Source organism: Chaetodon trifascialis, chromosome 18 (assembly GCF_039877785.1).
Source record: "Chaetodon trifascialis isolate fChaTrf1 chromosome 18, fChaTrf1.hap1, whole genome shotgun sequence".
NCBI classification, from domain to species: Eukaryota; Metazoa; Chordata; class Actinopteri; order Chaetodontiformes; family Chaetodontidae; genus Chaetodon; species Chaetodon trifascialis.
Genome location: NC_092073.1, coordinates 1,530,744 through 1,602,832, shown reverse-complemented (window position 1 = coordinate 1,602,832; position 72,089 = coordinate 1,530,744). Strand labels below are relative to the sequence as shown.

The following is a 72,089-nucleotide window of genomic DNA, read 5'->3' as shown; positions in this document are numbered from 1 at the left end:
GGGATCTAAAATACAGGTTGATGATTTTGATGATGAAATTATTGAAATTAGTTGGTGAAGGTCGACAGGAGTAAAACAGTCTAAAACCGCGACAGGCTGAGTAACAGTTTCTACGGTTTCTGTGTTTGAAGACAAAACAGTACCTGTTGACGGCAGGAGCCGATGAATTCTGTCTCTAATAGTTAGAATTTTATCATTAAAGAAGCTCATGAAGTCATTACTCTTCAGAGCTAAAGGAATACATGGTTCAACAGAATTATGGCTCTCTGTCAGCCTGGCTACAGCGCTGAAGAGAAACCTGGGATTATTCTGATTTTCCTCTATTAGTGCAGAGTAATAGGCTGCCCTGGCACTGCGGAGGGCTTTCCTGTATAATTTAAGACTGCCTTGCCAGGCGAACCGAAATTCTTCCAAATTGGTAGAACACCATTTCCTTTCTATTTTCCATGAAGTTTGCTTTAATTTGCGGGTTTGAGGAGTATACCATGGAGCTAACCTCCTCTGTTTAATTATCTTCTTTTTTAGGGGAGCAACAGAGTCAAGTGTCATACGCAATGAGCCTGTAGCACTATCAACCAGGTAGTCAATCTGAAGGCGAGAACTCAGCTATAAACCCGGAGTAGGGACCAGGAGAGCGGTATACTATAACAAATAAAACTGGCTGCACTGTTTTCCATTTTTCATGAGAAAGAGTGAGAACAAGGCTTTCAAATGAGTTATAGTCAAGTTTAGGTTTAGGGTTGATTAATAGGCTTGAGTCAAAAATGGCTGCAACTCCACCTCCTCTGCCGCTGCCTCAAGGAATGCGAATATTAATATAGCTTGGAGGAATAGCTTCATTTAGGCTCACATACTCTTCAGGACACAGCCAGGTTTCAGTCAGACAAAATAAATCAATATTATGGTCTGATATTAACTCATTTACTAAAACAGCTTTAGAGGACAGAGATCTAAAGGCTTTCTGATTATGATTCTGATGTTAAGGAGTCCACATTTAATTCTCCTATCTTGCTGTACTATTGCAGTGGTTGTTTTAATTTTAATTAGATTTTTATGTTTAACTCCTCTACTTTTGGTTTACTTAGTTTATGTGGTCGGGGGGCAGACACAGTCTCTATGGAGTGTTGGATGGGTAACTGCTCTAATGGAGGCGCAGAGAAGTGTGTAGGACTGCAGCTCTGCCTCCTGGTCTCAACTCTGAGTTGTCAGGGGTTAGGCTCATAAATAAAATCGGTCAGATTTCTTGAGATGAGAGCTGCTCCTTCCAAAGGGGGATGGATGCCGTCTCTCCTAATCAGACCAGGTCTTCTCCAGAAAGTCTGCCAATTATCAATGAAGCCCACACCGTTTGTTGGACACCACCTCGACAGCCAGCGATTGAATGATGACATGCGGCTAAACATGTCATCACTTGTTCTTGTGTGTGGTAGGACAAGTCACATACTGCTCATATGTCCTCAAAGTTACAATGATTAAAATCTCCAAGGACAAACTTGGGTGCCTCAGGGCAGATGGAGTCCATTTTATGCGTGACATCACCGATCAGCTGTGCCGCAGCAGAAGCGTCTGCTCACGGGTGAATGTACATTAGTGTGTAAAAGAGTTGTTGGAATTCGCAAGGCAAATAAAAGGGGCGTAGAGAGATAGACAGTAATTCCACATCCGTTGTACATATCTTCTCTCTGATCACTACAATGTTACAGTACCTCTGATTCACGTAGAAGCAAACTCCTCCACCTCGACTTTTGCCGGTGATCTCCGGAGACCGGTCCATACGAATTGGGCTTCCAAACCCAATTAAGATCAGGTCAGAGTCTTGATCTGTATCACCAAGCCATGTTTCGGTGAAGGCAAGAAGGCAGGTATCTTTTACTTCCCGTTTAAACTTGGCGTATGTTTCCAGTTCATCTATTTTGTTACGAATAGATTGAACATTTGACAGCAGGACAGAAGGAAGCGGTGGTAGTTTGCAACGATTGTCAAGCCGGAGAGTCTTTAATCTCCGTTGTAAACCACCTCTTCTTCCATGTTTCCAATGGTTTGGCTTCTTAGCCGGCCTGTGGAGCTCCAACGGTACACTCGCAGGAATCTCGCCGGCATTGGAAAACTGCAAGGACAGGAGAGGTTCTCAGCTGAGAGTAACTCTCCCAGACAGGTCAAGTCCTTCCACAACATGACAGACAAGATCCAGCGAGAGTGTTGCCAAGCAGAAAAGTACAAAAAGCTTCATGTTTATCCCCTTAATTCACAACTCTGAAGCACTGACAGATCTCCCACACTTCACAAATTAAAAACAATAATGACAACACGGCAGGCACACTTAAAAACAGTTAAAAACAAACAAATAAACACGAGCGTCCGGGAAACTGCGAGGTCGCACGCTGAGGAGCGCCCTCTCTGTGTGGAGGAGCCTCAACACCTGATCCAATGATGTTAGGACACGTCCAGGGCAGTGTGTCAGCCAAATCTGTGCCAGGATGCTCCACAGCTGAAAGGTCTCATATTATGAAAAACTCACTCACTGGGATTTGGGGTGTTATTTTGGGTCTCTGTTGCTGCCCCACGCATACAAAGTGTGAAATAAGATGGCCCATGCTTTTTTGAGTGAGATACGGATTTCTGAAAGCACCCTGCCTGCAGTTTCCAGATGAGCCGATCAAATTTGGCTCATACTCTTATGTAAGAAGCAGGCACATTTGCATATTCCCACCCACCACCCACCAGCCACCCCCCCCCCCCCCCATCTCCCCTCTCATCAAGGCATAAGTATGGTGTCTCTCCACCCACCAGATACAGTGCTACCTTCTCAGGATTCCGCCATTTCATTATCTAAAGCACTGTGTTAGAAGTGATGATGTCAAGGCGCGACATAAGGGGCTCTATTTTCGACTCCGCCACCGGCGCGGCGCAAAGCCAGGTCTGCTGCGCCGATGGGGCGTGGCGGCGCAGACTTTGGTATTTTCGTGAGCTGTGCCGCCGGCACATCTCCACCTCCTTCTCATTTCAGTCCCACCCAGCGGCGCAATTTGGAAAGAGGGAGGGGAGAAGGCGTGGAGTGGGTTTGGCACAGCTGAGTCAAATCTTCACCAATAACAGCAGCTCCTCACCTCACCTTTAAGAACGCCGCTGGCGAGGCACATGGCAAGTTTCCAGGAGACTGACGTCACTCATGTCTCCTGACATCCGTTTGTATTACTTTGCACACCCGTTTGTATATACTGTTTATTTTTTCTCAGTATATATATATATTGTTTTATATGATGTTCTATATTTTGTGGTATATTCTGTATATATATATATATATATATATATATATATATATATATATATATATATATATATATATATATATATATATATATATATATATATATATATATATATATATAGGCTGCACGGTGGCGCAGCAGGTAGTGGGCGTGCCTCACAGCAAGAAGGTTGCCGGTTCGATCCCCGGGTCGGACGGGGCCTTTCTATGTGAAGTTTGCATGTTCTTCCCGTGCATGTGTGGGTTCTCTCCGGGTACTCCGGCTTCCTCCCACAGACCAAAAACATGCCCGTTAGGTTAATTGATGACTCTAAATTGTCCGTAGGTGTGAGTGTGAGTGTGAATGTTTGTTTGTCCTTACATGTGGCCCTGCAATCGGCTGGCGACCGGTTCAGGGTGTACCCCGCCTCTCGCCCATTGTGGCTGGGATAGGCTCCAGCCCCCCGTAACCCCGAAAGGGATAAGCGGTATAGATAATGGATGGATATATATATATATATATATTTTATATTTGCTTTTTATATATGTAGTTCTCTCTATTTTCTTTCTTTTCTAATTTTATTCTAATTCTATTCTTGTAAGGAGCACTGCAACAAAAACAATTTCCCCTTGGGGATAAATATCTGATTTCTGATTCTGATTCTGATTCTCCATTTTTGTAGATAACGTTAAGCATTACAATGATAAAGTTTGTATTTGGAATAAAATGACATGGGTAATAGCGGACAACGATCATCACTTACGTTTTCTCATGTGTCTGTCTCTCTCTGTCTCTCAAGTGCTCTGAGATAGATGCAGTATATATGCTCTGCAAGATGCCACGGCTGTTTCTGGTTGGCACAGCGACATTAACCGATTAGTTCGCATCCCTGTTTCACCTGTGTACATTTGGTCAGGGTGAGTGACCATTACGCATGCCGAACGCGCTTGCGATGTCGTCAGATGAGATGCTGATCAAAATATATAAATATAGGTCTGACTATATGTGCTGACTCAGATAGCTGCATTGAATCGTCGCTGTTGCTAATTATTGGTAGCAGTGTACGTTCGATGACTGACCGAGCACTGCTGAAAACACAGTTGAAACCACACTGCCGTCTTGTTGACGGTGTGATAATGGCGTCATCACGTATTCAGTAGATAGCCATTATCACCTAGCAGCCACCCATCCAGAGGGGTGTCCCTCTGAAAGACTGTAGGGATGCTAGAATTCGCTGGATGAACAAGTCATGTGCCGACCCGGGGAAAGCATACACGTTTGTCACCAGGCAATTTGAGTCACAGATCATCAGACATCCCTGTTTCACCTGTGTACATTCACTCAGGTTGAGTGACCGTTACGCGTGCCGAACGCGCTTTCGATGTGGTCAGATGAGATACGGATCAAAATATACAAATTTAGGTCTGACTGTATGTGCTGACTCAGATAGTTGCATTGAATCGCGGCTGTTGCTAATAATTGATCGCAGTGAAATGCCAGACACTTTGGAAACCTGACTGTGAGGTATTGGTGACATGAGCACACAACTCCGCCAGTTTACGAAAATCCACTTGCGCCGCCGGCGCACAGAGTTGACCAGGTCTGAGGTGGCGAGCTTTCAGCGCACTTTTATGCCACCGCCGCAGACCGAAATGGTCAAAAATTCCAATTGTCGTCGGCTCATTATGCCGACACCTACCCCCTACTGCGCCGCAACGCCCATCCTGGCGCACCTCTGTACGCCTCGGTCTACCAAAATACCAAATGCGCCGTTCAAAAATACCACTGCGCCGGCGGCGCAGCTCTTGCTGCGTTGGCAACGGAGTCGAAAATAGAGCCCACAGTGTTTTGTTGTTGCCTGTAAAGGCGAGCACAAATCACTCCATTGGCTCCCAACCACAGAGGGCAGAAGAGTGGTGTGGATTGAATTCATTTTTGAAGACAAAGTCCCCGCTACAGTTGGCAAAAACCTGTTGATGTGTGCTAACCACTTTGAGGCTGACTGTCTTGCCAACCTCGGTCAGTACGAGGCAGGATTAGTTGGGAGACTTTCCCTAAAGGAGGGGTCACGTTCAGCTTTGCGTGGAATACCTGCAGACAAAGGACATGTAAGTATACAATTCAGTTCAATTCAATTCAATTTTATTTGTATAGCGCCAAATCACAACAAAAGTTGTCTCAGGACACTTTCCATATAGAGCTGGTACAGACCAAGCACTTTTATCTACAGAGACCCAACAATTCCCTCATGAGCAAGCACTTGGCGACAGTGGCGAGGAAAAACTTCCTTTAACAGGCAGAAAGCTCAGGCAGAACCAGGCTCTGGGTGGGCGGCCATCTGCCTCGACCGGTTGGGTTAGAGAGGGAGAGCAACAGAGAGAGAGTGAGACAGACAGACAGAAATGCAGTCAGACAGAGATAGAGAGAGAGAGAGAGAGAGAGAGAGACAGACAGACAGACAGACAGACAGACAGACAGAGACATGCAGTCACAGCAAAAGTGACAGTGGATGTAATAACAGAAGTAGTAGTAGAACCATCCATCCATCCATCCATTATCTATACCGCTTATCCTTTTCGGGGTTGCGGGGGGCTGGAGCCTATCCCAGCTACAATGGGCGAGAGGCGGGGTACACCCTGAACCGGTCGCCAGCCGATTGCAGGGCCACATGCAAGGACAAACAACCATTCACACTCACACTCACACCTACGGACAATTTAGAGTCATCAGCTAACCTATTGAGCATGTTTTTGGTCTGTGGGAGGAAGTCGGAGTACCTGGAGAGAACCCACACATGCACGGGAAGAACATGCAAACTTCACACAGAAAGGCCCCGCCTGACCCGGGGATCGAACCGGCAACCTTCTGCACCACCGTGCAGCCCGTAGTAGAACCAACAATATACAAATAATTAGCTGTGTGGTTTTTTTTTTCAATTCAATTCAATTCAATTCAATTCAATTCAATTCAATATTCCTTTATTCGTCTCTCGAGGGGAAATTCCGAATTTCACAGCAGCATCAATAACAGAATAGAATATTAAAAGACAAAGTGCATGCAGTTAACACAAAGTATATACAAAAGGGTGTACCGAGAATAGTAATTATAGACCTTTATGCCCTAAAATATTGCGCAGTTTACAGAGAAATATTGCACAGATTACAAGCTTTTATGTACTGAAATGTTGCACAGATTATTGCCCAGGTTATTGCACAGATTGTTTCCCAAAAAACTGTTCAGTTCAGTTATTGCACAGAATGTTATGCAGATTATTGTACCGCCTACTTGGAGCAGTTTCTATTGTAAAGTCTGATGGCTGCAGGAAGGAAAGACCTGCGATACCTCTCCTTCACACACTTTGGATGTAGCATCCTGTCACTGATTGAGCTCCTCATTGCAGTGAGTGTGTGTTGGAGGGGGTGGGAGTCATTGTTTGTCATGGAGGACAGCTTGGCTGTCATCCTCCTTTCCCCCACCTCCTCCACCTGTTCCAGAGGGCATCCCAGGACAGAGCTGGCCTTCCTAAAGAGTTTGTCCAGCCTCTTCCTGTCAGCTGCTGTAATGCTGCTCCCCCAGCAGACTACACCATAGAACAAGGCAGAGGCCACAACAGAGTCATAGAAGGTCTTCAGGAGTGCCCCCCGCACCCCAAAAGACCTCAGCCTCCTGAGCAGGTAGAGTCTGCTCTGTCCTTTTTTATAAAGTGCAGTGGTGTTGTGAGTCCAGTCCATTTTGTTGTTCAGATGAACACCCAGGTGCTTATAAGATGTGACCATATCAATGTCCCTTCCCTGGATGTTCACTGGTGATGGGGGAGAGTGCGGGCGCCGACAGAAGTCCACAACCAGCTCCTTGGTTTTTATCTGCGTTGATCAACAGGTGGTTATGCTGACACCAGTCCACAAAATCCTGAATAAGTCCTCTGTATGACCTATCGTCCCCATCTGTGATGAGGCCGACAATGGCAGAGTCATCAGAGAACTTCTGCAGGTGGCAGGTGGGTGACAGGTGGTAAAAGTCTGCTGTATAAAGGGTGAAGAGGAACGGTGCCAGCATTGTTCCTTGGGGGGCCCCCACACTGCAGAGGACAGTCCCGACACACAGTCCCGTGTCTTCATATACTGTGGGCGGTTGGAGAGGTAATCCACTATCCAGCATGTGAGGTGTTGGTCTACTCCTGAAAGCTCCAGCTTGTTTCTCAGGATGGCTGGCCTGATGGTGTTGAAAGCACTGCTGAGGTCCAGGAAAAGGACCCGAACAGAGCTCCCTGGCAGCTCCAGGTGGGACAGGGCTCGATGGAGGAGGAAGATGAGGGCATCGTCCACTCCAATGCCAGGCTGGTACGCGAACTGCAGCGGGTCCATGGACGAGCTCACCAGGGGGCGCAGGTGGGCAAGGACCAGCCACTCCAAGGCCTTCATGAGGTGCGATGTTAGTGGCACCGGCCTGTAGCAGCTAGGGTCCTTAGGATGTGGGGTCTTTGGCACAGGTACCACGCAGGACGTCTTCCAGAGTCGCGGCACCCTTCCCAGCCTCAGACTCAGGTTGAACAAATGTCCAATGATTCCGCTCAGCTGATCAGAGCAGGATCTGAAGAGTCTGGGACTGAGGCCGTCTGGTCCTGCAGCCTTCCTGGTCTTTAACCTCCTCAGCTGATTTCTCACCTGGAGAGGTGTGAGAGACAAGTTGGAGCAGGGGGCCTGAGTGTCTTGTGAAGTGGCTGGGGGGCTGGGAGGAACAATGGGGGGTGGCATTGGTGGCGGTGAGCTGAATACTGTGGGGGGGGGGGGTCAGAGGGGTACTTGGGCAGAGTGCTGGCAGATCAAAGGAGGACTGCTGCAGGGCTGGTACAGCTGGGGGAGGGGCAGATGCATCCTCAAACCTGCAGAAGTAGCTGTTCAGCTCATCTGCCCACTTTGAATCCCCGGCTGCCTGGGAGTTTGGCTTCTGGTGGCCTGAAATGGTTTTCAGGCCTCTCCAGACTCCCCTGGTGTTGTTCTCTTGCAGCTGTTCCTCCATTCTCCTCCTGTATCTGTCCTTCCCCTCCTTGATTTTCCTTCTGAGCTCCCTCCCTGAACAGTTTTCAGCTCCTGTTTGCTTCCTGACTTGAAGGCCCTCTTCTTCTCCTTTAAAAGAGCCTTAATGTCAGGATTAATCCAGGGTTTGTTGTTGGAGTGACACCGTACAGTCCTGGTGGGTACAGTGTTCTCCACACAAAAGTTTATGTAGTCCGTGATGCTGTCTGTCAAGCTGTCGATGTCCTCCTCATGAGAGTCACTGAATATATCCCAAACGGTTGTCTCGAAGCAGTCCTTCAGAGCCTCTTCAGCCTCCTCAGACCACCTCTTCATTGTGTGGGACACAGCTGGTTGCCTGTTGACAAGGGGCTTGTAGACAGGCAGGAGATGAACCAGGTTGTGATCAGCTCTTCCCAGAGGAGGGAGGGGTGATGATTCGCAGGCCCGCCGATAGGGGGGGACAAATGGGTCTGCTGTCCCGGCCCAGGGAGAGGGGGGCCCACAACTGGGCCCTCATTAAATTGTGGAATTAAAAAAATGTCAGAATAGTCCTATTTGTGGAAAACTATTATTTCAATCACATTACAGTTTTTTATTTGTATTCTCCTAGTTGTCCTTGAGAAATAGTGATCATGAACCCTCCCACCCCAAACACAAAAATGGTTTGGCCTAGATCAAACTTTGATGTTGTTATTAATCTGAAGTTGAGAAGGCGCGTGGGTCTACGATCAAAATGTCTGGTAAGCACAAGTCCGGTGCCCAGAAAAGGAAAGAAAAGAGAAAAAGAGAAGAGGACAACAAAGGGTTGAGAAATGTTCTAAACAAATATTTTAAAAAATGTCCCGACAGTGAAGCTGGGAGAGTGAAATAGAGCAAGGTAAGTAGTGCAGCCAACCTTGTAACGCAGCCTAACTGACTAGCTCTAATGTTAACGGCCATTAGCCTAGCTTGTACAAAGCCTGACAAAACACGTTATCTTTGACAGAAACAGAGAGGAGGGAGAGCGAGCAGCAGTCAGGAGTCAGGCTACGGGTGGCGGAGAAGAGAGAGGGGGGTTGTGTCACGGTGGAGCCGAGGGGCAGAATGAGGCTGCCGGTGACGGAGAAGAGAGAGAGGGGGTGTGTCAGTGTCACGGTGGAGCGGAGGAGCAGAGTCAGGCTGCAGGTGACAGAGAAGACAGAGAGAGAGAGAGTGGGAGCTGTCCACTGAGCAGGGATCAGAAAGTGATTATTTCTGATTATTAGGAGAGGAGAGGAGAGGAGAGGAGAGGAGAGGAGAGGAGAGGAGAGGAGAGGAAGAGCAGATGAGAAGAGAAGAGAGGAGAGGAGAGGAAGAGCAGATGAGAAGAGAAGAGAGGAAGACAGCAGAGGTGAGGAGATGAAGACAGGAGAGGAAGAGCAGATGAGAAGAGAGGAAGATAAGAGAGAGAGGTGAGAAGGAGCAGAGGTGAGGAGAGGAAGACAGGAGAAGAGAGGAACTAATGTCAGTTATGAGATGTTCATTTGGTTTTGAAGTTACAGAACTGACAATTCTAGCATTAAGTTGAACTGATAAAGTTTTTATTTAAAGTTTGATATACATGCATATTTACTGTATTATTAGTTGACAAAGAGAAAATTCTTCAAACTAAAATGCCTAATTTATTCTTCCCTGGTCTATTTTTCCTGCATGTATAAGAATTAGAAAATGTGTATGCATAGCTCTTAATAATATTAGCAGGTCCTTTGTGACAAGTATATAAATGTCATATTTAACAAAAATCTCAGCTGCCATGGAGAGCTAAGATCTTCCCCTCGTATAAAATACCTTATTTATTGCATTATCACAATATATCAAACATAACTGGTGATTTTTAGTGACAAAAAAACCCGGCGGTGGTGGAGGGGAGGGCCCATCTAACATTATCTTGTCCCGGGCCCAGACAAGACTGTCAGCTGGCCTGATGATTCGTATGCCTCCTTGGTGTTGGAATAGAATAAGTCCAGTGTTTTATTGTCTCTGGTGGCACATGTGACATACTGGATGAATTTGGGCAGAGTGGAGGACAGAGAGGCATGATTAAAATCCCCAGAGATCAGTAAGAGGGCCTGTGGTTTCTGAGTCTGCAGCCTGCTGATCACGGTGTTGATGATGTCACAGGCTGCGTCGGCGTTAGCAGAGGGGGGAATATACACAGCCACCACTATGGCGTGCGAGAACTCCCGTGGCAGATAATATGGCCTCAGACTAACAGCCAACAGTTCAATGTCCAGGCAGCAGTGCTGCTCCTTGATAGTGATGTGCCTGGAGTTACACCATCTGTCGTTCACAAACACTGCCAGCCCTCCTCCTTTCCTCTTACCGCTCTTCTCTGTCCGGTCTGCTCGAACGAGTGAAAATCCATCCAGCGCCACAGTCGCATCCGTGTGCTGCATTCCCAGCCAAGTCTCCGTGAAAAGTAGCAAACTGCACCGCCGGTAGTCCTGCTCATGTCGTGTCAGCGCTGCCAGCTCATCCATCTTGTTGGGGAGAGATCTTACGTTCCCCATGATGACGGACGGGAGAGTCAGTCTGTAAGCTCTCCTCCTGTCGCAACGTTTAATCCCTGCGTGGCAGATTAGCACGAACTCTTGCATGTTGTAGCGTGTGTTTTGCCATTGAGAATGATGTAAGGCTAAATGCTAGCTTCGAGACTACGACTACAGCTATCAAAGGTTAGCTAGCTGCTACTGTAACATTTGGTACATCACACCACAAGTTACAGTAGAACCCAAACATTTTATGTTATACGTTTCTGATCTTGCAAATGATTTAATGCATATTCGAGGGAGATGTTAGTATTAACAAATGTTCAGCTGTGTTAATTTTGCAGTTTTACACAAACTAATTAAGTAGTGTTTTGTCATATAGCACAAGCTAATGCTAGCCGCTAGCTTCTAGCTAGTAATTAGCATGATCTCCACATGCAAATCCAGCAACCCAGTCGGTCAAGCGATACATACACAGACGCTCTGCCGGGTCTAAGATTTGGGAATTTGGGAAATAATGCATTTGGAAATTTTTTCTAAACTGGAATATGTCAGCATAAATGAGTGTATGGTTGAGACTGCGACATCATAGCACAATTTATACTCCAAGCCTACCATTCTGTGCAATGAGTTTCTTCTGTTGGAGTTTATATATGAGTGATCCTTTTTTACGCTGTATGTACCGGTTGGCATAGCCAGACTGTGACAGCCAGCCTGCCCATGCCATCGTAACCACCCCCTGGTGCGCTGTGTGGCACCGATTTGCCGTGGCTGTGATTGTGCCGCTTTATAAAAAATCTCCACCTCAGTTGTTAGTTTGTTGCTGGATAGCGTGAAGCACAAAGTTTCGGAGCTCCTGTGCAGTAATTTGAGAGAAAGTGAGCCGTTAATCTTCACTTCTTGTACCGCTACCTTCTGGACCTCAAACAGCATCCATCCATTCATCTCCGCCACTCCTGCCACATCTTCATATCTCCGTCCCTTTTGCCATAACCTCTCAGCAACCCTGCCCCTCCAGAGCGGTTTGGAAGTCCTCAAAGACTGACTGTGACAAATACCACTCAAGTACCGAGTCGTTTTTTTTTTATTACTCGGACTGAGGCTCTTTTTGTTCCTTATGAAGGAAAAATGACGCTTCTTAGCGTGACCATTTACCATCTGAACTGCGGGAATCTCACGCTGCCCCCTGTACAGGGGGTGCCCGTATTGAAGAGAAATAAATAGGAGGACATTTTTTTGACTAGCCATTCAGCCGCCATGTCTGCTACTTTAGAGTCTAAGCTCTTCCCGTTGCCACAGTAACACAGCAGCAGCAGCAGCAGCAGCTAATTTGCATTTAAAGCTACAGACACCAGAAACAGCACATTCTGAATGGGACTGAAACAGAGGGAAATAGCGGAGGTGAGAATCTTTTCCTAAAAGCTACAGCAAACAGCTTCAAAAATATGTTTTATGGAGCTCATAGACCTATGTGACTTATTGAAAAAGTTTCATAATATGGGACCTTGAAGTAATCCCATGTCTATTCATTTTCAGTGACAGGTAAAGAAGCTGCTTGTTGATCCAACGTTTCAATCTTCTTTTCAAGCAGTGCAATTCTCTCTGTCAGTCCAGTCAGCCCCTCATAGTCTGTGCAGCTCATAGATTTTGCCATATTCTCTCTGTCCTGATCCCAGGTTTCCAGTCACAGAGACAGCAAAAAAGGCTTGTGCTGTTTGGAGGTCAAAAAAAAAAAGTGCTAAAAAAAAAAAAATGGTGGCAGCATTCTGTTTCTTTCATTAATTTCATGTATCCAGGATCCATTTTTTAAAATGTTTGGCAGAGAAAAAAAAGATATCAGCAAAATAATGAAAGCAAAGCAAAGCAGGGAGCAAGCAGGAGAAGCGTCTGCTCTGTAGGAGAGCTGGAAATTGATGATTTAATTCTAGTGTCTTGTTATTCTGCACAAGTACACATTGCAAAATTTACAGCTGGTATATGGCTGTATAATAAAAAATATTCAAGTTTCAACAACAGTGTCTTCGGATTAGATCGGTTGTGGCAGTGCTGATGGTGTTTATATTTTATGGATTTAGAAATGTCAGATCTGACATAACATCAGTGGATGAGGCTCTAATTTTGCTGGTCTTCTCTCTTCTCCTCTGTCTTCTCCAGATCGTTTTAGACAGCTTGAGGTTCTCCAGCAGGTAACTACAGCATTCTCCTCTTTGGTGGGGTCTTCCTCCTCGCCACTCAGAGCAACCCAGGGGAAAGACCTGCTTTCCGAGGGCCAGGAGAGAAGGAGGCATGTGGGCAAGTTGTTCAGAGAGGCATCAAAGAAGTTACTCACCCAAATCCACAACAGTAAAATCAAGGGCCGAACCACACCTGCTGCAACCTCTCCTCACTGTGCTGCACTCCAACCTCCGGCCAGCCTTGGAGACAAGAAAATACTCTTAAAAAGAGTCAGACCTGGACTTCAGGAGACTGACAGCAGTTTGACAGCACAGGAAGGAACACTCAGACCCTGGCCCCTGGGGGAAGGTCACCCGCTGCCAGCTAACACTTTTATACAGAGGAAGAAGAGCCCAGGGCAGGTCTTCGAATCGTTTGAAATAAAAGAGGTAAATCAAACTACAACTGCGACTGTTTATCAAAAGCAGCACACGCTGCATTATGGCAGGGTTGGTTGTCTGTCGGACATGAGACCCACACATGTGGTGATCACTCTTGTAGTAATAAAAGCATTAGTAATAATATTTGAGTGATACCATAGATTAGCTTTTGAATATCAAACACTCACATTAAAATACATAAAATGAACATAAAAACAGGGATAGAAATGAATAAATAATTTAAAATAAAATAAGATGGAAAATAAAACCCCCTGAATAAAAACAACAAAGTTAAATAAAGTGAAAAAGAGAGTGTACATATTTATCCAAGATCATTAATGTATAATACATAATTTCATGAGATTATATGACATATTTTTTATAATTTATGTGTGCATGCTTCCAGTGTTCGACACAGTCAAAAACAGTTGTCTTCTCTCACCTGTGATTATTGGCCTGAGCTCAAATATCATATGAAGAACCTTGGCTTTTACCATACATCCAGCTGCTGCATGGGGGAGTCTATTACTGCACAAAACAAAAATTAAATATAAGGCCCTTACACTATACACAATACAATGTGTAAACTCAAGTAAAATATAACATTTTGCAAGATGTGGCATGGAAAACAAGGAATGCACTACACCAGACTAATGTCTTAGCTTTAAAATATATTATTTGTTATATTCCATCCATCCATTGTCTTCCGCTTATCCGGGGCCAGGTTGCGGGGGGAGCAGTTTGAGCAGGGACGCCCAGACTTCCCTCTCCCCGGACACTTCCTCCAGCTCTTCCGGGGGGATCCCGAGGCATTCCCAGGCCAGCCGAGTGACATAGTCACCCCAGCGTGTCCTGGGTCTTCCCTGGGGCCTCCTCCCGGTGGGACATGCCTGGAACACCTCCCTAGGGAGGCGTCCAGGGGGCATCCGATAGAGATGCCCAAGCCACATCAGCTGACTCCTCTTGATGCGGAGGAGCAGCGACTCTACTCTGAGCTCCTCCCGGGTGACAGAGCTCCTCACCCTATCTCTAAGGGAGCGCCCCGCCACCCTGCGGAGGAAACTCATTTCAGCCGCTTGTATCCGGGACCTCGTTCTTTTGGTCATGACCCAAAGTTCATGACCATAGGTGAGGGTAGGAACGTAGATTGACCGGTAAATCGAGAGCTTCGCCTTTCGGCTCAGCTCCTTCTTCACCACGACAGACCGATACAGCGACCGCATTACTGCAGCCACTGCACCGATCTATTTGTTATATTGTCATACAGAAATAGAGTTTTCTTGCTATGAATTCAATCCAAATTTGATCAAAAGCTATCAACAATGATGACAGCACTGTTTTTTATGTCTACTGTTTAGGATTTATTCCCAAATGTGAGAACTGTAATTTGACATGAAACAGACAAATAAACAATAAACAAATACACAAATTTCACATAAATGTCCCTTTTACTTCAAATATGAAATATCCTTTTAACCTTGCATATGAGATCATTTCAACCTTAGTATAAAAATAAAATGTTTGTTGTCTTTGAGTTATTTATACAGTACCTTATGAATAATTTATGTTTGTCTTTGTCCAATACTAACTTTCAACTCATTTTTAACACAACATGAATTTAAGCCTTACTTATTCACGTCATGAACTTGCATATTAATTCCATTATAATAGAAACGTTTTAACTTAAACCTTAGATGAATTGATAGCTACAGACAAATTAGCAACATTAGCAGCGGTTCACTTCATGAAATAAATAATCAAAACCGGAAACAACACAAACGTCATTGGCTGCATTACAACATATGGAGGGTAAGGCTTCTTCTGGGGGACTTTTAGACACTTGACAATAATTTTTAACATTTCTAGACACTTGACAAATGATCCCCTTTTCTGTCTATTTTCACACAATGTCCTTTCATTAATACAGTCCCCCCACAACACTTGCAGAGTTCCGGCTCTATGTCAGGTTAAAAACAAGACAACAAACCCCTCACAAATTCTACCTGGACAGCCATACTATAATATTATCATTTGTGCTGGAGCACAAATGATAATAATTTGGGAGACTGTTCTTGCTCACGGTCTGACTCTGGTTGCAGTGCTACGCTTTCCCCAACAGCCATCTTTCTCCCAGGGTTCATGCTCTCTCCAGCAGCCATCTTTCTCCTAGAGTTCATGCCTTCTCCAGCAGCCATCTTTCTATCTGGGTTCACACTCCACAGTTGCCAAAGTAGTGCAAAGCTGTTTTGCATTGGCACATCCTGCATCATCTGAAAAGGGCTGCCAGGCCCTAGTCATTTCCTGTTTTATTTTGTCAGGTATTTTCAGTTCTTGTTTTGTGTCTTCTTGTCAGGTGTCTTTACTCCCCATGTGTATGTGATTGTTGATTGTCTTCTCCTGTGTCTTATTGTGTCCACCCCTCGTGTGTGTATATATACCTGTGTCTTTGTCAGATCGCCTGTGTTCATTGTGAGTAGCTGTTTCCTCATGTTTTGACTTCCTCGTGTTTCGACCTGTTTTGCTCTTTGTCTGCCTTTTGCCCAGCGTCTCTGTACCTTTCTGGTTTTTGGACTCTTGCTTGTGTTTTTGACTGCCGATCTGCCAAGTGATTTTTGTACTGTTGCCTGTCCTGACTGCCTCCCGTGTACCGATCTTGGACTGTTAATAAACCACCTCTTTTCACTTGTGAGTCTGGTCTGCTCTGTGGGTCCCCCCATTGTCTGAACCTGACAAGGGCTGTTTTGACAGCGACAGCATGGGGATGTGGTATTTTGACCAGAATATCAAAGACATTTCATCCCAAGACCACTGGGGACCTTTTTAACTTGTGTACAAGGGGTATAATATGTCACCTTTAATGTTGTCTCATTTCAAATCTCATTACAGATCCACAGTTTTGGTGAAAGTTGTGTCACAGGGAGCTACACAAGAGGAGCAGTACACTTAGGTGGGTCATAAAATATATAATTATATATTAAGTTCTATGTAAATTGCTTGCACAAATATTTATATATCATTTAGACACAGTGTCCACATCATGGGACAATCTACCATGATGCTGAAATGTAGAGACATTAAAGGCTTTTGTCATTCATTGGGATCATTTCTGGCTATACTGCATGTTATGGGTTTCCTGTCAGGGCAAGATGTTAGGGAGGTGAGTTTCACCAGTCATACATTGTCTTTTACATTTGTTTTAATGATAGCATGAGTTTTCAGATGCAGTATTAATGTGTGATTGAAGAAACTATTGTTGTTTGTTCTTCCTCTCTCCCTGTCCCTTGGGCGCACGGACTACAGCATAATGTACAATGTGCAAAACAAATGACAAATCAGAATCAGAAAAAGCTTTATTGCCAAGTACGATTTTGCACATACAAGGAATTTGTTTTGGTGATGTTGGTGCATGACAAATCTTCTCAAAATAAACTATTAAAAAGTAAAAAATCTAGCAATATAAATCTAAATATATATATACACAGTTCAGAAATTCAGGATGAGCCTGCAATGGAACGTCATTGACACTTGGTACCATCTTAAAAGATTGGCAGACATTTTGCAAAATATTCCCAGAGTGAGATGAGTCGAACAATCTCCCTCTCCTTCCAGACTTTGTCCTAAGCTCAACACACAAATGGGTCCATCTCTGTACTGATTGCAGACATGAAACTGTTGTCTTCTTATGTGTCCCTTGGAAAGAAATAATACAAACCACACGTCTCAAAATACTAGACTGTAGTTTTAAAACTTTTACAAATGGGGCTGGATATGTTAGATGTTGTTAATTTATGATTATGATGCACTTTCATTTCTACCCTTTCTTTCCTTTCTTTCCTTTCTTGTATATGTGAACAGTGCATGGTGAAATACAGACCAACAGCTGTCACTCAGAGAGCAGTGGTTTTCTGGAGAAGCTCTTCATTCCCTCCCTGTCTCCCTCCCTGCAGGTATAACCAGGATCTGATCTCATTACAGTCTCCTAATTTACTAATGCATTACTTCTTTTGCAAGCCCCCAACTTTATGGAAGTGTATCACCATACCCTTTAAATCACTCACACTGACTAGATGATACAATGTGCTTCATTTAGACAGTATATAAAAAAACAGTTAACATGTGGAGCTGTTTGACTGTCTGCATTGTCTGTTTGATTGCAGGGTCTGTCAGGCCTGTCAGGAGGAGGCATTGGCTGCCAGAGCAATGAGAAGCCAGGCTCCACATTATTTCACACCTCCCCATGTCTCCCGCTCTCCTCATCTCTGGCTTTGCCTAGTGCTGACAAATCTGTCCTGTCCTCACCCTGTCCCACACCAGGCCATCCGTTATTTTTTCACCCTATCCAATATCCTGTCTCATTGTGTCTCCCAAAATCTGACATGCAAATTTCAGAGACAGAGAAACCACTAGATCAGGATCAGTTTCCACCCGTGTTATTGCCTGCCCTGCTATGCAAGAACCATTGTCCTTGCTCTTCCTCATCTGAGCTACAGAGTGTAATTCATGTCCAGTCTCCAGCCATCCCTTCTCCTGCCTCCTTAACCTCTGTCTCTCCTATATCCTATCCCATGCAACCTGCCGCACTGAGTATTGGGTCAGAGAAGATCAAATCTGAGGACAAGGATATCCTATCCCCTCACCTCTCCATTCTTTCACATGACCCTGAAGAGACAGGGTGCTCTACCTTTTCAAGTGCCCCTCCTGCTGCCCCATTTCCTCCTCCCTCTCCAGATCTGGATTATACAATTTCTGCCTTGATTGCTATGACTGACTCCTCCCCTGGGAGTCCAGGGAACATACAGTCAGAATGGATGGAGGTGGCTTTGCATGAAAACTCCCTCTCTGCTGATGGGTTATCATTTCTGCTTCCGTCTCTCTCCTATTTACCTCCCTATACCACTCCTAATTTTCAATGTCCACCCCTTTTGGCATCTCCCCCACTAATTCAGTCCCTGTCACAGAGTCCAGAAAACAATCAAAAAGATTCCCTTTCCCCAGGCTCAGGTGGAAGCCTCTCTGATCCACTGGCCAATAAAAACAAGAAAGAGGAAAAAACACCCTCCTCTCACTCCTTTCTGTTGGACAAGGACAATCCCTTAGCTCCACCCTCTCTCATTCTGGACTCTAAGTTTCAGAATGGTTGTGCCACACTGCTGTCTCCGAACTGTTCCACTCCAGTTTGTCAGTCTATCTTGCCATCACAATCACATGATCCAGATGGTCTTGTAGATCCAGCTGTTGGAAGAATTTCAGACCTGACAGAGCAGTCCATCTCCCAAGGGGACAGATCATGCTCTCATGATGTTAAGATAGACTGTGCTTCAGCCTCTCCTCTCCAAGATGTTATTCACATTGAGATGGATGTTGTCTCTTTAAACTCAGAGGATACTCTTAAGATGAATGGAAAGGGAGATGTAGAGGGTGAGAGACATACTGACACTGTGCAGACTCGAGAAGCTGTTGTTTACTATGCAGATACAGAGGGTTCTAGATTAGTATGTAATGAAGTATGTAACCAAACAAAAATAGCTCCACAGGTCCTCTTCTGTAGTTTGCATGTGCTTTCAACTGAAACCAAACCAGAAGAATTCAGAAAAGTTTGTCAAATGGAAATGATTGGTACAGAAAGTGAATCACCCAGAAGCTCTTTTGTTTTAAATGATGGCCTTCCAGAGGCATGGACCAGAACTGAAGTTGAACCAAAGGATCTAATTGAAATTGACAGCATAGATATGGTGTTTCAAACCTCAGTAGATGACTCAGAAATTGAAAATGGAGATGTGGATGCCTTTTTAGAGCAGCTTGATACTGAAGGGAGAGTCTACTGGGCAGAACCCATCCAAGTTTCCAATGCAATCCCTGTGCTTGAAGACTCAAGCTGCTTTGAACCCTCAGATGGATCTCCTGGAAATTCTCTTTTACCTAGAGGTCCAGCTGCTCTAGATTCATTTTCATCCTCAGGCAGAGATATGCCTTTATCTCTGTCATCCTCCATGACAATGGACATTGATCAAACAAGAAATGCAACTGCCTCCTCAGATTCATCCTCCTTGATTTTAGCCCCCTCTCCATCCTCATCCACAATACCAGACTTTAGGCCATCAAGCCGCTCTGTTTCTGTCCAGGTGTCTTCATCGCTATCTTCTCATATTGTCCACAGGAAGGATATTCCATACATGATGTCCTCAAAATGCTCCCATCTGCCTACTGTTTACCGTTTGGACACTTCCACCCCTTTCCGTGCAGTCCAGTCATGGACAGAGTGGCAGATTCAACAAAACACTCTGACCAAGAAGTTATCACATGGGGCTCTTAATCCAGTCCCCAACAAAGTGACTGTGTCGACAAGTGCCTCAGAAACATTACAAAGGAGTCCACTCTTCTCTTCATCTCCATCTTTCCCTCTGCTGTCTAATGATGGGCAGCCACATGACTGTCTCCCTGGAATAATTAAAAATGACCACACTGTATCAGTCTCTATGGATAAAGGGCTGTGGTGTGATGAGGAGGAAGAGGTGGACAGGAATGGAAATGAAGATGAGAAGAGGCTTTGGGGGGGCAACCACACATCCGCCATGCCATGCTACTGCGCCTGTGACCATCAGTGTACCTGCTGCACTCAGAAGAATTACAATAAGCAACACCCTCTAGGAAACATTCCTGTAAGTAACACTACACACTCAATAGCGTGTCCTTATTTCACATTATCTATTTAATCTAACACAAAAATCATGTCAAACATCAATAGTTTCCCAGTGTATCATGTTCCACTTGTGATATCACAGGTCTGTCGGGTCTCAATGTTGAGTGACAACATTTTAGAATTGGGTCACATTTATACTATAGTTTAGCATTGTGTTGCTGACAACTTTTGTTTTACAGCACAAATATATGCTTGCTGCTCAGTTAGACGTGGTGACAAATCCTTTGTGGCAGTTCTGAAACACGACCTCTTTTTGCCTGTAACAGTATCCCTTGTCATTCATTTTAAATGTCAGTATATGACAGCACAGCTGCTGTTATTAAATTGTATCTTTGTCTATTTTGTCTGATAAAGTTGTGATCACAAAATTATATTTATATCTGGAGCTAATCAGATTCTGTTTCACACTAGGTTACAAATATTTAGTCAAAGGTTTATTAGAACATGGCTAACATGTGCCACAAGTCACTGTAATATTAAACATTATGTAAAGTTATGAGGACAGCTTCTCTGTAATCAGCTAAATTAAATATTGATATATCACACAGCTGCTGTCATTAACAGGTATTTATTTTGGCTTTGTCAGAGGATCTCTCTATCATAAAATATAGATTTGATCAACAGCCAGCAGTTTGCAATGACTGCTGGTCAGTATAAGTGTAAATGATCACAAACAGGGAGAGGAAGTTGACACTCATCAGAGTACTGGGCTGTCTATATAGCCTTCTCCTGACTTGACTTTTTTTGTTGAGAGGGGAGGGTTTTTTTTCTTTCTTTTATTTTTTTCTGATCCTCGAATTCTATTGAATTTCATCCTTTTCATCCTTATATTTATTATTCAGAATCTGGGATGGAGTGACAAAAAACTGCTGGGTTTAAGCAATGCTATAACCTCCCAGCTGAGGTCTATACCTCTTTTTCTCCTTCAGCTACATTTTATTCTCAGTTTTTTAAGAAAATCTTTACCACAGTCTATGTAAATTGACGCTGAAAGTTAATAAAATTTTACTGAAAATGAATCCCATTTTATATAAAACATGCAACTCGCTTTAATAGCCTACACTGGCATTAGAAAAAAATATCCACAAATATAAAAATGTGTGATGTGGACCAAGTCAAGTACAGAATTTATCAGGCATCTAGAATCACTACAGTAGGTCTACAATACTTATTGCTTGCCGCTCCACTGCTGCAAATTATTCAAGATTCAAGATTCTTTATTGTCATGTACTTGTAACAATGTAACATTGTCACCAGTAATGAAATGTTTTGTGCTTGGTGCCAACTCAACTTCACAGTGCAATATTCGCTTCACGGTGCAATATTCAAGAATAAAATATATACATATAAAAATAGATATCAATAAAATAGAGGTAGCATAAAAATAGAACAGAATAAAAATATAATAGAATAAAAACACTAGAAATAGAATTACGCTTCCGTTGAGCAGAAGGTTGTTGTCACTGCACCATGACATCAGTGCTCTCACCTCCTCTCTGTAGACTCATCACCACCTGTGATGCAGCCGATGACGGTGGTATCGTCAGAAAATTTAATGAGTGATGGTTGGAGCTATTCTTGGATGTACAGTCATGGGTATAGAGGGAGAAAAGCAGAGGGCTAAGGACACACCCCTGGGGGGTCCCAGTGTTCAGAGTCAATGTGGAAGAGGAGATATTGCTGATGTGCACCATCTGTGGTCTGTTCATCAGGAAGTCCAGGATCCAGGTGCACAGGGAAGAGCCCTGAGCTTAATGACGGGTTTTGATGGGACGATGCAGTTAAAAGCAGAGCTGATGAACAGTATTCACACATATGTGTTCCTCTGGTCCAGGTGAGAGAGGGCAGTATGGAGTGCAAATGCTATTACATCACCTGTGGACCAGTTAGGCCTGTAGGCAAACTGCAAAGGGTTGTGTGTGGAGGGCAGGGAGGCTGAGATGTGAGCCTTAACTGACCTTTCAAAGCACTTCATAATGGTGGAGGTGAGTGCTATAGGCTGAAAGTCATTTAAGCAGCTCACATTAGGCTTTTTAGGTAACTGGATGATTGTAGTTTTCTTGAAGCATGTGGGGGGACTACAGACTGGAGCAGGGAAAAGTTGAAAATGTCTGTAAAGACATCTGCCAGTTCGTGTGCGCACACTTTGAGGACGTGGCCTGGGATGTTGTCCGGTCCAGGAGCTTTGTGTGACATCACGCTTTTAAGGCTTTTACACACATCAACCTGGGATAGCTGGAAAGGGCAGTTGTCTTGTTCCAGACCAAGTTGGTCTCTGTTGGCAGAGGATTGCATACCTCAGATCTGTCCAAATTCAATGGCAGACACCAGGATATCGGAATTACTTTCATTTTGATTTTTTTCATTCTAAATGAAGATTGATATTTTGCATATAGAAAACTACAAATTAGCCTTTAAGCTATTTCTAGTTTGCACAACTAACCTAGTTGAAAATTTAAGTGTGTGTGCCTGGTTTGCAGAAAGAAGCTTTCTTTATTTATTTTCTTTTTCACAGTTACCATCAAATTCTATGTCTCTCCCCCAACCCCGCACCCCTTATTGCAAGCAGTACAGTATATTTTTCATAGATTGGTGATTCAGATCACATCTCGAGCCACAGTGTAGTAGTGGGTTTATGTGTGCAAAGCTGAGCAGCCTCTACTGACATTACAATGTAATACATTAAATGGTGTAGCACAAGTGCTGTGCAACCAGAGCAAATAAGCTTTCTTGTGGAGGGGTGGAATATTGCTGACCTGTGATGAATATTAAAGATGGTCAAAAATAGTTAAATTACAACAATGTGTGCATAGGTATACTGTTATTTAGAACAAATTAATTGATAAAACATATAAGCTTAATTTTGGTCAGTAAAGCTGTTTCTTTTGCTTTATTTATTTATTAACTTTTTTTTTATTGAATGTGAGCAACAGGAGTGAGCAGTGAGCCATGATGAGTCCATCTTCTAATGAGTCCTGATGTTTGCAATAGCATATTTATTGTCATGTTACTATAGTTGAAATGGAGGCCTCTCAAAAGCCAGGCTCATATTAGCATATGAATGTCTCATTTACATTTGGAGCCTGTGGAGCTCTCTCTTTGTGATGTCTTTTACTCCCCATTCTTGTGTTTTTCTATTTAATTAAATATAATTCATTAATATCCATAAATAACACCCAAATTAACTGTGTGGAGAATTTATATTGAAATACAAGAAAGACAAATGCTTTTTTAAAGTTCAGTGTATTGAAAGGTTTCAATGGTGCCTCTTCAGTTGTGTAAAATGCTACGCAGTTAATACTAAAGTTAATACTAATGCATTTGAATTTTACATCACTTCAAAATTCATAGTGTTCATGATAACTTTCTCACAGTATAAATGTCTATGTGGAGAACAGAGTTCTCTAGGATCCGGTATATAGTTAATGAAAGTGCACTAATGTTGCTACTGAACAGGAAAATAATCTGGTATACCAAGATACACATAAAATAAAATAGAATGAAATAGAACAAACAGGAAAATAAAAAAAATACAGTGGTAGTTACACTGTATACACCTGCATTGAGGTCCCAACTGAACTTAAAAATGGCAAACAGAACAGCTTGAAACCTTGATTTGAAAGAGAGTGTTAGACTGAGGTTTGAAGAAGAATGAAGAACCACAGAGAATGTGGTGCATATTCAGTGAATGGTGCTTCTCCAGATTTTGTTTTGACCCTGCAGTCAGCAAAGCTGCAGCTGCAGCACTGGCACTGAAGACTGCTGCAGTTCAGGGATGGGTAACAGCTGAGGCTCAGGCACCAGTATCAGCCTGACCGCTGACTGGAAAACAGAGGTATGTTGGCCAGACTGTCGACTGGGAACAAAGGAGCAGGTGTTGGTAGGGCTGCCGACTGGAAGCCAGGAACACTTGTGGCATCAGCCGATCCAGTTTGTTGAAGAGACATTAGCCGGGACACTGGGCACTGGGACCTCCATGGCAGGGGGTAGCAGGATCTCCATGGCACTGGGACACGGTGGGGATGAGGACCTGGGCAGCTGAGCAGGACAGTATCAGCGGAAACCAAGCTTCTTTCTGGAGAACTTCCACAAGGGTAGCTCCAAAACAGGATCAGGCAGGGGCTTGGCTGTTATGTAAATTCAAAACTGAACTTAGCATCAGAGTTGCTTTGTAAATCCAGGGAGAGCTGCAAACTTTTCCTGAGGTAGGAAAACACTAGTTCTCAGTCTGTGAAGATTGTCATTCATTCAGGTCATGGTACTTTTAAGTGCTTTCCAAAGGCAACTGGACTTGCTCATGGTTTTGGAAGATGTTTCACCTTTCATCCAAGAGGCTTCTTCAGTTCTAACTGACTGGTAGGGAGTTGCTCGCTGGAAAACAATATCAATCATCTGCAGCTGGAATTAACATCACAACGGGAGATGAGGTACTTCTGTGTAATAATTCCGACAGAGATATGTCTCAACTCATCAATTCTGGACAATGCTGTTAGCATCGAGGGGCTACATTCCGTACAGACTGGAGCTGCGCACTTGGGGGGAGGGTATCTATATCAATAACAATTGGTGTAATAATGCTGTCTGTCTCAAGCCATTGCTCAGCGGACATTGAGCTTTTGACTGTAATCTGCAGATCATTCTATCTGCCCAGGGAATTTACTTTAGTTTCCATCACTGCTGTGTATTTGCTCCTCAGCGCTAACACACAGGAGGCTATGAGTGTTCTCTACCGGCCTATCAGTGACTTGCAATCTGCTCACATTGAGGCCTTTTTCATTGCTGCTGGGGATTTTAACCAGGCCAACAGGAAGACAGTTCTCCCACATTTCTACCAACATGTGGATTGTGCAACCAGGGGCGCAAACACACTAGACAAGGCCTACACCAACATCAAAGATGCATTCAGAGCAGCCCCCTGCCCCCACCTTAGCTCTTCAGACAATTTGTCTGTTATGCTAATTCTTGCATACAAGCCCTTTCTGAACACAGAAAAACCTACAGTAAGGCAGGTGGGGGTGTGGTCTGAGGGGGATATGGAGGCACTACAGGACTGTTTTGAGTACACTGACTGGGACATGTTTAAGGAAGCTGCCACTGACAATGACCACACCAACATAGATGAGTATGCCATTTCTGTGTCAGCCTACATCAACAAATGCATGGATGATGTCAGCACCATGAAAAACATCATCACCCAAGACAAATAAAAACCCTGGATGACTGAGAATGTATGAAAAATGCTAAAGGCATGGAACTCAACCTTCAAGTCTGGAGACGAGGAGGCCCTGAGAACAGCGAGAGCCAACTTGAACTGTGCCATCAGACTAGCAAAGTGTGCTCACAGGCCAAAAAATCCAGGATATTTTCCATGACACCACCAACACCAGGAATATGTGGCAAGGCATACAGGCTATCACAAACTGCAAGATAGCCCCTCCTGCGTGTGATTATGATGCAGACTTCCTCAACAATCTCAATGACTTCTTTGGGAGGTTTGATGCACTAAATAGTGTTATGGGCTAGTCGAGCACCCAATTGTAGTGCTGGCCGATTTACGGGGAATACAGGGAAATGGACAACTGGGTTAACACTGTGCCGTGCTGAGCAGAGAGCCAGCTCAGACAGAGTTACTGTGATGAGAGCGGATCGAACATGGAAATCACTGACAGATTTCGGCGTGGTTGAAACCACTCTTGGAGAAGGAATATGCTCTTTAATACCACCGAAGTGGTGAGATCTGCACACCTGCACAGGGATTTGACAGGTGGAGTTGCCTGGAACAGGCGAGGACAGAGAAATGTAATTTGCATAATTTGCATAATTTGCATAGATAGATAGATAGATAGATAGATAGATAGATAGATAGATAGATAGATAGATAGATAGATAGATAGATAATGGAGAGTCTGGCAGGACGCATGGACAATCTGTCAACCGGAATGAATGACAGCACCGCTTAAATATGTCTGTCTCTCTGTCTCTCTCTCTCTCTCTCTCTCTCTCTCTCTCTCTGACTGCATTTCTGTCTGTCTGTCTGTCTGTCTGTCTGTCTGTCTGTCTGTCTGTCTGTCTGTCTCACTCTCCCTCTCTTGCTCTTCCTCTCTCACCCAACCGGTCGAGGCAGATGGCCACCCACCCAGAGTCTGGTTCTGCTCGAGGTTTCTGCCTGTTAAAAGGAAGTTTTTCCTCGCCACTGTCGCCAAGTGCTTGCTCATGGGGGAATTGTTGGTTTCTTTGTAGATAAAAGAGCTTGGTCTGTACCAGCTCTATATGGAAAGTGTCCTGAGACAACTTCTGTTGTGATTTGGCGCTATACAAATAAAATTGAATTGAATTGAATTGAATTAAATACCCTCCTGATGAGCCTTATAGGCTAGGTGTGCAGATGGGCAGGTCTGGGGCATGGCTGCAGAGGTGCAGCACAGGTAAGAGTTGGGCAGCACTATGACAAAATAGCTCTGCTGTTCCCCAGCAAGATGAGGAGGAACTGTCTCAACACAGCTGATGTGCGGAGGTCTCAGAGGTGAGTCAATTCACAGAAGGCCCTGGACCCTCACAATTTCCCTAGACCGGTGTTAGGGAATGTGCGGATCAGCTGGCTTACATTCTAACAGACATTTTTAACATCTAACTGGATTAAGCCAAAGTCCCTTCATGCTTCAAGCCTGCCACGATCATCCTAGTGCCAAAAAACCTCAAATCACATCACTTAATGGCTTCTGGCCTGTCGCACTCGCTCCCATTATGATGAATTGCTTTGAGAGGCTGGTAAAGGAACATATCATCTCCAGACTCCCTCCCACATTCGACCCCTTCCAGTTTGCCTACCGGCCAAACCGCTCCACTGAGGACGCCATCTCCTCTGCTCTCTAGCCTTGCACACCCGGAGCAGAACACTAGTATTGAATACTATCATTCCACCGCATTTGCTAGACAAACTGGGACCCCTGGGCTTTAACAACCCCCTGTGCAACTGGCTGCTTGACTTCCTCACTGAAAGACCACAGTCAGTGCAGGTCGGTCAAAACACCTCCCTGTCATCACCCTCAGGGCAGGCTCCCCTCAGGGCTGTGTCGTGAGCCCTCTGCTGTTCACCATGATGATGTATGGCTGCACCCCCAGGGCTGCCACCAACCCCTTTGTGAAGATGACACAACAGTGGTGGGCCTCATTAGGGACAACAATGACCTTGCCTACAGAAAGGAGGTGGAGCAGCAGGTGGGCTGGTGCAAAGACAGCAACCTGATCCCGAACGTGGACAAAACCACTAGGACAAACTAGGACTCAGCCTATAGTGCAGTTAAACCATGGCTTAAACTTTCATTTCTTAAGTTTCCTTTGAACATAATGCCTGTGAATATTCTCATTCATCCAGGTCATTGTAAGCTTCAGGGCATTCAATCGTTCGCAACTGGACTTTGTCAGTTTGTCTTGGAAGACGTTTCGCCTCTCATCTGAGCAGGCTTCATCAGTTCATGCGCATCAGACTAGATAGGACAGCTCTAGTCTAATGCAATGGTGTTAGATTCAAGTATTTATCCTCTAAGTGAGGCCAACCCCCAAAACCAAGGATGGTATCACTCTGTTGTGAGGCAAACGATCCCCCATTAAGGCGGGGTAGGGTGCAACCCTTGGGTGTCAACGACAGTCGTCTGCCTTGTTAGTGTCCCATTCTTGTCATTGGGAGGCTCCTTGAGCCATGTGTGTCTGGCAGAACAGAACTACCCTTAATCCGGAGCAAATATGCCATTTATTGGAACTCTGCTTAAAAACCACCTATTTTCAATTTAGGGGGAGGTTTTACAGGCAAAAACATGGGTGTGCGATGGGTTCACCAGTATCCCCCATTGTGGCTAATCTGTACATGGAGAACATGGAAAGAACAGCTCTGAACTCTTTCAAAGGAACAACACCAAGTCATTGGTACAGATATGTGGATGACACATGGGTAAAAATCCAAAGCCAAGAATTGCAAGCCTTCACCGAGCACATTAACTCAGTGGACAAGAACATCAAATTCACTCAAGAGGATGTCAAGGACATGAGTTTGCCTTTTTTTGACTGTGATGTCCACATTGGAGAGAACAGGAGCCTCCATATTTGGGTTTACAGAAAACCTACTCACACAGACCAGTACCTCCTTTTTGACTCACATCACCCACTGGAACACAAACCAGGTGTTATCAGAACTCTCCAACACAGAGCTGATAATGTTCCAACCAGCCAACAGGCCAGAGACAAGGAACACACACACCTGAGGGATGCCCTCAAAACCTGTGGTTATCCCAGCTGGTCTTTTGTGAAAAGTTCAGCCGCTTCCAGAAAGAAAAGGGTGACAGAGGAAGAAAAGAGAGACAGATGACATAACATTGCATCTGATGTATGCAGTCCAGTGCAGTGAGGAATGCACAGACTTACATATTGGAGAAACAAAACAGCCACTGAGCAGATGCATGGCACAACACAGAAGGGCTAACTCTTCAGGTCTAGACTCAGCTGTTTGCCTGCACCTCAAGGAGGAAGCACACTCCTTTGAGGATAAAAATGTGCATATTCTGGACAGAGAAGACAGATGGTTTGAAAGAGGAGTGAGAGAAGCCATCTATGTCAAGGTTGAAAAACCGTCTCTGAACAGAGGGGGAGGTCTGAGACACCACCTATCTCCCACATACAATGCTGTCCTTTCATCTCTTCCAAAGAGATTCAAAAATGTAGCCTCTGAAAATAAAAAACAAAGCCATACACACATGGCTCAAGGAGCCTCCCAATGACAAGAATGGAACACTAATGAGGCAGACGACTGTCGTTGACACCCAAGGGTTGCACCCTACCCCGCCTTAATGGGGGATCGTTTGCCTCACAATAGAGTGATACCATCCTTGGTTTTGGGGGTTGGCCTCACTTAGAGGATAAATACTTGAATCTAACACCATTGCATTAGACTAGAGCTGTCCTATCTAGTCTGATGTGCATGAACTGATGAAGCCTGCTCAGATGAGAGGGGAAACGTCTTCCAAGACAAACTGACAAAGTCCAGTTGCGAATGATTGAATACTTTGAACATAATAGCATCCATATGTCTCTGTCGAAAGCCATCCATTGTCGTCTGGTTTTGACAAGGAGGTGGCGGAGAATTCGCATTCGCCATCACATGGTATTTCAGACTGGATGTGCTACGGTGATAACTCAGTTCACACCACCAAGGCATATATGGAGCGTCATAACCAGGTGGCTAGCATCGTACACAGGAACATCTGTACTGAGTATGGGCTAGAGATCCCAGGATCAAGGTGGATGATGCCTCCAAAGGTGATCCAGAACGACCAAGCCAAGATCCTGTGGGACTTCCAGTTCCAGGCAGGCAAACTGGTGATGGCGAACCAACCAGACATAGTGGTGGTAGACAAAGAACAGAAGACAGTCACAGTGGTGGATGTAGTGATCACAAGTGACGATACGTCAGGAAGAAAGAGCACGAGAATCTGGAGAAATACCAGGGTCTCAAGGAGGAGTTGGAGAAGCTGTGGGGCATAAAGGCAAAAGTGGTCCCAGTAGAGATCGGGGCACTCGGAGCGGTAACCCCCAAGCTGGGAGAATGACTCCAGCAGATACCAGGATGAACATCTGAGATCTCTGTCCAGAAGAGCACACTCCTGGGAACAGCCAAGACCCTGCTCAGAACCCTGAAGCTCCCAGGACTCTGGTAGAGGACCCGAGCTTGAAGGAGACACAATATCCCCCAGGCAGGACGAGAAGGGGATACATATATGTGTGTGTGTGTGTGTGTGTGTGTGTGTGTGTGTGTGTGTGTATGTGTATATATATATATATATATATATATATATATATATATATATATATATATATATATATATATATATATATATGTATACAGTGCTTAAGAAATTTATTAGACCACCTGTCATAAAAACGAGAAAGGAAAAATATTTTAGAAATCTTTCAAAAACTTGTTTAAAACTAAAAATGTTATTGCTATTTATTTGGCAAATAAACTGAAATGACTAAATAGTCATTTTTCACACATAATAACCAAAAAACAGACTTCTGGTATGGCGACAGACTAGGTCAGGTGCGTGGAGGGAGGCTCTGAGTACATAGATTTACACATAATAATGCTACATGTAACCGAATTGTGATCTTGTTAAACTGCAGTGAGTTAATCTGAGTTAACAAGTTGATTCACCAATGTCAGGCAAGCAAAAGACGACATCTCAAAAAGGGAAGACTTCTTCCGAGCATGCAAAGCTAACCAAGCTAGCTAAGGCTGAAGCACCAAGGGTCGAGGACTCAGATGAAGACATGACGCTTTCCACCTCTGTGCTAAAATCTGAACTGGAGAAGAACGGGGCGGCTATCATGTCTGAGATTCAGGCTTCACTCTCACCCACAAATATGTCACTGGATGCAATGTGTAAAAAGCTCAAAGCTTATGAACCTTGCATCAAAATGTAAGTGTGCATGTCAGACCACAGCGACAGGCTGGACCGCCTAGAAAAGCAGGTGGATAAGCTACAATGAATGATAATAAGGAGTTATTGGCGAAAACTGAGGACCTCGAAAATAGATCTTGCTGCAATAATGCCGCATCATTGGTCTGCCCGAGGGATGTGAGGGGCGAGTGGCTACTGCTTTCATGTCCAAGTTTTTTGTTGACCTGCTACAGGATGGCTCGTTTACTGACCCGAGCTGGACAGAGCACATAGAACTTTGAGAGTTAAGCCTGCAGAAGGAGGGAGACCCAGACACATTATTATGCAGTTCCTACGTTTCCAGCAGAAAGAGCAAGTCCTCGCGATTGTACGGAAAAAGGGACAGCTTATGTACCAGGGGCAGAGGATTTTCATCTTTCTAGATCTGAGCAACGCACTAGATAAAAAGTGAGCCACATTCAACTCTGTCAAGACCAAGCTACACCAAAAGGCGGTCAAGGTTTCTCTCCACTATCCTGCTGTGCTCTGTGTTGGTGGAACATAAGTGGAACATAAATTCAACAATGCAGAATACGTGGAGCATTTCTTCAATCAGCACCTGGCAAGCGCTGGTTAACTACATTAAAGCTGTCCAGCGGGTACCAGCGGACACTCCTTTTCCTTTCCATCTCTGCGGGATATTGGATATATTACAAGCAATTGGACAACTTGATACTGCACAACTTGACTTGGCATTTTTCTGCACCTGCAGACACTTTTCTTTTTTTTCCATCTCTCCTTCACTGCCTATCACCCGAGGTTTGGCGGGTGGTTTCACGTGTGCGGTTGGACTTGCTGTTAACCACGTCAGGCCCCTTGTCACCATTTGACAGGAGAATGACAAGGGCACTCTTTTTTTAAAAAAAAAAGGGACATGTAAATCTTTTGCCCTGTCTGTAATGTGCCGTGAGAACATTCCCATGATATCACAGGAGTACAAATATCTGGTTGAGGGATCATAGTTTTTATTTGGACTACCTATTAGGCGTATGTGTTCAATAAGGGAAAAATATCTTTTACAGTTAGGAAAATGTTCAAAACAGTTAATACAACTTTATAAAAAATCATACATAATTGTAGTGTTAATCTTGTCAATTTGAATGCTCTTAGGCTCTCTCCAGCAGTAGGAGAGTAGAGTACTTAGGTATGTTCTTCCAGAATTCAAGAAGCATAATACACCTACTGTTCACTCTGTTTGGGGAGAGAACATTGGGAGAAATGGCAGGAGGGTGGGGAGGGGGTTGGGTGCTCCATACTCTTTATTATTTTTATTCGCTGTTTTGTTTTCTGTCTTCATTTTTGTTTTATTTTTCTGTTCTTTGTCTCTTCTCATCTGCTTAGGGACAGGCATATGTGTATCCAATGCATATGTAACAATCACTTTCAGGTGTAAACAACCATTTATCACATGGCTAACTGTAGTGTGAATAAGGGTATGGGACATGCAGTTAGAATGATCTCCTGGAACGTGGGAGGAGTCAATAGGCCTGTTAAAAGAGCAAGAATATTTTCACAAAGACATTAAAGCAGACATTATTTTTCAACAAGAGACCCATTTACATACTATTGATCATCAGCGATTGAGTCGACCCTGGATGAGTGCAATCTTTCACTCTAAGTTTAATACCAAAACAAGAGGAGCAGCGATATTGATTCGGAAAAATGTTCCATTTAAACATGTTAAAACTGTTTGTGACAATAATGGGCGCTATATAATGGTGGCTGGCACCTTATGCCAATACCCAGTGAATGCATACGCCCCAAATTATGATGATGAAGATTTCATGAAAAAACTTCTTTCTTCAATACCCAATCTACACTCTCATTATTTGATACTCAGTGGTGATATGAACACTGTACTGAGCCCCCTCTTGGATAAATCAAACCCTAAAACTGCAACCCCCTCTAAAATGGCACAGACTTTATCACAACTCATGAACCAATATGGCTATATTGACCCTTGGTGATCTCTACATCCAGCAGACAAGCAGTTTTCCTTCTTTTTACATGTTCATAAGTCTCACTCTCGCATAGATTATTTTGTTATTGATAAAATGCTTTTCCCCTCAGTAGTCTCTGCTGAATACTTGGCAAGGGTGATTTCGGATCACTCCCCCTTAGCGCTAGACCTGAACTTCAAGTCCCATCCCAAAGAATTCCGTCCATGGAAGCTTGACCCTACACTTCTGTCAGATTCTCAATTTTATACCTGCATCACTCAAGCGATAAATTTGTTCTGAAGACTCTGAAGGCGGTCCCTAGGAGCAAAATTATTTCATATTCAGCATATATTAACAGGACAAGAAAGGAACAAAAAGAAGAGCTATTAAAATCGATAGCTGATTTAGATAAACATTACACAATGGCTCCAACTGCAGAACTGTATGAGGAAAAAGTTGAAAAGCAGGCTGAATTCAATCTTCTATCAACAACAGAGGCAGAGAAATTATTCCTCAAAAAAGGCATTTTATTTGAGCGCAGAGAGAAAGCAGGTCATCTTCTTTCACAACAGCTGAAGGGTAGGCTAGCCTCCCAATTGATTACTCAAATAGAAAACACCTCAGGTCAAATAATTCCTGACCCATCTGGGATCAGTGATACTTTCAGATCCTTTTATTCCCAACTCTATAAATCAGAGAAACCAAAGGGCAATTCTGAAATGTTAAATTTCTTTGCAGAACAGAGCATCCCAAACATATCAACTGAAGATAAAAACAACTTGGAAATTCCACTAAGTATAGCTGAAATAATTAAAGCCATTACACTTATGAATAGTGGAAAATCTCCAGGGCCTGACGGCAAGTTTTCTAAACAACTTGCCCTCCTCCTGTTAGAGATGTTTAATGAATCTCTGCAGCAAGGCATATTACCACCCACTCTCAGACAAGCTGCCATATCTTTAATTCATAAGAAAGGAAAAGATCCAGATAAGTGTTCATCATACCGCCCTATCTCACTCCTCAATGTGGATGTTAAAATACTTGCGAAAGTTTTAGCATGCAGATAAAAACTGTTCTACCCACTTTCATATTAGAAGACCAAACAGGGTTTATCTTTTGAATATAATTTTCTCTCCATCCTCAACAACTGCTCCAGAAGGGGTCATTTCATTAGACTCAGAAAAGGCTTTTGACCACGTGGAGTGGAAATATGTATTTCTTTCCGTCCATAAATTCGGCTTCTGAGAATGCTTTAAGAAGAAGAAGAAGAAGAAGAAGAAGGAGAAGAAGAAGAAGAAATCCTTTATTAGTCAGAATTAACACAACATGCAGAGTTAGGGGGGAAACTGCACACGCCATGCATATGTGAAATTCTTTCTCCACTTTTAACCCATCCTTGATCATTCCTTCCTCCATGGCAGACCAGGAGTGGTGGGCTGGAGGATACCCCAGGTGCGCAGGGGAGAACATGTAAACTTCAGACAGAAAGGCCCGGCCCAGCCAGTGCCCACAGCAGGAATCGAACCGGGACCTTCTAGCTGCGAGGCGACAGTGTTGCACCATACCACCTTGGGTACGGTTACTGTACACATATACCCCCAAGCACGTATGTGTACTAATGCTATCAGGTCCACTTTCTTTCCTTTAACACGCCAAGATTGCCCACTGTCCCCCCCTCCTCTTCACTATAGCTATTGAGCCTTTGTCTGTTGCACTTAAGGCAAAGAGACTCATCTCAGGCATTAGGAGGGGAGGAGTGGAGCACAAAGTGTCACTGTATGCAGATCACCTGCTACTTTATGTGTCGAACCCAAAAATGGCCATCTCTCATATCTTTAGTGGATATTATGGACGTTTAGTGGGTATAAGCTCAATATAGGAAAGAGTGATTTCTTCCCTATTAATGAATTGGCAGGGGATATTGCACAGTCTGATTTGCCATTCATTCTTTCCCTGACAATGATTAAATATTTAGGAATCAACGTCTCTCGAAAAATTATCACTATTATTTGACAACAATTTCTCTGTACTAAATGCAAAAGTTAAAGAAGATCTTCAGAAATGGAATAGCTTCCAGATCACATTAGCAGTACAGTACAGTAATAAGTATTAAAATGACTATTGTCCCACGATACCTGTACCTTTTTCAATGTCTGCCTCTATTCCTCCCCAGGTCCTTCTTTAATCTAATCTGGGGGAATACTGGAAGTCTTATTTCAGAGTAATTTCGGTAGAATTAGAGCAAGTAATTGATCCATCCCCACAGATTGATATATTTGGTATACCTGAAACTGGCGTAAGAATGTCTGTAAAGCAAACAAATGTAATCTTTTTCACCTCACTGCTGGCCCATCGGAGAATACTTTTGTTCTGGAAAAAAAATCACTGCCTCCATCACCCACTTCATGGCTGTGTGATACGATGTCTTTTCTGGAGTTGGAGAAGATGAAATTCTCCATACGGGGCTCAACAGACAAATTTTACAATCACTGGCAGCCCCTGATCACATATGTTGGGGGTCTGACTTCCCTTTTCCCAGAATAAATACAATTTTTTTTGTATGTGTGTGTGTGTGTGTGTGTGTGTGTGTGTGTGTGTAATGCAAGGATCCACACATGCACATTTCACTTTCTTCCCCTTTTCAATGTCTTTTTTTTGTCTTTTTTTTTTGTATTTTCTTTAATTATTATTATTATTATTATTGGTGTTGTTGTTCGATTCAGCTAGTTATTGTAAATTTACTTTTCTTTGCATTTTGGTGTACCTCATTAATTATTTTCAGTATTGTTATTGTTAACTGTGATATGTGTTAGTTATCATTGTCATTACTGTTAGCAGAGTTTGTTGACCTAGGATTGGGAGCGTTTCGTTTAACAGGGGAGGGAGGGTTGGGGTGGGTTGGAGGATGTTGGGGTTGATTATTGGAACAATCTATGTCATTGTATACTCACATTGTATACTGTGATGATTTCTTAAAAATGCCAATAAAATATGTTCATAAAAAAAACAAAACAAAAAACATAGTATTTTGTATGGCTTCCTTTGGCCTTGATAAACAGCTTGCATTCTTGCTGGCATTGTTTTCATGTACTTTTTGAAAGTCTCTTTTGTTATTGAGTTCCAAATAGTTTCTAGCTGGTTCCACAGACTTGCTTTAGATGAAACTTTTGTGCGATCAATCTTTGAATCTACTAAATCCCATATTTGTTTAATAGAATTCAAATCCAGACTTTGACTTGGCCAGTCCATCAGTTCCAGTACTCCAGATTCCTTTTCCTTCTTTGCGTGCCTGGAGCGCAGGAGCCTGATTAGGGCTCAGTTACTTAAGGAAGAGCCTGAGCTGAGCTAACTTTGTCCTACGAGGCTTTTGAGACGCAAATAAGGCTAGTGTTTGATCACCCTTACCACTCTGGCAACGCATTCCAGCCGCCTTCTTAGCCTCAGACAGGGCTCTCACCTTGTGGCTGACTATGCAGTGCAGTTTCAAGTGCTGGCCGCGGACGCAGGTTGGAACGACACTGCGTTACGCGAAGCATTCAAGGACTCAGCGAGCAGTTGAAGGACAAACTGGCCTCCTGGAATGAACCGACCCACCTGCAGGCATTAATCAACCTCATCATCAGGATCGACAACCGTCTCCGGGAGAGATGGATGGAAAGATCTGCCCGCCACCCCTACCCGGCTCCCCTTCGCTCCAGCTGTTCCATGCCGCCTGAGGTTGCTAGTCGAGAGGAGCAGTCACTTACACCTGCCAGCAGGCCTGAGGGGGATGAGCCCATGCAGCTGGGGAAAACTCATTTGACAACCGCTGAACACCTCTGCAGGATCCGGGCAGGTGAGTGCATTTACTGTGGACAGTTAGGTCACTTCCTGCCTAAATGTCTGTTGTGTGAGCATGGGGATACTGACGAGCCCTATTTCTCAAGACTCCCCATCACCCAAACCGAGCAAATTCCAAGCACGGGCTTCTCTTAATGTGGGAGGGGAAGTGCTGTCATTATTTGCCCTAGTAGATACAGGAGCGAGGATAACCTGCTGGACAAGCAAAGGGCGAGACAGGCGGGATGCAGACTAGAGCGACTGGAGAAGACTATCAAGGCATATGCACTCAACGGCAAAGTCCACTCCCGTTTGCATGCAAATATCCGGTAACCACCACAAGGAGATCTCCTTCCCGGTGATTCAGGCCCCTCACTCTCCCTTAGTGCTCAGGCATCCACGGTTACAACTGCATAACCCACATATTGACTGGTGTCAGGGAAAAATATTGGGGTGGAATTCCCACTGTCATGCTCTCTGTCTCCGCTCAGCCAGCCCTCCTGCTGGAAGGGGCTGCCTGTTCTGTCTCTGCTCCTTCTGAACCGCCAGATCTTTCCAGAATTCCAGTGGCTTACCATGATTTGAAAGGGATGTGCAGCAAGGAGTGTGCCCTATCTCTGCCACTGCATCAGCCCTGTGACTGCACCATCAATCTCATCCCGGGGGCTCCTCTCCCCACCAGTTGACTTTACAACCTTTCACAAGAGAGGCTGTGGAGCAATACATCTCCGAATCTCTGGCTGCAGGTATTGACAGGCATTCCTCCTCTCATCTTGGTGCAGGGTTATTCTTCATGGCAAAAAAGGACAAGACTCTCCGTCCTTGCATAGACTTTTGGGGTTTAAATGAAGTCACGGTCAAAAATAAGTATCCTCTACCCCTAATGAACTCTGCCTTCGAGTCTCTCCAGGAATCATCCATCTTCACCAAATTAGACCTAAGGAACGCATATCACCTGGTCGCATCAAGGAGGGGGATGAGTGGAAAACAGCCTTCAACACACCATTAGGACACTTTGAATATCTGGTCATGCCAAAAGGAGTTGCAATGGTTCCTGGGGTTCTCCAACTTCTATCGAAGGTTTGTCCGGGACTACAGCAAAGTAGCTGCCCCTTTGACCAAGCTGACTTCTACCGAAGTGAAGTTTAGCTGGCCGGACAAGGCTGACAAAGTGTTCAGTATTCTTAAAAGACTGTTTACCACTGCTCCGGTTCTGGTCCAACCCGACCTAGTGTCCACCAGTGCCCTATGCCCTCCGGCCGAACCCCCTCCACCGACCAGCTCATTGACAGGGGGCCTGAGTTCACGGTTTGCCAGCTGGTGGATGCCAGGAGGCGTAGCAGGGGTTGGCAGTACCTGGTGGAAGGGGAGGCGTATGGCCCTGAGGAGCATTCCTGGGTGCCCCACTCCTTTATTCTGGATCCCTCATCGATGATTTTCATTGCCACCACCCCTAGTCTTTGCCTAGTTGTGATCTCTGTGCGGCTCCTCCTCCTCCTCTGGCAGCTGAATTGGACATCTCAAGACATATTTTATGGACAAACATTTAAAAGTTGTGGATGACCCTTGCGACCTCTGATATTTCACGGATACACTCTGCAATGGCCTACTGACAGAAAAAGCCTGCTTCGGCCTACCAACAGAAAAAGCCTGCTGGCAGCTAAAGCTAATTAGCACCAAGATGCCTCTTTTCTCCACAGATGACCTCTACAAACTTCTGCAGCAGGTTGCAGTGTTGGAAACTAAAGTCCAGCGTCTGGAAATAAACGCAGAAGTGAACGGACTTTGTGGAAATGACAGCATTTTGCCGCTGACTCAAAACAGCAGACTGGAGAATGCCAACATCCAGCTAATTAGCTCTGATACAGCTCTCTCGAAACCAAAGGGCTGTGTACTGGGTAATAAATCTGCCAGAGTAGCCCAAGAGTAAATCAGCTGATATGGGGAGACGTCCAACAGGTAGAACCCAGCGCCCAGAGATCTGTGATGCGACAGGCTGGCCTGCGTTAACATCCTACTCAACACCTGTGCAGAGTAAGACACAGCCGTGGATAAAAGCTAAAGGGAAGTTGAGCAACAAAGCTCCCAAACCAGCTAGTGTGCAGTTACAAAATTGGTTTGCTCCACTACTGCAGGACCCCGGATCACCAACTGAAAACCTGGATAACTTCTCAGACTCACAGAGAAGGGTAAGGCCTGACAGGAAGTCAGAAGCTAGAAAGCTACAAGGAAAGCTACTGACTGGTCCTGAGACTCTGATTGTTGGTGATTCTGCTATTAAAGATGTGGGAAGAATGTACAGCAGAAACACAAAAGTGTTGTGCTTTCCTGATGATACAGTCTCCAACATGACCGACAAAATCCTCAGTATTGTTGCAGAAATTCCAACTCTGAAATACCTTGTACTGCACACAGGGGCAAATGATATTGCGACAATCTGAAGTGCTCAAACGAGATTGAGGTAAACTGCTAAATACAGTGAGCTCTCTGAATGCTGACGTCTTCTTCAGTGGGCCTTTACCACCAGTCAGAGGAGGAGGAGAGAGATTCAGCAGATTGTTGGCAGTAAACAGATGGCTTTCAACTCCATGTGATGTCCACTCAGTGCATTTTATTGACAATTTCAACTTTTTCTGGGGCCGCAGACATTTTTTCAAAGGAGACAGACTTTCCCTATACAAGTCAGGAGTAAAACTTTTTGTCTCCAACCTATCTTTCTTCCTGCGTCACACTGTTCCCACTCCCAAGGACAAGAGACAAGAGGAATCCAAACAAAAGCAGCAAACACCAAAACATGAAGGAGAACCAACTCCCCCCCCCCACCTGAGTGCTCTAACCATGAGGGATGCCAGAGCAAAAAAGCGGATGCCTCATGTCCTCCACCAGAGGCCACTGCTCGTGAGGATTCACTGACTCCAACCACTAAAACTCCACCTATGTCACGATCTCTCCACCTAGGCCACCATCTCCAACTGCTCAAACTCCATCCAACTCATCATCTTCACTGGGTATCCCATCACCCTCCTCCCCCCTACTGGAGTTTACTGACCAAATGAACAAACTTGTCAGTGCTGGTATCAGGCTTACTCCTCGCCCATCTGGGATCCTGTCCCCCCAAATTCCACCCCGCCCCCTACAACCACCCTGTCCCCCTCCACCACCACAGCGCCGACGGGCACCACCTCCACCCCCTCCACAGCTTGATCTGAACCTACTCCAGTCCCCTAGTAAGAGCCCAGCACAGCCACCTATTTGTGTTGGTAACTGATGTGTTCTGGGTCCAGCTTTTAAGGCAAATGTTGTGCCTGACTTTTCCAAGGAAAAGCCAGGGCCCATTGTACCGGAAGCTTCATTGATTTTATGTCTCAATAGGTAGGAGGAGAAGATCGGTCCATCTCAGAAACATCACATCATCGAATTTAACATGTATTCCATGTCAGCCACAGTATGTTCTAAAACATGGGGATGTTAGACTTTTTAGCACATTTAACTTAGCTCTTTTAAATGTTAGGTCTTTGGCAGGCAAATCATTCTTAATCAATGACCTTATCATCAAGCACAAGCTTGATTTTATGTTTTTAACTGAAACTTGGTTAGGACAAGATAACAGCACAGCAGTTCTCAATGAGTCAGCCCCTCCGAATTTCAGTTTCATAAATGAAGTAAGAATGCATAAGAGAGGAGGCGGAGTCACCATTTTGTTTAATGATAGCATTCAATGCAAGAGAGTCTCTTACAGTCAGTTTGAATCTTTTGAATATGTTGGCATTCAATCAAAGTTTCCCTGTCGATCAGTCTTCATAACCATCTACAAGCCCCCTAAATACAATACAAAGTTTTCTGATGAGTTTGCCAATCTACTGTCTGTTGTTTGTATTGATTTTGACTGTGTTATGTTAGTGGGTGATTTCAACATTCATGTTGGATGGATGTGTTTAAAGAACTTTTAAACATCCTGGATCATTTTTGCCTATCTTAGCACGTAACACATTCAACACATAACAAAGGGCATATATTAGATTTGGTTATCTCCAAAGGGCTTAATATCGCTGAGGTTGTGGTGACGGATGTTGCTCTTTCTGATCACTACTGTGTGTCATTTAAAATGGCCACACCTGCTATTCTTAACAAAAGTGGAACAGAGGTAATCAAAAAGCGTTATATTAATGATAATACCTGTGCAGTCTTCACTCAGTCTTTTATACCATCACCAACACTGCCCTCAGCTTCAACTGATGACCTTGTAAATAATTCCAGTTCCAAAGTTATGACTATTATTGACTCCATCGCCCCAATTAAGACCAATGCTCTGTCAGGAAGGAAAAAGGCACCTTGGAGAAACACCGCACTGGTCAAAGTCCAGAAAAGAGTCTGCAGACAGGCAGAGCGCAAGTGGCAAAAAACCAAACTCCAGGTTAACAATGAGATTTACAAAAACAGTCTCCATACCTATAACCATGAACTAAAGAAGGCAAGGCAAGCATTCTTCTCAGAGATTATCAACAGAAACTGTAATAATGCCCGCACTTTGTTTTCTGTTGTGGACAGACTGACAAACCCAAGTCATGCAATGATTTTGCAGCCTTTTTTACAGATAAAATTTTAAGGATAAGACAAACAGTGTGCAGCTCCAACTCAGGCAAAATGATAAGTCTATCTGTGCCTTCTTGTTCTCCAGTTAATCTATCACATTTCAACCTTCTAGATCATACAAGGCTGACAGAAACTGTATCACAGTTAAAATCCACAACATGCTGCCTTGATACTCTGCCAACAAAGTTTTTTAAAAATGTTTTTAATTGCATAGCTTCAGATGTGTTGCAGATAATAAATAATTCTCTTCAGTACGGTCAGTTTCCCCAGGCCTTGAAAACTGCAGTAATAAAACCTCTTCCAAAAAAGACTAATCTGGATGCTTCAGTAATTAGTAACTACAGGCCAATATCAAATCTTCCCTTTCTAGGAAAAATTATTGAAAGGGTTGTTTTTCAACAAACGCATGCTTTCATGATGCAGAACAATATTTTTAATGCATTTCAATCTGGATTTCGTCCACACCACAGCACTGAGACTGTACTTATCAAAGTTTTAAATGACATACATCTGAATAATGATGCTTCCAAAACCTCAGTCTTAGTATTATTAGATCTCAGTGCTGCCTTTGATACAGTTGATCATGACATACTTCTTGACAGACTGGAAAAGTGTGTGGGACTTACTGGCACTGTACTACACTGGATCAAATCCTATTTACAAGATAGAGACTACTTTGTGTCAATTGGTGAGCATGTGTCTGAACGAAAAAAGATAATGTGTGGGGTGCCACAAGGGTCCATTCTCGGACCACTTCTTTTCAATATTTACATGTTGCCCCTAGCTCAGATTATGGAGCATCATAATATTTCTTATCATACTTACGCAGATGATACACAACTTTATATTTCTGTGTCATCACATGACTACAGTCCCTCACTTTCACTGAGTGTATTCATCAAATCAATGAGTGGATGTGCCAGAATTTTCTTCAGCTTAATGCAGATAAAACAAAAGTGATTGTTTTTGTTTTTTTACTGACAACAACAGATAAAGCCAGAGATCTTGGTGTAATTATTGATTCAGACCTGAATTTTAACAACCATTTAAAGCTGATGACCAAATCAGCCTACTACCACTTGAAAAATATAACCAGAATCAAGGGATGTCTGTCCAAAGAAGACATGACTGGTTCATGCATTCATTTTCAGTAGGTTGGACTATTGCAATGGAGTCTTTACTGGCCTAAACAAAAAATCAATTAGGCAACTACAGCTGATCCAAAATGCTGCTGCACGAGCCCTTACAAACACCAGAAAAATGGACCATATCACACCAGTCCTCAGATCACTACATTGGCTTCCTGTGAGTCAAAGAATCAACTTTAAAATCTTACTGTTGGTCTACAAAGCATTAAATGGTCAAGGACCAAAATATATTCTAGATTTATTAACTTCATATGCGGTATCCAGACCCCTCAGGTCATCAGGGACAGGTCTATTGTGTGTTCCCAGAATGAGAATCAAACACAGTGAAGCAGCTTTCAGTTATTATGCTCCTCACCTGTGGAACATTCTCCCTGCACACCTGAGGTCTGCACCAAGTGTCAGCTCATTTAAATCAGGGTTGAAAACATTATTATTTGCTACAGCTTTTACTTAAAGTAAATGTATTTGCTCAGTGGTTTTAATCATTCTAAATGCTAAATTATTGTCTTTTACTTGTGTGTATGAATTGTGCTATACAAAGAAATTTTGCCTTGCCTTGCCTCTGTCTTTTGCTGGTGTTTTTTTCCCTTCACAAGAAAGCCTCACCTGTGCTTTGTTCACAGTGCCTACCAGCCACGTTCAGCCCTTGCCCAGCCTCAGCCTCCCACGTGGGGAAATTGTTTGTTCCACTGGTCGAGTGCGCCTTTTGTTCTTTGCTCTCTCCATTCGTTGAGTGCATTTTTTGTTTTTCGTTACCACTCCTTATGAGTGTGCCTTTTGTTTGTTCTCTCCACTCCTTAAGAGTGTGTTTTTTGTTATCATTATTAATATATTTGGTTTTGTTTTTCCTACTCTTGTCTCCTGGTCTGTACACTGAGTCCAGTAACTGCTAAATTTGGGCAAAGCCTAACAAGTGCAAGGTTAAAGAAAGAGAAATCTTTGAATATTTCTATTCACTGAATAATCCATTCATGAACTAGATTCTAGGAGAGCTCCTCTTCACGACTGTCACCTCCACTGACATCCATCCATCCATCCATTATCTTCCGCTTATCCGGGGCCGGGTTGCGGGGGGAGCAGTCTGAGCAGGGACGCCCAGACTTCCCTCTCCCCGGACACTTCCTCCAACTCTTCCGGGGGGATCCCGAGGCGTTCCCAGGCCAGCCGAGTGACGTAGTCACCCCAGCGTGTCCTGGGTCTTCCCCGGGGCCTCCTCCCGGTGGGACATGCCTGGAACACCTCCCTAGGGAGGCGTCCAGGGGGCATCCGATAGAGATGCCCGAGCCACCTCAGCTGACTCCTCTCGATGCGGAGGAGCAGCGACTCTACTCTGAGCTCCTCCCGGGTGACAGAGCTCCTCACCCTATCTCTAAGGGAGCGCTCCGCCACCCTGCGGAGGAAACTCATTTCAGCCGCTTGTATCCGGGACCTCGTTCTTTCGGTCATGACCCAAAGTTCATGACCATAGGTGAGGGTAGGAACGTAGATTGACCGGTAAATCGAGAGCTTCGCCTTTCGGCTCAGCTCCTTCTTTACCACGACAGACCGATACAGCGACCGCATTACTGCAGCCGCTGCACCGATCCGCCTGTCAATCTCACGTTCCATCCTTCCCTCACTCGTGAACAGGATCCCAAGATACTTAAACTCCTCCACTTGAGGCAGGAACTCTCCTCCAACCTGAAGGGAGCAAGCCACCTTTTTCCGGTCGAGAACCATGGCCTCGGACTTGGAGGTGCTAACTCTCATCCCAGCTGCTTCACACTCGGCTGCGAACCGCCCCAGCGCATGCTGAAGGTCCTGGCTCGAGGAAGCCAACAAGACAACATCATCCGCGAAAAGCAGAGACGAAATCTGCCGGCCCCCGAACCGAACCCCCTCCGGCCCCTGGCTGCGCCTAGAAATCCTGTCCATAAAAATGATGAACAGAACCGGTGACATAGGGCAGCCCTGCCGGAGTCCAACATGCACTGGGAACAGGTCCGACTTACTGCCGGCAATGCGGACCAAGCTCCTGCTCCGGTTGTACAGGGACTGTACAGCCCTCAACAGAGGGCCTCCAACCCCATACTCCCGGAGCACCTCCCACAGAATGACGCGAGGGACACGGTCGAATGCCTTCTCCAAGTCCACGAAGCACATGTGGACTGTTTGGGCAAACTCCCATGAACCCTCAAGCACCCTGTGGAGGGTATAGAGCTGGTCCAGTGTTCCACGGCCAGGACGAAAACCGCATTGTTCCTCTTGAATCCGGGGTTCGACTATCGGCCGGATTCTCCTCTCCAGTACCCTGGAATAGACTTTACCAGGGAGGCTGAGGAGTGTGATCCCCCGATAGTTGGAACACACCCTCCGGTCCCCCTTTTTAAAAAGAGGGACCACCACCCCAGTCTGCCAGTCCAGAGGCACTGTCCCCGTCTGCCACGCGATGCTGCAGAGGCGTGTCAACCAAGACAGTCCTACAACATCCAGAGACTTGAGGTACTCAGGGCGGATCTCATCCACCCCCGGCGCTTTGCCACCGAGGAGCTTGCGAACTGCCTCAGTGACTTCAGCCCCGGTGATGAATGAATCGACCTCCAAGTCCCCAGTCTCTGCTTCCTCTACGGAAGACATGACAGAGGGATTGAGGAGATCCTCGAAGTATTCCTTCCACCGCCCGACAATATCCCCAGTCGAGGTCAACAGCTCCCCACCTCCACTGTAAACAGTGTTGACAGAAAGCTGCTTCCCCCTCCTGAGGCGCCGAACGGTTTGCCAGAATTTCCTCGAGGCCAACCGGTAGTCCTCCTCCATGGCCTCCCCGAACTCCTCCCAGACCCGAGTTTTTGCTTCTACAACCGCCCGAGCTGCCGCACGCTTGGTCTGCCGGTACCCATCAGCTGCCTCAGGAGTCCTATGAGCCAACCAGGCCCGATAGGACTCCTTCTTCAGCTTGACGGCATCCCTTACTTCCGGTGTCCACCACCGGGTTCGGGGGTTGCCGCCACGACAGGCACCGCCGACTTTACGGCCACAGCTATGGACGGCTGCATCAACAATGGAAGTGGAGAACATGGTCCATTCGGACTCAATGTCTCCAACCTCCCTCGGGATCTGGTTGAAGCTCTCCCGGAGGTGGGAGTTGAAAACTTCCCTGACAGCGGGTTCCGCCAGACGTTCCCAACAGACCCTCACGGTACGTTTGGGTCTGCCAAGTCTGTCCCGCTTCTTCCCCTGCCAGCGAATCCAACTCACCACCAGGTGGTGATCAGTTGACAGCTCAGCCCCTCTCTTTACCCGAGTGTCCAAGACATACCGCCGAAGGTCAGATGATACGACTACAAAGTCGATCACTGACCTCCGGCCTAGGGTGTCCTGGTGCCACGTGCACTGATGGACACCCTTATGCTCGAACATGGTGTTCGTTATGGACAAACTGTGACTAGCACAGAAATCCAATAACAGAACACCACTCGGGTTCAGATCGGGGAGGCCGTTCCTCCCAATCACTCCCCTCCAGGTGTCACTGTCGCTGCCCACGTGAGTATTGAAGTCTCCCAGCAGAACAATGGAGTCCCCGGTTGGAGCACTTTCCAGTACCCCTCCCAGGGACTCCAAGAAGGCCGGGTACTCTACGCTACTGTTCGGCCCGTAGGCCGAAACAATAGTGAGAGACCTATCCCCAACCCGAAGGCGCAGGGAAGCGACCCTCTCGCTCAGCGGGGAGAACTCCAACACATGGCGGCTGAGCTGGGGGGCTATAAGCAAGCCCACACCAGCTCGCCGCCTCTCACCGCGGGCAACTCCAGAGTAGAAGAGAGTCCAGCCTCTCTCAAGGAGTTGGGTTCCCGAGCCCAGACTGTGCGTGGAGGTGAGCCCGACTATCTCTAGCCGGTACCGCTCAACCTCCCGCACTAGCTCAGGCTCTTTCCCCCACAGTGAGGTGACATTCCATGTCCCCATAGCCAGAGTCGTTGTCCAGGATTTGGGTCGTCGGGGCCCCCGCCCACGACTGCTACCCATTCCACATAGCACCGGCCCCTTCTGATCCTTCCTGCGGGTGGTGGGCCTACGGGAAGGCGGGCCCACGTCGCTCCTTCGGGCTGTGCCCGGCCGGGTCCCGTGGGCAAAGACCCGGCCACCAGGCGCTCGCCTGCGAGCCCCAACCCCAGGCCTGGCTCCAGGGCGGGGCCCCGGTGACGCCAATCCGGGCGACGTACGCTTCCTTGCTTTAATTTCTTTCATAAGGGGCTTCTTGAACTGCTCTTAGTCTGACCCGTCACCTAGAACCTGTTTGCCTTGGGAGACCCTACCAGGGGCATTAAGCCCCGGACAACATAGCCTCTAGGATCATTCGGGTACTCAAACTCCTCCACCACGATAAGGTGGCAGTTCAAGGAGGAGCCTCCACTGACATATCAAAGGTTAAACATTGTGTTTTCTCTACTGTTATTGTTGTACAAGCTTTCACTTTACAGTCCAGTAACCCTGTAATTTTACATTGTCAGATTCTGTGTTTAAGGTGACTATGTCACATTTGTCCAGGGACCACAGAGGAAAAATAGCCTCTTAGCTAATTCTGGGAGCTTTTACAGCAATGTTGGTTAATGTGCGCCATCCCTTAGACTTGGACTTAGAATTAGACTTTATCGACCCCAATTTGGGAAATTCTTTTGTTGCAGCAAAAGGTTAAACATACACATAAACATAAAATGTATACAATAAAGATTAATAAAGATGAGAATAAAACTAAGAGAAAAGAATGTTCTTCAAAAACAGAACTAAATATAACTAAGTACAATGTTATATAATAATAATATGTATTATAATATGTAATACATATTATAGAATATGCATTGGGAAAATATGATATAACAATAATATGATATAAGTAAGTAACTATAACTAAGTATATAATATAGAATAACAGCAATTTTTGAAATATAACTAAGTGTATAAACAAAGAAAACAGCAGTCCCTGATTAACCAGTACATAATAGATTTGAGAGAATAATTGCTTTACTCTTTCAGTGCAATGTTTTCAGTGTTATAAATCTGTCTTTTTTTAAATTCAATTCAATTCAGTTCAATTCATTCAATTGTATTTGTATAGTGCCACCTTAAAGTAGGATTTAAACCAGCTTAGTGCAGTTCCCTTAATGCCAATGAAGTGTTCCAGAATCCGTAACAGGATACTGTGGTCAGTGGTTTCCAATGCAGCACTAAGATCTAATGAGACTAGTACAGAGACAAGTCCTTTGTCTGATGCAATTAGAAGGTCATTTGTAACTTTAACGAATGCTGTCTCTGTGTTATGATGTACTCTAAATCCTGCCTGGAAATCCTCAAATATGCTATTGTTGTAACAACTTTCTCAAAATGTTTTGAGAGAAAGAGGAGGTTCGATATACATAGGTCTATAGTTGACTAAAACCCCTCGATCAAGAGTAAGCTTTTTAAGATAAGATTTTATTACAGCTAAAGGATTGTTATATATAGCCTATGGATAAAGACAGATTGATCGTATCTAATAAAGAAGATTAAAATTAAAATTGGTTTGTGAAGGGCAACGGGATAACTATTTGGCCTCAAGTGTCAAATGTAATGAAGTTGGAGCACTATCAACCTGGTAGTCATTTTGGGAAGGACTGTTAGCACAGAAGTCCTCTGTTGTACTGAGACATGGCATTGAATTAAATGCTAATGGGCTCATATCCTTAAATTTAGCTACAGCACAGATAGGAATCTGGTGTCGGAATTTTTTAATATACGAAATCAAAAGCTATTAGATTATGGTCCCATAAAAGAGGATTCTGTGAGGAGACTATAAAGTGTTGGTAGTAACACTAATGAGCATGTGCAATGGCATGCTCAACATGGAAGCAATTTCACACTTCAAAAGAGGTAGCGCAGGGTTCAGTTCACACAGATTAAAAAGAACATGTTCACATTCATAGTTAACAATTATCTTGAACTAAGTTCACAGTCCCAAAATAAGTTCATAAATAAATAGTTCATTTTAATTTTTTTCTGTATGTTTTTAAATGAGCTGTAACGGCTCGTTTCAAATTCATTGCTCACGAGAGAGACTTAAAAAAAAAAAAAAAACATACTGATCACTTTCTTCATGTGACACTGCTGACTAGTTGCAGTTAGGCTTAGTAGTAAAAATAAATGTCCAGTCCTGTGGAACTTGCTTTGAACTGGCTCGGCTCCCATTACTGGATCTCTGCCCATCAGGACCACCCTGCTGCCACAGATTTAGACAGTCTGCTGCTTCTCCTCTAAGGGGTCTGTGCTCTGCTGGCTCAGCTGCTGCTGCTGTCCCTTGAGACTCCTCTTTTTCTGTCTTAAACATTTTTAAAGCTTATTTTCAGGCTTTCAAATGTTAATGTGAATGTTTTAATATATGATACTAATTTGACCTCATGCATGGATGGTTCCAACTTTTTAAGGCCTAAAGCACAATAGTAAGGACAGGGATGAGTGATTTTTTTTTTTTTTTTTACTGTCCCATTTTGTCATATTTTTCCTGTAAAGAATCTCCTAATAATTATGGTCAAGCCTTTGCTATTTTATGTTAGGGGTTTACATTCTTATGGTGATTCTCTGCATTTTTATTGCCAGTTTAGTTAAGTACTGTGAGGTTCATACTGCAAGGCTGTGGAGGTTGGGGTGGTGGATGGGCAAAAATATCTGACACAAATAGCCTGGTCATGTCAGCAATCAGCACTAAAGTTCTTCACCAGGACCACTAATTTTCTTGAGCCATTTGTTTCAGATCATAAACTTAACTTATCCATTTAGCTGCCACAACCATGGGCTTTCTCTATCCTTCATCAAGTGGTTTTATTAGAATGTAACTGTATCCTGACCAAGGCCCTACTAGGAAAAGCCAGTGGAAAACACTGAACAGTGAACATTTTACAGATCAGTTGCATGATTACATTGTGTAAACATGATCAATTCACTTGCATTTGGTTTGAAGTAACAAATACATGGACTGAAGAGCAAAAGTACTTTTTAGCATGCTTTACTTTCAGACACATGAGGTCATTTGGTCTGATTTGGTCCACCTCTCTGCTGCAGCTTCACCTCTGCTCATCAAACACACAAACCTCATCAGCAGCTTCGCTATCTGGCAAACTGTTACAGTTAAGTAACATCTGCCATAACTTTCTTTGTCAGCACCCCCAATCCATCTCCTGAAGCATTATGTAGCTTACCAGGCTAACATTGGCTAACACTATCTGGCACACTGTAGCTCAGCATGGATAGAACAGCATTTCACTTCAATAAAACTTTTGTGGCAAAGCAGAGTTCTGGAAAAAGGCTATGCAGGCTACAGTTTGGCTCTTAGATTTTCAGATTATTTTGTGATACATGAAGGCTCACCTTTTCTTCTTTTGCAGTTGTGTAACCAATAACAAAATACATCTGGAATTGATTTGAAACTTGCAAAATATCAATATGTAGCTACGCCTGGCTTCTCTGCTGATACTCCTTGTTTCACTGTAGCTCCATCCCACAAGTTTATTGGTTCTTTAGGTATGTTATGTATGAAACCCTGGTTATCTGAATCCTTGTTTGTGAGAATGTGGTGGAAATGCTCAGGCATGGCATTGGCTGACAGGGCTCATGTCTTGTCGCATATAAAAAGCATTGTATGTACATGTTAACATGGTTAAAACCATACTTCATTTCTTCACTTGTTTCTCCACAGTACTATCTGGATGAGTTGGAGGAGATGATGCTCTGTCTGCAGCAGTTTTTCTCTGTGCTCAGCAACATGGAGGAGCAGCTGTCTGAAGACCAGGCAGCAGTTTACAGTGTCCTCTCTGACCAGGACAGGTACACTCTGTTGGACCCTGACATGTACAGGCTACATCTTCCACTTAGTGTCAGCATTTTAAAGTTGCAGCATTCTGACACTAGTTTATAATGGTATACACTCGGATAAGATAAGATAAGATAAGATAAGATAAGATAAGATAAGATAAGATAAGATAAGATAAGATAAGATAAGACTTTATTGATCCCACGCCGGGAAAAAAAGTGTACAGGATACAGAATAGATGAAAAACTATGTATATGTACATTTGTGCAGATTTAAAAACAAAAGTAAATGCCATAAAAATCCTACTGCCGTAAAAACTACTATTGTTAATATTCTTATAGAGAAAACTATCCATCCATCCATTTTCTATACTGCCCATCCCTTTCAGGGTTGCGAGGGGGCTGCAGCCTATCCCAGCTGTCAACAGGCAAGAGGCAGGGTACACCCTGGACTGGTTGCCAGTTGGTCGCAGGGCAACACACAAGACAAATAACCATTCCATACATACCATAACCACAGTCACACCTAAGGGGCAATTTTAGAGTCACCAATTAACCTAATGAGCATGTTTTTGGTCTGTGGGAGGAAGCCGGAGTACCCGGAGAGAACCCACACATGCACAGGAAGAACATGCAAACTTCACACAGAAAGGCCCGGCCCGGGGATCGAACCGGCAACCTTCTTGCTGTGAGGCACGCACACTACCTGCTGCGCCACTGTGCAGCCATGAGAAAACTAACTAATGACATATGTTGCATTGCACCTAACAAATACTAAGACTATGTATATGCACAACATATACATTTTCTAAAAGTACTGTTGCCAATGTGGATAACAAATAGTGTTATATAGTTGAGAGATATATACAACTTAGAAATTGCACCAGATGAAATGGATAATGTGAGCATATATTAGCATTGATAACAGTAGTGCAAAACAAAGTGGGTTTATGATGTAGAATTGAGAAAAGCCGCATCAACTCAGTGCTACATTACATGATGCTGACGTTAAACAGTCGGACAGCTGTTGGTAGCATTTTTTCTTACAGACTGGATGCAACAGTCTGCTACTGAAGGAGCTGCTTCAGGCCCCTACTGTCTCATGCAGCAGGTGGGACGGGTTGTCCATGCTGGATGTCAGCCTGACTAGCATCATCCTCTCACCCACTACCTTGATGGTGTCCAGAGGTCAGTTCAGGACAGAGCCAGCAGTGTGGTTTCCCTTTCCTCCTGCCTTTGATGATGGGCTGTATATCCTACATCTGCGTGCTGTTTGAAGAAGTCGCGAATGCGGCACTACCACGAGTATTGTTTGTGTTGCAAGCAGCGATAACGATAACAGCACTATGTTGGTAACTGGAAGTAGTTAAAATGTAAATATGTAAATATTTAATTTGTAATATATTGATTTATTCTGGGTAATTTGTTTTGTTAATACTGCCATGGATTATGTATATGTATATTATTTCTGGATATTTTTGGTTCCTTTGTTGTTACACCACACACACACCCGCAAACTAATTTCCTGTAAACTGAACATTAAAGAAAAGAAGCTTGGAGAGAAAGGAGAATGATCAATAAATGCCCGTTTGCAGCTAACTGAACTGCACTCTGCCTGTATCCTGCTTCCAACTCCCCAATCATCTGACTGTGGTTTGCCTGTTCCCTGTCTCTTTCCAAAGTGTCCCAATGCCCCACCTTACCTAGAGTGTTCCCCACTCTTTTCAGTCCTACATACTCCAAAGGACATCAGTCTTTTTAGCAGGTACAAACGACTTTGGCCCCTCCTGTACAGGGCATCTGTGTTGTTTGTCCAGTCCAGTTTGTTGTTGAGGTTGACACCCAGGTATTTGGAATCCCCCATGATCTTAATGTTGAAGCCTTGGATGTTCATCAGTGTAGTCTGTGGGACCTTTCTTTGGAAATCAATCACCATCTCCTTGGTCTTACTTGCGTTTATGTGCAGGTGGTTCAGTCCACACCAGTCGACGAAGTTCGTTACAACCTCCTTGTATTCAAGTTCATTCCCCTGTGATACACGTCCAATCATTGGAGAACTTCTGGATGTGGCAGCTGTTGGTGTTGTATCTGAAGTCCAATGTGTAGAGGGTGAAAAGGAAAGGGGAGAGCACTGTCCCCCGTGAAGCCCCCATGATGCAAACTATCACATTGGACACACAGTCATGAAGCCTCACATACTGCGGTCTGTTGGTGAGGTAGTCGATGGTCCACACAGCCAGGTGGCAGTCTACCCGGCTAATTCCAGCTTCCCTCTAAGCAGTGATGAAGGAGGAGGTGGTTAAGTATAATCCTCCCCAAGTTCTTTGGCACATTGTAACACTGTCGCCTCACAGCTAGAAGGTCCCGGGTTTGATTCCCGCCCGGGGCGCTGTGGACACTGGGTGGCATGTCCTCCACCATGCCTTTGGTGCCTGCTGCCCTTTATCTTGAGGAAAGGGGCCTTTCTGTGTGGAGTTTGCATGTTCTCCCCGTATCCTCCATCAAAAAAACCCACTAAAAACATGCAAGAAGATCACCACCTGACCAATGGTCCCCGGGCGCCGCTGTTGGCTGGCAGGCCACCGCTCCTGGTCTGCCGCAGAGGAAGGACTTACCAGGATGGGTTAAATGCGGAAGAAATAATTTGACTGAGGCATGTTGTGTTCCTGTTGTGTGTTCACCGAAGCATGGCATGTGCATGTTTGTGTTGTTGTGATTAATAAAGTAAGTCTTAGGCTTAGTCTTAGTCTTCATCAGGTGAGAAGTTAAGGCTACCGGCCTGAAGTGGTAGAGTTTCCTGGGATGTGCAGTCTTTGGGACAGGAACCACACAGGAAGTTTTGCAAAGGGCTAGAACTCTCTCCAGACTGAGGCTTATATTAAAGATGTGCAGGAGGACCCTGAAGAGCTGATCTGCGGAGTCCCTGAGCAGTCCGGAGCTGATTCTATCCGGGCCTGTAGCCTTCCTTGCCTTCATCCTCCTTAGCATCTTCCTCACCTGTTCAGCTGTCATGGAGAGGCTGGGACGGAGACTAGGGGATGGCTCCTGTAGAGTGACATGGGGAGAGGTGGATGTAGACTGTGATGTGGAGCGGAGGGGGGTTAAGTGGTGTGAAAAGGGTGCTGCTGGTGTCAGGGGTGCTGCGAGGGGGAGGGAGGAGGTGTGGAGAAGTAGCAGCATCAGGTCTGGGCTCAGGTGGGTGGCCGAAGGAATAGACTTTAGACTGCTTCATGAATATGTGTGTGCAATATTGCAGTAGTGCAGATAATATGTAAAAATAATATGTAAAAGACAAGAGTTTGCAAGGTTGATGGATTAACTGTTTAAGTTACTGTTGCACAGTGTGATGGCTCATGGCAAGAATGATTTCCTGAAGCAGTCCTTGTGACAGCAGGTAGTGTGCATGCTTTACAGCAAGAAGGTCGCCGGTTTGATCCCCAGTTCGGGCAGGGCCCTTCTGTGTGAAGTTTGCATGTTCTTCCCGTGCATGGGTGGGTTCTCTCCGTGCACTCTGACTTTCTCCCACAGACCAAAAACATGCTCATTAGGTTAATTGGTGACTCACCTTAGGTGTGAGTGTGAGCGTGAATGGTTGTTTGTCTATATATGTTGCCCTGCAATCGACTGGCGACTAGTTCAGGGTGTACCCCGCCTCTCGCCCGTTGACAGCTGGGATAGGCTCCAGCACCCCGCAACCCCGAAAGGGATGGTCGGGTATAGACAATGGATGGATGGATGGTCCTTGTGACAGTGAAGCTGGAGCAGGCTATTGGAGAAGGAGCTCCACTGCCTCTCCACGAGGTGGTGAAGAGGATGTTCAGGGTTATCCATGATGGATAACAGTCTGTCCAATGTCCTCCTCTTCACCACCTCCTCAAAAGTGTCTAGTTTGCAGCCAATGGCAGTGCCGGCCTTCCTGATCAGTTTATTCAGTCTGTTGGTGTCACCAGCTCTGATGCTGCTCCCCCAGCACACTGCAGCAAAGAAGAGTGCACTAGCACTAACAACCGACTGGTATGAGATCTCCAACATCTTGCTGCACATGTTGAATGATCTGAGCCTTCTCAGGAAATAGAGTCTGCTCATCCCCTTCTTGTAAACAGCATTGATGTTAGTTTTCCAGTTCAGTCTGTTGTGGAGGTGCACTCCGAGGTATTTGTAATCCTCAACCACTGCAACATTCTCCCTCAGAATACACAGTGGTTGTGTGGTCATCCTGTTCCTTCTAAATTCAATTCAATTCAATTCAATTCAATTCAATTCAATTCAATTCAATTCAATTCAATTCAATTCAATTCAATATTCCTTTATTAGTCCCGCAAGGGGAAATTCCAGTTTACATCAGCACCAATAAAAGATAGATTAGATAGATAGATGGAGTAAAAACAATAAGTATATACAAAAGAGTGTATTAAAAGTAAGAAATCTTAAGAAATTATAAATTGTATTTGCAGACTGTTATGTACAGGTTGGACTGGATTACTTGGAGCAGTTCTTGTTGTGTAGTGTGACAGTGTGATACCACTCCTTCACACACTTTGGATGTAGCATCCTGTCACTGATAGAGCTCCTCAGTGCAGTGAGTGTGTGTTGGAGGGGGTTGGAGTCATTGACTGTCATGGAGGACAGCTTGGCTGTCATTCTCTACTCCCCCACCACCTCCACCAGTTCCACAGGGCATCCCAGGACAGAGCTGGCCTTCCTAATGAGTTTGTCCAGCCTCTTCGTGTCAGCATTCAATTACCATCTCCTTGGTTTTAAGCGGTAGGTGATTCCTACTAGACCATCCCACAAAATCTTCCACCACTGCTCTGTATTCCTCCTCTCACCCATCCTTTATACACCCCACCACGCTGAGTTGTCCCAAAACTTCTGTAGGTGGAGAGTAGAGAGTAGAGTTGTACTGAAAGTCTGAGGTGTACAAGGAGAAGAGAACGGGAGACAGAACTGTCCCCTGAGGTGCTCCTGCACTACTTTCCACAGTCTCAGACAGAACATTGCCCAGTCGGACAAACTGCGGTCTGTCTGTCAGGAAGTCAGTAATCCAGGAGATTGTGGGTGCCTTGACTCCCATCACTCGCAGCTTCTTACCCAGGAGCAGCAGCTGGATGGTATTAAATGTACCGGAGAAATCAAAGAAAGTGATCCTTGCAGTGCTGCCACTACAATCCAAGTGGGAGTGAGCACGCTGCAGCAGGTGTATGATGGCGTTGTCCACACCCTGATGGGGTTTGTAGGCGAACTGTAGAAGGTCCAGTGATGATTTCACCTGCGGTCAGAGGTGGGCCAGGACCTGCCTCTCCAGCACCTTCATCATGAGCAATGTAAGGACAACAGGACTGTAATCGTTGGGGCCAGATGGAGATTTCTTCTTTGGAACAGGAGCCATACAGGACATCTTCCACAGCACCGGGACTCTCTGCAGGCTCAGGCTCAGGTTGAAGAGGTGTCACAGGATCACAGACAGCTGGCTTGCGCAAGTCCTCAGGACTCTGGAACTAATGCCATCAGGGCCAGCAGCCCAGGTGTGGCATTTCCAGCTGTCTTCTTACCTGGCCTGCAGTCGGGCAGGGGATGGTGCTAGTGGAGGGGCTGCTGTGGGGGATGGTGGGCGATGTGGGAGTAGAGTCCAGGGGAGGGATCACCAGGGAGGGTTGAGGGTTGGAGGGAGAAAGCTTGGGCAGAGGGGGGTTGTGGAGACTGTTGTGGATAGTGGGGAGGTGTGAAGGGGTGGGGGACTGTAGGGCCACTCCTGGTTGTGAGCTAAACCTGTTGAAAAAGTGGTTTAGCTCATTGGCCTTCTCAAGGCTGCCAGCTGCTGGTCTGTCTCCTTGAGGAATGGTCAAACCAAGTCAAACAGTCAAATCTGTTTTGTTCATTTGCCCATTCCCGGTCCCTCCAAACCTCTCTGGCATTGTTCCCCCGAAGGAGCTCCTCCAGCTTCCTCCTGTAGCTATCCTTGCCTCTCCTTATCTCCCGATTCAGGTCCCTCTGCAACCTCCTCCCCTGATCTAAAGACCCTCTTCTTCTCATTCAGTAGGGCTTTCAGTTCGACACCCAGGTTTTGTTGTTTGGAAAACACTGTACCTTCCTTTTAGGCACAGTGTTTTCCACACAGAAGTTAATGTAGTCCATAATGCAGGTTGTTAAACTGTCAATCTCCTCCCCCCTGTGGATTGCACAACACATTCCAGTCAGTGGTGTCAAAGCAGTCCCTCAATGCCATGCTGAACTCCTCTGACCATCTTCTTACATACCTGATGGTTGGTGGTTGTTTATTCACCAAAGGTATGTATGCAGTCAGATTGTGATCAGAACAGCCCAGTGGGGGGAGAGGTGATGAGTTGTAAGCATCCTTAGCGTTACATACAGTAAGTCCAATGTTCTATTGTCTCTTGTTGGGCATTTAACATACTGGGTGAAAGTTGGGAAAGTGGAGGACAGGGACGCATGATTGAAGTCTCCAGAGATGAGGAGGAGGGCCTAGGGGTGAGATGTCTGTAACTGTGAGACTACTGTGTGCAGAAGCTTGCATGCTGCTGTGGCATCGGCCAACGGGGAATGTACACCGTTATCGCAATAATGTGCAAGAACTCCCTCAGGGGGTCATATGGCCAAATGCTAATAGCTAACAGTTCAATGTCTCTGGTGCAGTGCTGCTCTTTTACCCTGATGTGCCCTGGGTTACACTATGTGTTGATTACAAACATCGCTATGCCCCCACCTTTTCTCTTACCACTCTCCTTCACTCCCCTGTCCGCTCTCAGCAATTGAAAATTGTCCAGCATAACATGCGTCTCTGGCGCGATCTCTGTCAACTGGCATTCAGTGGAACACATGAGGCTACACTCTTGGTACTCCCTCTGCGGTCTGGTTAGCATGGTTAGCTTTTCCATCTTCTTTGGGAGAGATGTCATGTTTCCCACAATAACAGACAGAATGGATGTGTTTTTAACATCTTTTCTTATCCCTAGTCTCACCAGTTGTACATCCATACGTACACACGATCCACCGAGACTAGTGATGGAAAAAACACGAGAAAGACACAAAAACACACTAATACAAAGAAAAACGGCTGGAGCTGCTGTAACAAGCTGCCACTTGCGCGGTGCCATCTTTAAAGGTTAGTTGTTCAAAACTGAACATGGCTCTTCAGTTTCTGAAGCTGTCTGAAACTGACATGTGCATGGAGTCTCCATCACAGCTATTAGTGCGGGACAATGCTGCACTCATTCCTTTTCTGCTTAAACAAAAGTAATAGCACCTGCAAGACCAAAACTCCCATCTCTCAATTTTTTGAAACTCAGCTGTGAACAGTTTTCACTCATTCAATAGTGAACATCAACAGCAACCTAAAATAACACTATATGTGAGATTGTTTGATATGGGACACTATCAGGTAATGTATAATGTGTGTATAATGTAAGAGCAAAAACAACATACTGAATATTTTGTATAGTTCAAAAAAGAAATTCTGTAATTCATTTTTTAAAGTTGGTGTTTATGAACTGAATTTTATGAAGAGCCATGCTGTTCTCTCATTTACTGAAGTAATGATCTTTTCACTTTGTGTTAATCATGCTCTTGAAATATATTTGCTTAAATTTACATTTTTTTTTTCAGGACAAACAATAAGTGTGTGTGTGTGTGTGTGTGTGTGTGTGTGTGTGTGTGTGTGTGTGTGTGTGTGTAGGGAGAAGGTTCGAGACATAGAAGAGCTGAGGCTAGCAGTGAGACAGGAAGCTGGAGAGCTGGAGATGCAGTTGAATGAGCTTGCTCATAACTATGATGATAGCTTGAAAATGGTAACATAGTCACACCAACATACGCATACATGTTGGTTGGGAGAGCAGTCTTTATAGAAAATATGTGTGAAAATAAACTGAATGTAATCAGCACAGTATGAACTGATGGTAACTGATTATACCCGCAAACTATAATGACTGAAATGTGAAAAAATACTGTCAGCTATGAAATGCTGTATCATTATTCTGACACTACAGTAATAGGCCATTGAGGCAACAATATTAATTTCAATATTTCATTTCAATCTGGAGAGACAAGTGAATGAATTAAGATATTTGTTTATTTAAATGTGTCTTTCATCCTCCACAGGGAGATTTTTGTAATTGAGGTGTCTGAGAAACAATTAGATACAGTCCCTCAAATCCCAAAGTGAAATAACTCCCCCAAAGAATGCTAACTTACCATGCAGGAATGAAAGAGGCCACATTTAGACAAACAAGATGGCATAATCTGTTTAGAAATGAACATAAAAAGGGCCATGACACAGAACCCTGAATGAATAGACAGAAACAAAACGTGACCTGGAATGATTGAATATTTTTGGCAAATGGTCAGCAGTGACCTGGATAGTTTAAACAGCTATGGCTAGAGGACAGCATTGCCCTGCTTCTGATGTGAAATCTTTAGCCAGCATGGCCCATGCTCCGCAGTGACCTGAATAGCTTAGCCAGCAGTGACTAGAAGTTTCTCAACTTTCATGATGAGGAAACCTAAACTGAGCCCATTAGACCACAAATGCGATGTCAGAAGATCTGTTCCCAGATCCCTAATCTGATACTTTTTAATGTTTTGTTTTTGATCTGTCTTCTGGGAAAAGTTTCTTGAATACCTGGAAGTTAAAATGGGATTAAGAATCAACAATGACATTAGCATCACCTGGCACATGACGTACTGTGATTATGAAATTTTGCAAGACAGATAACCACGTAATACATCTCATGATTTTGATATGCTACAACAATAGGAAAAGTGTTATATGGGTGGGAGGAGGAATCATGCTTGGGGAAAGAGGGAGGTCATTTGCTGGTGAACCACTGACCTTGAAAATACCCTCCATATGCAAAGGAGGGCATGGCATCATTGGAAAACTGATGTCAAAGTCAGTGGAAAAGAGTGGAAAGAGTTGGAAGGATGAACCAGATTATCACCTTACACCATCCCTACTGATCCAGCAAAGAAGACCAGAATTTTAAATCGGAGAGGCAGATGTCATCGAAAAAAATAATGTCATGCAAGTTAGGCATGGATGAATCCATGAACAGCAGTCTAGAAATGAAATAGTGACTCTGGGGAAGAACGCGCATTGCAAAATTTAAATGGCCAAGAGGAAGAAAGCATTTGCTGTTTTGTTACTTCTCTTTGTGTGAGTTATTTCATGAATGTGCTTGAGTTTCTCAGCCTGAAGAAAAGTTTTCATGTTTGAGAGGGAATGCCTAAATGATTAAACAGGTGTTTCAATTTGGAGAGTGAGGAGCCAGATTTGCTGTGTCCCCTTACACGACAAATCTAAGATGGCCTCTAGTTTTGTTTCAGAACACAGCTGGTGGTAGTACAAATGCGGTCACTTGTTCTTTGAATTTTCCACTACCTCTTATTTGGGGCATATTTGAAGGGCTTAGTCATTCAAGAACAAGGATGAGTTGAGGTTCACCACATTCTGAAACACGTAATTGTGTAAAGGATATTACCACATGGGACGTCTTGCAAAGCGTGCCAACCTTTTTTTAGAATGAGGTTTGTGTTTAACAGTACACTGCAGACAGGGAACATAGGGAGAGAGAAGGGGGCAACAAAAATTCTCAATTACATGATAAGGTTCTTAATCTTGCGACCACCAGGACACTCCAGCTTTGCTTTTTTAATAACAGATTTGGGATAGAATTTTTCTTTTTATTGACATTTTCTTTTTTGAAGGAATTAAAATCATATTTAATTTATTTTCATTTTTTTCTCTTACATAAAAGTGGTGTTATTATTTAAATAAATTATTTGTTTTATGGCATGTTTTCTAATTATAATTCTTTGTTTTTGAGTAGAAGATGCACAGACTGTTGGATGAGCAGTCTCTGCTCTGCTCTCATCTCAGAGTCTTTCTACCTGGGACTCTGCCCACATCATTGAGCCCCACCTATGACAGGACAGTAGCCACTCAGTGCTGTCTGCTGCCCTGGATCCCTCCAGCTGAAATGCAGCTGAGTGCCCACACGTCCTCCTGGAGCATCTGTAATGTGGACTCCCCCAGACAGTCACCTCCTGGATCAGAGAACATCTGTGAGGGCCTGGGCTGTTCTCCCACTCAGACAGGCAAACTGGACATAGTGGGCTTCCTCCAGAGAGTAAGAATATCACATTATAATCTGTAGTGAAATAAGAATAGAGTCAGAAATGATCTACTGTTGCCTACTACATTTTAGAATTTAGACTCAGTTGTTCTGAGCTGATATTGTTGGGTAGACGGCATCTTTCTATAAGTTGAACTCACATTTGTGGAAATAATGTAATGTAATTCTGATACAGAGGGGGTGTGGAGAAGTAACGGCGTATGGTCTGGGCCCTGGTGGATTGGGGAAGGAAGAATCAAAACTGTTGAAAAATAGATTTAGTTCATTTGTGCATTCCCAGTCTACAGATTCAGGCCACCTTCCACTGTCACTGCTGTGGCCTGAGATGGGTTTCAGGCCTCTCCAAACCTTTCAGGCGTTGATTCCCTGAAGGTGATCCTCCAACTTCCTCGTGTAGTTGTCCTTGCCTTTCCTTATCTCCCTTTTCAGCTCCCTCTACACCCTCCTCTACCTGTTCCCAGATCTAAAGAGTCTCTTCTCATTCAGTTGGGCTTTCATTTCCAGGGATCCCTATATTTAGACAGTGGTGTCATAAAATGATACTGTATGCCATACCAAAGGTCATATAGTGCAAGTATAAAAGAAGTAAGAGAATTCTATAAGTCAAAGAAATACTCATGAAAAATATGCATGTGAACTGCAAAACAGACATGTTTCACTGTTGAGTGCAGTATATGCAGAATTCCATACTAGATGGCAGCAACTACACACATAATTTCTGTAATAACTTTACATTTTACAGATGTATGTATCTGAAGTCATACCACTTTATAAATGCTGTGTTTCCTGTTTTCCAGCTAAAGGAGTCTTTACATCATTCTGTGAATACAGATTCATTGGAATAAGAGGTGAATTTGCAACAATTGCTCTTTTCAGCCTGTGGTTTGCCTCAGTCTTTTTCATTCGGGAAGCGCAATCCAGAAAACACCTCAGTATTTTTAGCTGGAGCTGACTGTCACTGATGCTGAAACTCTGGGGCTGGTTTCACAAACGTAATTTAGACTGGTCTATAGTGTGAGGCTAGTTTGTGCCATTTTGCTCTTACATAAATCTCATCTACATTCAACAATTTGACAAAAATAAAGACTTGATTTACTTAAAGCTTGAAAACAAACAAACAAACAAACAAACAAAGGTTCTTTTAACAGGCACAAACCTCCAACAGAAATAGGCTCAATCATGATACTATCACCTGTTACCAGTGAACCTGTCCTCTGTTATCCTGTGTTTCAGGTGTCAGGGGCGCTGCCTGAGGCTACATCTAACTGATCAGAACCTGAAAGTTTTCCATTCACTGAAGGATATGCCTTATCTTTCTTAGCTTTTACTTGGTATTCATCACATTTTGTGATCAATGTTTCACGTTCAAGTAAAACTGACTTGTTAGCGACGGTGAGACTACAACCACTATGAGATGCATGAGATACAACACAGGATGGGCTGTTTTTAAATTATTTGAAGACCATATTATACTCTTGTGTTTTCCTTTTCCTTTCATGTGTTAGCTGTTTTGGTAACATAATTTTGTAAGAAAAAAATCCAGCTTTGGATAAAACATAGTTAGGGATGCCTGCCACCTCGTGTTATGAATAGACTACAATATGTTATGAAGTGTAATGTTTTCTATTTCTAAGTTATTTTCTATTGATCAGTAAATATGTAATGACATTGAATATACTGTGTAGCTTGAAATCATTCACAGCGGTTCTCTCCCCATGAATGTGGTCTTACTGTGGCTGCTTTCCCTATCATTGAAATCAATGTCAGGACAACATTAATTGCTTGAGAGATTGACTTTGATTAATAATCAGATGAGTAATAGGTTTGAGAACCCCTGGTGTAAACATTAAGCCTCATTTGAAGCCAACTTCACATAAGGCTTGATGCCTTCAACTGTTTTTTTATGTTGCCATTTTTGGCCAAAGAGCATTACAAAGCTTAGGCTAATACAGATCAGATTTATGCTCCAACATGTGAGGTGGTAAATTAAAAACATTTTTTTAGAAGCGATTATTTTATTATATATCCTTAGTCCTTTGTGTACTGACCAGTCAGAGCAGACTTGGCTATTCAGAAGGGTGGCTTAAAGGAAAACTCGAGATAAAATGGATCATCCTTAGTAAAATCAGTGTTGCAGCAATGAACATTATGAAAAAAATAATGTATTGTTTGAACACTAAAGCATGTAAACCTTTTCTAGTACACACCATTAATTAAGTTATGAACCTCAAAAGCTGAGCAATATGGCCTCTTTAAATGCTTTTTTTTACAAAGTAAAATATGTTAATATGAAAACAAAACAAAGTTTGAGTTATTTAATGAAGATGTTATTACACTCCAGGCCTCTGCTCAGTGAATGCTCAATGCTTCAAATGAATAAAACCACAACAATAAACCTTAAAACAGTGAAAGGTGTTTTTTTTTGTTTGTTTGTTTGTGTGTGTGTGTGTGTGTGTGTGTGTGTTCATGTTCATTTTCTCTGAATGTTATTGTCTAAAAACACATCGAGGCTGTCAATAACAATAACTGAGCAGCACTCACTTCCAAGGATGTGCCAATTGTCAGAGTACAAAAGGCTTTGGTTTGATTGGAGCATCAAGTGTTTTATTTGTATGAAAGCTTATATGACTCTGCTATAGAAAGAACATGACCGGAAAGAATCTGTTGTTCTTGTTCAGTTCCTTTCACAGTGCATATTTGAAAGTTACATACTCATGTAATATGAAATATTTCAGTGTTTTTATATTGATACTTCTTAATATATATATATATATATATATATATATATATATATAGTTGGGGAAATAATTATTTGATTCCCTGCTGATTTTGTGAGTCTGCCCCCTTGCAAAGAAATGAATGTTGTATCATTTTTATGGGAGGTGTGTTATAACAGAATAAGAATCCTGAAAAAACACATTATATAAAGATTATAAACTGATTTGCATTTGATCGTTCAAAATAATTATTTGGTCCCTGTAGATCATTTGTTTAAATGATTGCTCTTTTTGTTTACTGCGAGCTACCGTACCTGTAGATCCTTTAGCCAATCACAGTACTTTTACTGCTGTCTGATGCTGCTAATGCGGATGTTATGATGTCATGTTGGCTCGCTGTTCCCGCTGTATTCCACTCTTCAATAAACTGGTGTGTTCATCGAGTAAGTGTGATCATTGACTCACACACAGGAACAGGCAAGTTTCTACAGTCCCCTCCCAACCAGCAAGAAATCTGACCCCCACAGACAGGTTAAGTGCCCATGGGGCGCACAAATTAGTGCTGTCACTTTCAGAAAGTTCTCTGAATCTCAACTCGTTATAAGTATAAGAGACACCTGTCACAGAATCAGTCCCCTCCATTCAAACCTCTCCACCACCATGGGCAAGACCAAAGAGCTGTCAAGGGGTATCAGTGACAAGACTGTAGACCTGTACAAGGGTTGGAATGGGCTACAAGACCATCAGCAAGAAGCTTGGTTAGAAAGAGACCACTTGGTGCAATTATTTGAAAATGGAAGACATATAAAAAAAAACATCAATCGCCCTTGCTCTGGAGCTCCATGCTCCATCGCCTTGTGGGGTAAGGATGATCAATCAATCAATACACAGATTATTGTACCAGTTAATGCCCAGATTATTGCACAGGTAATTTACAGATGATTTACACATAAATTATCAAAAAATTACTTTCAGTAGTTCGTGTTGTGTAGTCTGACAGCTGCAGGAAGGAATGACCTGCGATACCTCTCCTTCACACACTTTGGATGTAGCATCCTATCACTGATGGAGCTCCTTAGTGCAGTGAGTATGTCTTGGAGTGGGTGGGAGTCGTCTGTCATGGAGGACAGCTTGGCTGTCATCCTCCTCTCCCCCACCTCCTCCACCTGTTCCAGAGGGCATCCCAGGACAGAGCTGGCCTTCCTGATAAGTTTGTCCAGCCTCTTCCTGTCAGCTGCTGTGATGCTGCTCCCCCAGCTGACGACAGAGCTCCCAGGCGACTCCAGGTGAGACAGGGCTCGATGGAGGAGGAAGATGAGGGCATCGTCCACTCCGATGCCAGGCTGGTACGTAAACTGCAGCGGGTCCATGGACGAGCTCACCAGGGGGCGCAGGTGGGCAAGGACCACCTTTGTGAGGTGTGATGTTAGATGTTAGTGCCTTGGGATATGGGGTCTTTGGAAGACATCCTGCGTGGTACCTGTGCCAGAGTGGCGTGGTACCCTTCCCAGCCTCAGACTCAGGTTGAACAGATGTCCAATGATCATGCTCAGCTGATCAGAGCAGGATCTGAGGAGTCTGGGACTGAGGCCGTCCGGTCCTGCAGCCTTCCTGGTCTTTCTCAGTTGATTTTCTCACCTGGAGAGGTGTGGGAGACAAGTTGGAGCAGGGGAGCTGAGTGTCTTGTGATGTGGATGAGGGGCTAGGAGGGGCAGTGGGGGGTGGCGTTGGTGGCGGTGAGCTGAATACTGTGGTGGGGGGGGTCAGTGGGGTACTTGGGTAGATTGCTGGCAGATCACAGGAGGACTGCTGCAGGGTTGATGTCGCTGGGGGAGGGGCAGATGCATCCTCAAACCTGCAGAAGTAGGTGTTCAGCTCATCTGCCCACTTTGAATCCCCAGCTGCCTGACAGTTTGGCTTCTGGTGGCCTGAAATGGTTTTCAGGCCTCTCAAGACTCCCCTGGTGTTGTTCTTCTGCAGCTGTTCTTCCATTCTCTTCCTGTATCTGTCCTTCCCCTCCCTGATTTTCCTTCTTAGCTCCCTCTGAACAGTTTTCAGCTCCTCTTTGTTTCCTGACTTGAAGGCCCTCTTCTTCTCCTTTAAAAGAGCCTTAATGTCAGGATTAATCCAGGGTTTGTTGTTGGAGTGACACCGTACCGTCCTGGTGGGTACAGTGTTCTCCACGCAAAAGTTTATGTAGTCCGTGATGCTGTCTGTCAAGCTGTCATTGTCCTCCTCATGAGAGTCACTGAATATATCCCACACGGTTGTCTCGAAGCAGTCCTTCAGAGCCTCTTCAGCCTTGTCAGACCACCTCTTCAGTCTGCGGGACACATCTGGTTGCCTGTTGACAAGGGGCTTGTAGACAAGCAGGAGATGAACCAGGTTGTGATCAGCTCTTCCCAGAGGAGGGAGGGGTGAAGATTCATATGCTTACTTGGTGTTGGCATAGAATAAGTCCAGTGTTTTATTGTCTCTGGTGGCACATGTGACATACTGGATGAATTTTGGCAGAGTGGAGGACAGAGAGGCATGATTAAAATCCCCAGAGATCAGTAAGCAGCCTGCTGGTCACGGTATTGAGGATGTCACAGGCTAAATCGTCTTTAGCAGAAGGAGGAATATACACAGCCACCACTATGGCGTGTGAGAACTCCTGCGGCAGATAATATGGCCTCAGACTAACAGCCAACAGTTCAATGTCTGGGCAGCAGCGCTGCTCTTTGATAGTAATGTGCCTGGAGTTACACCATCTATCGTTCACAAACACTGCCAGCCCTCCTCCTTTCCTCTTACCGCTTCTCTCTGTCCGGTCCACCCGTACTAGTGAGAATCCATCCAGCGCTACAGTCGCGTCTGTGTGCTGCATTCCCAAATACGTCTCTGTGAACAGTAGCAAACTGCACCGCCGGAAATCCTGCTCATGTCGGGTCAATGCCGTCAGCTCATCTATCTTATTGGGGAGAGATCTTGCGTTCCCCATGATGTCGGATGGGAGAGTCGGTCTATAAGCTCCTCCGGCCGCACAGCTGTGTTACGCAGGGCCAGCAGCTGATCCCTACTGTAAACAATGGGAGCCATTGTCTCTCACGGACCCACAGACGCAGAGAAAGTTGCACGGGTTGTAAAAGTGGTCACGAAGTAGCGCCAGAGTTACCGAGTTTCGCGTCTCTGATGCGCCAGATATTTACAAATACGTAAAACTAAAAGAATTTAAAAAAGACGCACATAAAAACAGAAAATATAAGAAAAACTCCTAGAGTCTAGCAAGCTGAAAAAAGGCTGCCGCTCGTACGGTGCCGGAAGTGTTTGTACATGATCATGATCATGAGGAAGGTGAGGGATCCACCCAGAACTATACTGGAGGAGCTTGTAAATGATCTCAAGGCAGCTGGGACCACAGTCACCAAGAAAACCATTGGTAACACACTTCGCCGTAATGGATTGAGATCCTGCAGTGCCCGCAAGGTCCCACTGCTCAAGAAGCCACATGTATAGGCTCGTCTGAAGTTTGCCAATGAACACTTGATGTTCATTGGCTAAAGAAGAAGAATATTAAGGTTATGGAGTGGCCTAGCCAGTCCCCAGACCTTAATCCCATGGAAAATCTGTGGAGGGAGCTGAAACTTCGAGTTGCCAATCAACAGTCTCGGAACCTTAAGAATTTGGAGAGGATCTGTAAAGAGGAGTGGACCAAAATCCTTCCTGAGATGTGTGCAAACCTGGTGACCAACTACAAGAAACGTCTGACCTCTGTGCTTGCCAACAAGGGTTTCTCCACAAAGTACTAAGTCATGTTTTGCTTGAGGATCAAATACTTATTTTACTTGATCAAATGCAGATTAATTTATGCTTTTGCTGTTTTGCTGCACTTTTAGCCTTTTTGGCAGGGATTCCATGTTAGGATCCTGTCTCTCCCTGTGTGTCTCCTCTCCTTTTTCCCTGTGTTTGTGTCTGTCTGTCTACCCCTGGATCTATGGCTGGCCATAGATCCAGACCTGTCTGCCGCTTCCACGCGTGCCTCGATCCATACCCGCTTCGTCAGTGCTCCCTTAGTTCATCCACTCCGTTTGAGTGCGTCTTTTGTTTGCTTCGTCTCCCACTCCGTTTGAGTGCGCCTTTTGTTTGTTATGTGTTTTCTGTTCTTCGTTTTGTTAATAAATATCTCCTTGGTTTTACACAATTCCTGTCTCCTGGTTCTGCATCTCTGGGTCCTAATACTTGGCGGCTGCGAAGCCTTAACATTCCATCCCTCTAACATTCATCCTTCATGTTCTAGTTCTTCTTTTTGTTTCATCGGCGGGTGTCATTTGAGTGAATGACTGCTTGTCAATAATGTTGCAGCTAATCCAGCTTTTATTTTTGACCTACCCCATGATTTGGCCTTGAAGGTATCAGGTACCAACAGAAATTATCATGGTATCCTCTCGCATCATAATATGGTGTGTGTGTGTGTGGGGGGGGGGGGGGGGGGGGGGACACGCTCCTCCTCCAAGCTTCATAACCAGCTTCATAACCAACAGTCATACTGCTCCAGTCTATCTGTGTGCCACTGCTGACCGAGGTAAGAGCATACTTGAATTCTTTATTTATCATGGTTGCTTGGTTTTTGTCTTTCTTATATGTTTTATTTCTCTTTTAGCTGAAACTTTATACGCTTTTGATTTCTTTTTCCGTCCTTTTCCTCTTATCTATTTGCAGGCAAATTCTTCACCATATTTGCTTCTTTTTAGTCATTTGGCTTCCTTCAGTTTTCCTCTTATGTACGATGCTGGCTGTCATCTCTGTCCATCTGGTCCAAATCACATAAGATTAGCAACAAAAGTCTTGCAAGACAAAATGCTATCACTAACATGACATTATTGGGACAAGTTAAAAGTTTAAAGGTAAAAAGGCCATAAAAAGGTTTAGATATTAAGATTCAAAAGGCAATAATCAATGTCTTATAGACAAAGATTTGCTGTTTGAATGTGGTTGGTTGATAAAAGCTTGTGTTGATATAGTTTCGTTTAAACGGGACGTAGATTTGTCAGTGAGGTACAGTAGTCTCTCTCTCTCTCTCTCTCTCTCTCTCTCTCTCTCTGTCTCTTGCACACACACACACACACACACACAACCGTGAAGTGCTTTGTTACTGTCATAAGGTCCACTCATGAATAATGAATTGTGATTGTATGTGTGTGTGTGTGTGTGTGTGTGTGTGTGTGTGTGTGTGTGTGTGTGTGTGTGTGTGTGTGTTATATGATCTGTGTAGAGAGCCCAAAGGATCTCAAAGATGACGACTGGCTGTATGAGGTCGACCCAGGAGCCTGAACATCGACTGATGACACAGGAGAGCACACATTGTAAGCACAGCAATATGCCCTTTTTTTCTTTCTTTTTTTTTTAAAAATAATGACAGTAATAAGTTGACAATGTTTTAATTTAAAAACACATTAGGCGTCAGATAATGAAACATACTAAGTTTACAGTAAAGGTCCTATGTGATGAGCAAAGCTCAAAAAGTAGGCAAAGGTGCAAGAGCTGCTTTAATGAACTGTACGTCTTACTATATGTGTAAGTTGAAAAGTGCTGGTGTTGTAATTCATATTTTCAAAATTTGTCTTTGACCAATAAGTTTGTTCAATTTATTCACATTATTCATTGTTTTTCAAGATGATTCTTACACCCTTTTTTAGAATGAGAAATTAACAAGATAATCCTTACTAACAAATTGCAGCTCTGCCAGGGGCTGCGATTTTCCTTACCATCCACATTATAAAGGTTTAGGATGGAACATGGAATACAGAAAACAATTACTACTTGTTAAGATCAGAGTTTGTCCTGATTGTGACATTGATGAAAGTGTGACATTTTGAAAAGGCTTTATCTGCTGTTATGTGTGAAAAGTCTTCACAGTGAGATCTGTGGTCTAACCAGTTCAGAACTATAGTTTCAAAATACTGCCAAATATAAAAACAACTCTGTGTTAAATAGACACAATGTGGTAAGTGGGAAAATTTTGTTGTTTTGTGATCAGACTTAACCTGGTAAAAACAAACAAACAAAAAAACACATCAGATAACCTCTGCATGCCATCTTTGTGATGCTGTCTTAGTAAATGGGACGGCATTAGATGTGCTGGATTGGGCTATTCCATGGGCAGAAACCTTCAGAATGAACACCTAGAACTATTTGCATCATAGTTCATCCACATGAGCTAAGGTCTTTTGTAAGTCTCTTTCTCTGGAGACAGGTATGCTGAAGTTGAGAATGTAACTGTTTGTCTGGCTGTGTGACAGACCGGGAGGTTCTGGAGAGCTTGGTGGATAGAAATTCAGAGATGAAAGATGGTGAAGAAGAGGCTCTTTGCGCAGAGAATCAGCAAGAAGACCAGCTGAAGAAACCTCGCAGAAAAGACACACCAGTCCTCAACTGTCCTCCACATATACCAGGTCAACACACACACACACACACACACACACACACACACACACACACACACACACACACACACACACACACACACACACACACGCACACACACACACACACACACACACACACACACACACACACACACACACACCATGATTTTCTTTATTGATGAACAGAAACTTAAGCATTAAAATGTTTGCTACAAAAACAACCCACATGAGGTTTTTCTGATCTCACACTCTTGGCAGGACAGTACTTTCCAGTGCCTTCCAAACCATAGATGACCATTACAAAAATGATTCATTTGAGTATTTTCTGATATGCCATCACAACAGTTAAGCTTTAGCCACAACAAGTTCTCTGTTAAACTGGAGGAAGAATGTGGTTTGTTTACATTGCAGAATCCTCTTCACCATGGTTAAACAAAGTAGCTGGTTAAGATTTGGGCATTTTTGGCCTTGCAACAGGACAAAATAATCTTAAATCAGCACTCACACACTAGTATTTTCTGGGGCTTCCAACTGCATCTTATGGTTGTCATCAACTAAATACAATTGCTCAGTTGTCATCATGTGACCTATGGATGGAACTTTGGTCACCTGACAACAGAATTCTGATGTCAGATATAAATGTTCACCATGATCTTTCTCCGGCCATCCACTGACTCCTGGACGATGACATCTGACCTCCTCCCAGCTCATGTTGTGAGTGGTTTTGGTCTGGTGTTCACACACAACTGATGTTGTCTATTTCCAGTGTTCATTCAGTCTCTTCCATTTTCTGACAAGGTCCTTCACTGATGTAATTTTCCACACAGCTTGTCACATGTGATGTCATGATGATGACTCTAAAAATCCAGTCTTCTAGACAGGGCTGTCAGTTATAATAACATAGTACCCACTAAGGTAATTTCTGCAACACAGCAAAATGGCAACAAGTAGAACAGATCAAGAAACACGACAGACAGACGATCACACAAGTTGAAAACAAACCAACAGTTTGTTCATATTATATAAACCATTTTATTTAGAGGTCAAGCTAGAAGTGAGTGCAGCACAAAGTTAGTTAAGAATCTCTCATTGCACAGGAAAATTGTTAGCAGACACCCACAGTAGGTCAGTTAAAGTAAAACTTGGCTTGTAATTGTCATAAGTCTAATAATAGTGGCTGGAATTGATTGCCAGGTCCAAGAAAATGAAACTCAAATTGTCTAAATTATAGTTTGATATCACTTTCTTTTATGTTGTTCCCAGCCATCTCTTGCTGCATTCACCTTGAAATCAGAAAGCTTCTACAGCCAAACATCCTAATGAAACGGTTTCTTGGTTTAAAGCTGATAACTCATGTTTTCCTTCTCTTTAGGAGTAAGATTGCTAAAGACAGAGAAGGGGATGGTCCACTTAGAGGATGAGGAAAAGGATGTGACGGATTAAAGCCTGTATTTAAAATGTGTTTTGTTTTGTTTTTTTGTCAATAAATGATTTAATGCTTACATTAAATGTTGCTTTAACCAAATGTTTCATTGTCATAATGTCTCTGCTGCTCCTTTTCTATTCTCCTCACTGCAACGTAGCAATGAAAGAAAACAAATACAATGTTTTTGACATCAAGGGATACTTAAGTTCACTGGCCACACACACAAGAGATATTTAAGGTATTGTATGACTACATGACATACCCTCTTGACTACCAGTAGCTCAAATTTGTCCTTGGTGGAGGACTTTTGTAAACCTGAATATCGCCCACCCACTGCATACTGCTGAATTAACTCCTTTTGCTATCTACAGAGGACATTGAAGGCTTTTCAATAATACCAAATGTGAAGGGGTGGGGCTTTGGTACCTTTCTCTTCCTCATTAAGAAAAATTGCGTCCATTAGTGCAAGCGCATTTTATGGGAAGAGAAAAGTAAGTCCATAATACATTTACTCAGCAAATTTTGGTTTGAAATGTGAGCATATTTTATATAAGTCTCTTAACAACACATTAAAACGTTGCTTCAATTATTTTAACTGTATTTTAGCATAGTCTTTAAGTATTTAAAAATTTCCTAAAAAGAAAAAAAAAAAAAAAAACTCCCATTAACATGACAGCAATTACTGTATTATACCACATCCAAAAGTTTTTTTGTCAATAAATGATTTAATGCTTACATTAAATGTTGCTTTAACCAAATGTTTCATTGTCATAATGGCTCTGCTGCTCCTTTTCTATTCTCCTCACTGCAAAGTAGCAATGAAAGAAAACAAATACAATGTTTTTGACATCAAGGGATACTTAAGTTCACTGGCCACACACACAAGAGATATTTAAGGTATTGTATGACTACATGACATACCCTCTTGACTACCAGTAGCTCAAATTTGTCCTTGGTGGAGGACTTTTGTAAACCTGAATATCGCCCACCCACTGCATACTGCTGAATTAACTCCTTTTGCTATCTACAGAGGACATTGAAGGCTTTTCAATAATACCAAATGTGAAGGGGTGGGGCTTTGGTACCTTTCTCTTCCTCATTAAGAAAAATTGCGTCCATTAGTGCAAGCGCATTTTATGGGAAGAGAAAAGTAAGTCCATAATACATTTACTCAGCAAATTTTGGTTTGAAATGTGAGCATATTTTATATAAGTCTCTTAACAACACATTAAAACATTGCTTCAATTATTTTAACTGTATTTTAGCATAGTCTTTAAGTATTTAAAAATTTCCTAAAAAGAAAAAAAAAAAAAAAAACTCCCATTAACATGACAGCAATTACTGTATTATACTACATCCAAAAGTCTTAGAGTAAAAAAAATATATATATTGAAAATGGTTATTACAACGGGTATGTCTATGGTGGAAGGGAGTATTAAGTAGGGGTGGGCGATACTGGAAATTTTGGTATTGATCTGATACCAAGTAAACAGGGCTAGTATCACCGATACGATAC

At 43.9% G+C, this 72,089-nt stretch overlaps 1 long non-coding RNA gene across 1 annotated transcript; it reads left to right on the top strand.

Moving 5' to 3' along the window:
• Positions 1-59,678: 59,678 nt before the first annotated feature.
• On the top strand, positions 59,679-61,332 carry LOC139346983 (uncharacterized). The gene is made up of 3 exons (XR_011603294.1): positions 59,679-60,017; positions 60,821-60,871; positions 61,257-61,332. It is a non-coding gene; the product is annotated as an uncharacterized lncRNA (long non-coding RNA).
• Positions 61,333-72,089: the final 10,757 nt, after the last annotated feature.